Genomic DNA, 72089 nt, shown 5'->3' with positions numbered 1-72089 from the left:
AAAACGAGAACTCTGCAAACTGCACTTTGTGCAAATGTGCAAATGCAAAAACGTGCAACAGCAAAGATTCAAAATACATGTTACGCCAAGACCTCAAGATGTGTGCATTGCCACTAAAGCATACGGGAAAAGATGCTATGTGGGGAAATGCATTGTGTACGGTACATATTGAAATTGAGCAAAAAGGCTTGGCATGGACGAGGCTGTGCTGTGAAAGTGCAGCTTGAAATGTGCTTGCTGCACGTCTGCCAATGTGGAAGGAGAACCAATAGTGTATTAGTGACGCAGTGCACAATGCAACATGACCGGAAGACGCAGAAGGCCAAAACGGCAGCTGAAAATGAATATTTTAAGAATCAGAAAAACACACATTTATAGATTCCATGCTTGGACATTAGGCAGTTATAGAATCATAGCATCACCTGCATGGATTCCTGAGGCTGTTTGTGAAAGAGGGGTGTGAATGATTGACTCGTCAGCCTTCGCACAGAAAGGGCTTTTCGGGAATCAATATTTGTCGCCCCCACAGGAAAAAGAATCCTCAAGACCATATATACATGTAGCACGTCATAGCAACGTGACACACCATTGGCTGTCTGCCCTTGCCTTCTAATGCTGTATTGTGTACAAAATAAACTGCAAAAGTCAACGTATAGACCTCCAGCCCCTAAACATTCATTAAAACAGCTACACGTCCGCAAACGTGTTCGCAAAGTGTGCGTGAGCAATGTGTAGCATAGCTTACAAATGCATTGCATAGGAACAGAAAAGCGCATTTAAGGAAATGCCCTATATTTGAGCTTAATGTTTAATGAACAAAGTTCCAATGTTACATAATGCAGCGCATTTTGCAATAACGGTACATACAACGATTACTTATCGTCTGCCATTTCAATAGGTTACCTGATTGCCAAATAAAGTGTATGTCAGCAACTGGATCCAGTAGATGCCAATTCAGACATCCCAACCTCGCTGTAGTTAGTCTCAGCTGTTTCATGCTTTTCACTGGACGGCATGATGCTCTTGAATAGGTTCTAGTTGGGTATTTCCAAATGGTTTCTACCGGTTACAGTTGCTCACAAGTGGGTGTCTGTACATTTCCCGAATTCCTATCAAGAAAGGTCCAGGGTGATTTTATTTGTTCAGGTGAGTTCCATTATTTTAACCCATGTGTTAAAAAAAAATACCACCATTGCTGTAAATAGCTTTCGGTGGATCAGGCTTTTCACCTGAAGGAATGGTGCCCCAGTATACATTCCAATGTATTATTTCCAAATGGTTTCTACTGGATCCAGTTGTGCAATTGTTTTTGTCTGTACATCTGCTGAATTACTGCCAAGAGAGTTCCAGGGTGATTTGATTTAATCATGGGAATTGCAGAGCAGAATTGAAGAGCAGAGGATTCATTTCTGCGTTGACACCACCCCCAACATTGTTACTTGGCCATTCAGGCCAGATGACATCTTTCACCCTATAACACTGGGCAGGTTTCACTGTTAACCTACCCACATCCTGAAGAAGGTCGCATCTAGTTTTCGGGCTCATCTGTAGCTTTTACGATGACAGAAACACATGCTGATTTTGTCAAATAAGCAGATTGCTGTTTGAATTGTGTATGAACACCGATGTAGAATGGAAATAGGTGTTAGGAATTGGTTAATTGTTTGAGTGATATTGGGCTCTTGAATAACCCATTTGTGTAGAAACGTTTGGAAATATGTTTGCGAATGAATGGTGGAATACACATGTAGATGTCAAAATATGTTTTCATTTAAGCGAGATGGTGTATGAATTAATACTGTGAATGTTGTATATAAATAAATATATTTTGTGTGATATTGACAAGACTAACAGTGTCTATATGAAGAAAGGTTTCCGTCTCAGTTGCCGAGATCCACACTTTTTTTGATTTCATGTGATTTGCCTGGAGGATCTGCGGCTTAACAGGCACCCTTATTTTTGCTCCTTTAGAACAGACAGCAAAGACCTAAAATCATACCTAAATTCAATGGCTAAATATATCGATGAGGAGGAGAGCAGAATATCATAATTGGAGGACGATGTGGTGGCCCAAGCTAAAGGCCTGAGACCAGTTCCTTAAAAATTTGGAGTTTGTGGAGGAGAAACCTCTCCACCTTGAAGACACGGACTGTCATAACAACATAAAAGGTCAAGGTGTCCAGGAAATCGCAGAAGGACAGAATATGAGAGCATTCATCCTACTGCTACTGTCGGAGACACTAGGTTTGGAAATTTAGGCCACAACTGAGATAGAGAGTGTGCATAGAGCCCAGAATCTTAGACTAGACCATGAAAAACCACTGAGAAACAATCTAAGTTCTGAGGTACGCAACCAGTGAAAAGAAAATGGAAATTGCACTTGAAAACCAACATACGGTATTGATCACCTTTTTCCAGACTCTTCCTCATTTTATGCAGGAGCAAAAAAGATTAATGAAGCAAAGAAGAAGCTAACTCTGGGAAAGATTCATTATGTCTGGGATATGCCTTGGTTGCAATTTGGTTCAGATGGAGCGGCCATGTTAAGGTGCCCAATCCAATTTTCAGCATATTGAAACACCAAGAGGATGCAGAGCCAAGCAATGTAGAAGAAGGCCAAGTCCCAAAAGATCCGATAAAGCGTACCCCAAAATTGTTCATAAAACAAAAGTCCTGAGGGCAAAAGAAGATGCATGCACAGTCAGTCACAAACTCATACCAGAAGGGATGTGTAAGTGATAACCATAGGCACACTTAACTGATATTTTTTTTATTTTTTATTAAGTCTATCGGTTAAAAAAGAAAAGTTTCCACCTTTTAACATATCAAAATTAATAACAATTTGACTGTTAACAATTTTCGATAATCATCACAAAATTCTATAAAACATGTACATTAGAATATATCGAAATGTTACATCCTCAAAATTGATACACAAACATTAAAATATACATAATAACTCTCTAAGACCCCTATTAATCAATATTTGTCATATGTGGAATGCTTCAAAATTAAGAACGGTGGCATCGTCTGGAAACAAAAAGGCCAAGAATTGGTCTGATTCGACATTTCTCAAATCTTCAACAAACTTGCTGTAACCTTTCCTATACATCGAAGCAAGTTTTGGACGCATAGTTAAAAGGTGACACAAAGTTTCAACCACCAATCCACATACATGGCAAATTCTAGATGAATAAGGTGTTCTCACCCAAGCAACTAATCGCTCATTAGTCAGAAGCTGATTGAAACGCAGCTTCATCAAAAAACACCTTAAATTGGGGCTTCTGGTGCGTTCAATATATCCAAAAGGTTTATTAATTGGAAAGCCTTGGAGGACATCATATCTAAAGGTGGATTTAATAGCTACCCATTGCATATTGCTGCTTCTATCCCAAACCTCACTGTTTTCCTTCAATTGTTTAAAAGGCACACTGATATTGAAGGGAAAAGTCCTCACAAAATCAATTTCATCATAGAACACCTTTACATCCTCGAGGCGTTTGCCTAGTATCCCAGTGGGGGATTCTTCTTTTATTATTTTAGAAAAGTAACCGATATATTATCTTCACTCAACAACAGTGATGGATGACATTAAAATCATCACACCGAACTTGGGATGGATCAACAACCCGAAAAAATAACACACATCTTAGTTTATCTCAGGAAACAGCAGGGAAGAACATGCCCACTGCATTAAATGCACTTGGAACATGCAGAAATGGAAAAGCTCATGACAAAATGGAAAGAATGGAGAGTTTGGGTTTCCGCGCACCAGTGCTGCGAAAGAAGAAAATGAGATTGAGGCAGCCGGGAGGTCGGAGGGATCATTGAGGCCTAGATTGAGATCACTGAGGATGATGATTTGTGATGTGCCCTTGATATTGTCTCCTACGATATGGAGAAGGTTCTCCTCAAAGTTTAGGATTGGGCCTGATGGGCAGTAGATTATGTGGATGGTGATAGTGCTGATAGGTGAAGGGGTATGTTTGAGTGAGAGGATGTCCCCAATTTCCTCTAGGGAGGAATTGAAGGGCCTTGTGGAGATGGAGACTTTGGCCTATAGGGCAACCCTCCTCCTCTACCATTTGTTCTGTCTTTGCGGTACAGTGTGTAACCCGGGGGGGGAAGGCTAGGGATAGCACTGGGTCCAAAGCCTCGTGAAGCCAAGTCTCCATGATTGCCAGGGCATCTAGGTCACGAGACGTGAGGGGGCCATGTATGTCTAGGGCGTGGGCAGCTAGAGAGAGTGCATTGTAATGCACAATTCAGTGAGGGTTCCCTGACAATCGAGTAGTTGTGGAGGCTTTAGAGCTGTGGACAAGTGATGATATTTTCTCAGTAGGCAGAACAGGGTGATTGATAGCGGGAGTGGAGAGGTCAGTGTGGAGTGCAAACTATATGATCCATGGTGGTGGCTAACTTTCCCTAGATATGGTTCAATGGCAATATAGGGTGCGTTGTTTGTATCAGATGTGGGGCTGTCAGTGGTTGAGGTGGTACAGGCAGTGATGTCTAGGGGGCATACTGGGACTACATAGGGGCTGGTTGGCAGCACAGTAGTAACATTAGCACAGAAATCATGGTTAGCAACAGTGGATGCAGCACAAGTAAAATCAAGCTTAGCAACATAAATGGCAGCACCAGTGGTAACATTTGTGGGACAGTGGTGACAGTGGTAACATTTGCTGGCAGCCCGAGGCATAGGTCGAGATGAGTCCTTAACGAGGTGGATGGCTCCCAATGATGTATTGTGGGTAGGCTCGGAAATGTACCTAGCAGCAGTTGCTGGTGAGAGATGTTGATCTTTGTGGTCAGAGGAGGTGCCTGGTTCAGGTAGAGTGTGGCAGTTCAAGCTGGTCATTGGAGTGTATAGCACAACCATGAGGCGGAGCTCTGGGGAAATCGAGGTGCGCATTATCAGATATGTGTTTCTTGATGCGCACGGGCGTGGATGGGAGTGGCACAGGTAATTAGTTGTTCTGCACCAGAGATTGGCATTTCTTTGAGTCGTGGAACAGGGGATGGAATACAACGGGCCGATGTAGGGTTGCATACACTCCATGAAGGCAAAGGAGCTGTTCCGGAGTACAAGTGATCGTATTTGGCCTGTTCCTGTATTACATGTGCCGGTCCCCTCGGTCTGTCTGCAGTGTCTGTATGAACAGCGACTTTGCATCGGGCTATGATGCGGGTCAGGCGAGCAGCGCGACTTAAGGCTAGGTGGCAGTAAGCACTCAGAATGGGTAGGAGTCTGAGCAAGCAGCAGCCGTAAGGGCGTGGCTAGCAGAGCGGGCGGCGCCTCATTAGTTGCAGGCTCATAAGGAGGATGGCCAGGGTTGCTTTGCAGCCTCCTCCTCCTCCTGGACAACACTATCGTGGGCATTTCCATATGCAAATTAGGTGATGATGCCGGCATGTGGAAACAAGTAGGGCACAGTCGGGGTGTTTCCTGCGCACACGGTAGGTGAAGTACCCAACTGGTTGGAAAAGGAGTTCAGGCATAACGCATACGTGGCCAGGACTATATATAAAAGATGACAAGGGTAATCTCACAGCAGATGGTGAAGGTATAAATGAAGCCTTTAACTTAAGTGCCAAGGACGAGTATGCTCGTCCATTTTGCATAGACTTGCATAATAGCCTGGAAGTTAAGGGGTTAGGAACTTGTGTAAGTCCCTATGTACATCACAAAGCTTTCCAGCACAGGTGGAATTTGACACTTTTTACAGCAGCATTACAATACCAAAATTCGATAAAGTGACAGCCTGATAGGTGATCTCGTTTATCAACTCTCTCCAAAACAGGCCTGGGCAGCTTTGGGGCAGAGTTCTATAAATTAACAGCAGGGTCTTTGACCACACACTTGACTAGATTCTTTAACAAATTCTTAAGGCAAGGCAAGCTTCCTAACACAATGTCACAGGTGAAAATAATAGTTGTCCTGAAACCCCGGAAAGCCCCAACAAGCTGTAGTAGCTGTAGACCAATCTCGCTTTTAAATAAAAACCAGTAGATGCTCACAAAAATCCTTGCAACTGGAATACAGAAACACATTAAAGACATTATCCATACAGATCCTCTGGGGTTCATCACAAATAGATACACATCTGATCATATACATAGAGTAGCCCACATACTTAATGCTTTGACAACAGGAGGCACTCCAGTGTCAACATGAATCTATGCAGAAAAAGCATTCGATAGGCTGGAGTGGCCTTTTCTCATGCACACATTGAAGGAGTTTGGCTTTCACAAGCCACTCATCCAGTGAATAGAAACAATTTAAAAGAATCCTCAGGCGTCCATATCCAGGGGGGAAGCTACATCACACACATTTCAACTGGAGAGAGGGACAAGCCAGGGACGCCCCCTCTCAACACTTCTGTTTGCAATCAGCCTAGAACCTCTGGTGATCAAGATTAGGAAAGATAAGAGAATTGGAGGCTTCCCCATGAGTAAAAAGGTGTCAAAAGGTGACATATTGTTGACATCAGCTGACCCAGAAATGGATTTACCACATATCTCAGAGTCCACATCTACATGTGGGCATCGCTCGGGCAATAAAATAAATTGGGGCAAGACAGATATTATTTAGCTTTCCAAAACACTATGGTGCCTTTAATTACCAAACTTACTGAATCTTCAAAAAAACAGAGCAAATGTCATACCTCGGCAAAATACTATGCTCTTCACTGGTGGTATGGTGAAGGTGAACACGGATACGTTATGGGCCAATATTGAGAGAGATTTTAGTAATTGGGTGGACCTTCCAATTTCATTAATGGGCAAAAGTTATCTTTATCGAATGATTACACTGCCTCAAATTCTATATGTATTCAATATGCTCCCCTGACCTGTCCCTCAAATGTATTTGATACAATTGAAGTCCATGCTTAGAAGTCCCCCATGGGGAAATAAAAAGCCAAAATCAAGTTAGAAAACTATTTAAGGCAAAATCTAAAGGTGGGCCAAGCCTACCTAATCTCAGATTATATTACTGGACAACTAGACTGCCTCAAATCAATAGAGCAAGTATTAGAGGTAAGGACAGACTATTCTGGGTGTATTTTGAGGACACACCAGTGGAACCCTTCACTTTACTAGACTGTTTAAACAAGGTAACAATACACAAAATCATAATTATTTCCTGTATCACTCAGTCAATCTATGGAAAGCCATTCACCCAAAATATAAAAACACTGGTTTTTAAACTCTGGTTTACCAATATGGAACAATAGCAGGGTATGCATAGATAACAAACCCTTCTTGTGGAGACACTGGCTAAACAAAGGCTTGATTTAAGTGAGACAAAGTTTAGTTAACAATACCTTAGAGTCTTAAGAAAATCTTGCCTGGAAATAAGATTTACTGAGGCAAGACATCTGGAGCTTTTTACAGCCGTGTGATTGCCTAAATACTGCATGTCAACTGGGGCCAGTGAATGCCCCACGGCTGTCACCTTTTCAGTTATATGTACTCCATTTCTCCCTGGGAAAGAAAGCAATTTCTAAGGCTTATAAGGCCTCATTACGAGGTTGGAGGCAGCCATGGCCTTAGTAAGGGCATGGCTGCCTCCAAACTCAGATCCAGGTCCGTGGTCCCTGAATGGGGAAATACCGGGCCCTCTAAAGTCAGAATGCCATGCCCTTATGCCATAGGGCTCAAAGGGAATGGGGAGCATGCTAACAACGGGCCCGTTAATTACGGGCCCGTTGTTAGCATGCTGGTCCCCTCTGGGGACCTGCAAAGGACGTCTGGTCTGACCAGACGTCCAGAGCGGGTCCCGCGAGGGAACCTCGTAATGAGGCGATACAGGGTTAACGCGCCGGCACCTTTACCGTCGCCGTTAACCCCTTACCGCCTCACTTGTAATGAAGCCCATAGTTTATTACTAGACAAGACCACGGACTGGCCACTAGATTTGAAGAAGACCTGTGGAAAAGAGTTGGGGAAGACGTAGGATATGGAAACATGGCAGGGTATAATCAAAAACTGGTCCTTTGGGCCAAGCGACCTAGGTACAAGATGGATATCTTACCAGAAAATACACAGATCGTACTTGTATCCCACAAGAATCAAGGGAAACAATCATGGTGCCCTCAATACATGCTAGAGGGGCTGTCATCTGAAGAGGACATACATGCCTACGATATGGGGCTGTTTGAAGGTTCAGGGCTTCTGGCAAAAAGTGTTGCAGGTAATAGATCATATTCTAGGGCTGAGTCTGACAAATCAACAGATGTTGCCCCCCTGTGTGTCTCTGAAATGGCACTGCAATTCCCTCACCAGTAGGCCAAACGGCTAGCAACAGCACTGGCAAATGCAAGAAGAAGAATATTAAGACGGCTTGCCATTCACAAAATGGAAAGACTTGATGCAACAAGGAGGGGGGTGCTGCAATACATGTGACAAAGGGAAGCATCTTTGCACTTAAAGTGAAAGCTATGTGGGGTGGATTTATCAATTATCTCTAAAGGGACTGCCTGGGCCCTATGTTATAGTAACAGGAAGGGGGTGATAGGAGGGGTGGCAATAGGGGCAAAGTAATACTCTATTCAGTGCTTGCTTTGATTATTGAAATATACAAATGGTTAAAAATCCGATAAAGTGTAAATAATACAAAAGAAAGGCCTGAGTGATTTAATTTCATCAGGTAAAATCCATTATTAAAACCTATATGTTTATGTTAAAACTGGATCCAGTAGAAACGATTTCTTGGATGTGAATTGGAAGTTTCACTCGCATAAGCTACTCACAGCTGCCGTAAAACCTCTTGCGATATTCGGATCTACAACATCTGCCCGCACGTGACATTCTGCTGAATTTTACTGTGGTGTTTCCATGGGGGTACAGCCTCCCTACGTCTGAACCTCATCTGCCCTTTCCATCTCCCCCAACCCCTTTTTGCTACTCCCCATGCCTCAATCCGGCCCTCAAACTTACTACGGTAAAATGCAGTAAAATGTCCAACTGCAAAATGCGGTCAGTTAGCTGCAGTCAAATAACAGCAAACCATATATTCCATCTCTGCCATAACCATTCTCTGTTGTCTCAGATTTCTTTACTTGAAGGCAGAGTGTCGTGTTGGAAATTTGACTTAACTATTTCCAGTTTCTAGATGATCCAGTTGCTGGCATGTAGGTTTTTGTACATCACCTGAACTGCTATGAAGGAAGTTTTAGTGGTGATTTTTGTACCACCGCTCACCCACTGCCTGCTTGTTCATCTGTAGGTAGTGTCATGCAAGCTCTGCTATTTTCCTGGCTAATTACTACTTCTCTTTCCCATGCCCCATTCTTCTTCCCCACACCACCCATCTTTCCCTTGCCAACTGTATCCCTCGCTCCAGACTGAGCCTCATTCCCTCACATCCCAGTGACCCTCTTTGCAAAGTCAAAACTATAGGCTGTGCCAATGCTTGTTTAGTTCTTATGTAGCGCATCTCAAGGTAGTAACTGTTTTATGCACTCCCAATGTTGACACTTAACTGGACTAAGGCACAGAGAGAGAATTTGATACGCACAGAATCACAAACATTTTCAATGCATGAGCTCTCCAGGACCTACAACGATTCACACACCTATGTATTGTCAAAAAACAAACATAAAACAATAGGAATTGTTATGTTAAGCAAACTTACCAAGCCCCTCACCCAGATATTTATTTGCATGCGGTAGACATGTTTGGCATAACCTTTTTTTATTTTACATGGGGACAGGATACAACATATCGTTTATCTATTGTTGCTGTGTTTCATAGACCCACCATCCAAGGAACCTCGTCCCACACCATTGCAGTGTATCATTTTTTGTCTTTCTGTAAAACAACTGTGGCGTACAAGTGAACCTGACAACATTTAACAAGTTACGATAGGAACAGGCTAGGCAAACTAAGCACGGCTCACTTTTAGAAGAGAAATGTAAACAACAGAGAAAGAAAATCGTCACAACACACTGCAGTAGAAAGGTTGTTTTGCAAGGTATTGTTTATATTTTTAGAGAACCTTGATTGGACATTCTTTTATTTTTGGGTCTTTGCACTATTGCTGTCTGGGTTGCTTCTGATGTCAGCTCACACCAATCCTAAAGGTATATCCTGCCCCAGGCCTGCACTATCATTAAGGAGAAAAAGGGATACCCTTTGGGCTGTGTCTGTCTCAACTTTATGATTCGATAATTGCTGGTTTAGTAGTGGTGTGGTGCGGAGTAGGCAGTTTAGCCACTATTAATCCCTGTACTCTTGCAGAGCAGTAGTCATTTCTTCCCACTGGTGGGGGGAGGTTGGATTTGATACACACTTTGCCAACAGCGTAGTCGACCCAAATAAATAAAATTGGACAGTTAACCTTAGAGACAGAGCAGACATATTTTTCTTTTTGCGCAATGGATCAGGATATGAGCTCAGTGTGGAGTCGGAAGACCAGTGCCCTTTGCGAGCTATGCCAGAAGAGCAGACTCCCCATGGCAGTAAAGTTACTAAGCGTAGGAGTCTCCGTGCTTTTGAGGATGCTAGGGTGGGGGAGGAGACCCAAGAGTCCAATAGTGACCTGGAGCCTCCAACTCAGGTGTTCAGTCCACTGAGGTTTTTAGAAATTGAGAGGACAGCGATGGTGACAGTTGTCCCTACCATTCTTTCCAAGGGTCAGTAGTTTGTTTTTGCCAGAGGTCCTGCGTTTAAGTACAATCCCAGGCTTCAGTTAGGCCTGAGGTCTCAGCCAGGTCCCAGGGGGTCTCTCTAGATTGGAGCTGGAATGCGAGGAAGGTCTCTCTAGAAGAGAGGAGGGTGGCTCAAGTCGAGCAAAACCTGAGGGATGCAAGGCAGAAACAGAAGGATTTTGGAATGTTGCGCACATTGGAACTCGAGGGACAAAGGGAGGCCTGCAAACAGACCTCTAGTGGGGAGGGACATTTTTCCAGTGGTGGCACGCAAGGAAAGCCTCTGTGCCACATCCCCAAGAACTTAGCCAAAGCGTATGAGGTGGTGAAGGACATCATCGACTGGTTTGAAGCACTGAACTTAGACCTCCAACTCGAGGAGGTGGAAAAGGAATTGTGGGGATCAGCTCCTATCCTCCAACTACCGATAACTTAAACTGATGTTATTATTCATTTGTCCCCTGAGGAAAGGCCCAGTTATGCTAAAATGAAGACCGCCATCCTCGGGAAGGTCTGCAAGACTCCAGAATAATACCTGAGGAGCTGTAGAGGGCTTGCCAAAAAGGGAAATCAAACTTTCAAAGATTTGAGACATTTGTCCCTGAAGTGTCTAAATGGGTGGGTAACTGGTAACACATGTTAGGGTGCAGAAGAAGGACTCTGACACAAAGGTGGCATGTTTGGGGCTAAAGACTTTTTTTAAATAATAAAGGAAGAGAAAACCTATCTTTCCCTATTCCTAAGAGGGGTTTCCCTGCCTCAACTAAAGATCTAAGTTGACTGTCAGGAGGTCTGTTAAAGTAAAAGTGTCCACCATTCTGTGTAAAGAAAACCTTACTTCTGTCCCTTACGCTATAAACTCTATAAACTAAAGAATAACACAGGACTGTTCTGGTTCCAGGAGAATGCCGCCCTTCCCCTGGGTTCTTTTCAAAGTTCCATACAATGTTTCCTTGGTGAGCCAGGAGAATGCTTCCCTTCTCCTAGCATTTGGTCCCATTCTCAAATTAGTCTGGGGAATGACTCCCTTATCCATGCCTGTTGGACCTTCCTCCCGGTCCGCATTACCCGGAGAATAACTCCCTTCTCCTGGTAATCATGAAAACTGTCTCTTACAACCAGGGGGAATGACTCCCTTTCCCCGATCATCTGTTCACTAGGTTTCACACCTATAACACCCTACTCTGAGTGTTTGGAGGGTCCTGACCCTGGCTTCCCTTCTTCTTTGATTGGGCCCACTTGGTTTACCAGCGGCAACCATGGCTATTAGCGCCATGGTTGCCGCCGGTACCGTACTGAGTCCGCCTTGGTGGATGGCGGAATTACCGCCCTACTCCAAGGTGAGTGGGGGCGGTAATTCCCCATTCACCAAGGCCCTTCCCCATTCCCATTTTTGCCCCCATAGGGCATAATGGGAATGGAGAAGGTGCTAATTACGGTACCGCAAATTGCGGTAACGTAATTAGCTTCGAGGTCCCTTTGCGGGTCCCGTCCTTAATGCCTGGAAAAACCAGGCGTTAAGAGAGGACCTGCAAAGGGACCTCGTAGTAAGGCGGTAAGGGTTTACCGGTACCGATGCCCTTACCGGTACCGGTAAACCCTTACCGCCTACTGTGTAATGAGGCCCGATGACTTGTATTTCTCTCTGGGTTTGGTTCCCTGACCCACGTTTCTCTACCTCTTTGGATTAGCCCACTTGGTTCACTTCCCTGCCAAGTACTCCCACTAGGAAGATGACTCGTATCTATCTCTTGGTTTGGGTCCTCGACCCTGGTTTCTCTCTTAGTGGGTTTACCCCCACCACTGTTGTGAGGCACTCTGCCTCTCAAGTTCTCTTTAGGGTATCGTGGGGCCTCTATCCTCCCCTGGTGATCAACAGGATTTGATTTACTGTTGAAATTAGGAGGAGAAGGTTTGTAGGCTTGCTGCCCCTCCCATGCCACTGAAGCATTATGGTTGCAAATGGGCCTAGGGACAATTGCATGCACACTCGCCTGCGTACCCGCTGGGCCATCCTTGCCGACCTTTACCTTTTTGAGGGCTTATACACTCCACCATGGCTCCCTGAGATGGCAGGCTTTCTGTTTGGCTTCTCAGGCACCTTGCCTTCCCTCTGGTGAGTGACGGCATACTCGGGCGCCTTCTTCTTTCATTCCTCCTCTTCTCGATGTTGCTGAACACCGGTCTGCTCCTGCAGACAACCTCACCATCAGATGAGGGAGGCAGCCAGCGTACCTGGGGTTCACCCTCTCCGAATCAGCGATATAGGTTTGTTTCTTCCACTTTCAGTGCACAGCACACCTGCCATCATCGGCAGCTGCCTGAGACACTGTGCTTTAACCAATGTATGTTTTTACACAATGTGTCCAGCAGTATCTGAGCCCATTGTATAAGTCCTTCATCTCTTTCACATGTTTCATCTTCATTGCTACATGGGGCTAGCTCGTCCCAGTACTTCGATTACTTATGTTTCTGATGCTCTTCCTCATCTCAGTACTTTCAAGAACCTTGAAGTAGTCTGCTTTATAACAGTACATAGGTCTAATGTGTACAAAGAGGTTAGTAGAAGAAGGAGAGGCTAGGGTGTGTTGGGGTGTGATGTTATCGTAAGGGATGTGCCCTAGATGGTGGTCCTACACCCTAGGAGGGGAGTCCCTCCCCATGACATCCTCCCGCATTATACTACCCCCAGGGGGACTATTGGGTAGTGGCCTCTCCTCCCTGGCCTCAATGGAAACGGCTAGCCCTCAGGGAGAAGGGACGACATCCGGTGATTTATCACACAAAGTAGACACATTTGAAGGAATGTCTACTTTGGTAGCATGCAAACATGTACTTAAAAAATATGAGTCAGAGTTATACCAGCATCTAGTGGATTAGCCTATCACAGACCCCAGCTAGTTTGTCAGGGCTGCTGATAGGTATGTGAGTAATCCCGTTGAGAAGAAGGCTCAGCCAAACATACCCAAAGCAGAAGCAGAGGCATCAGTGGTCGAAGTGTAAGAAAAGAAGTAGTGGAACTATGTTCCCTGCTAGCCTGCCCCGCTCCTTACAAACCCCATTGCCCTGCTGCCTCCCACACACAATACAACCCCCCAAACACCTTTGCCTGCTGTTTAAGGGAATGTTCAGTGCAGTGTACTGAAAGTGCAAGTTACAACTTCTTCCTACACTGTTATTTTAAAATGAAACAATTCCGGAACGGTTTCTTTTTAAAATAAAAGTATAGGAGCTGTAAAACGTAATTAGAAAATGTAGTGGAGCACCGCTCCCACCCGCTCACCTCGACCACTGGTACTGATGCATGAAACGCAAGCAGCAAAGCAATCATGAAGCTAGCCAAATGCTTATAGTAAATAGATAGCAGCAAGCGCCAACCTATACATACATATCTCATAAATACATATGGATTGAATAAAGAATGCATGTTCCACTACGTATATAGCAGTCTTGAACAAATGAGGAAGGCCTCAAAATTCAATGCCGCAGTTACAAAAGCAATTGAATTAAACAGAATATATTTCAGGTAAGGAGTTGGATGGATCAAAGAGCCATGGTCTTATCAGAACTAAAATTGTCTGACATTAGATACAATTAACGTGGAAACACAGAAGCTCCTGTTCAAGAAGGTCAAGTGAAAACAACAGACGTCAGAGGACTATTGGGGAATAAAATCAAATACAAGAAAAAGGCTCAAATCGTAGTGTCCAGTCACGTGATGGAAGAAAGTTGGACCCATGAGGAGATCACACCAATTCACGGAAGCCAGACAGTACCCATACTCCTTAGAACATCCCAGGGAACAGTACAGACTCAATGCGAACTTCAAACACTAATTGCCACTGAAACATTGAAGTGATGAAGGAGATGTTCTTTTAATTGGATTGGTGGGATGTTGGTAGCAAGACAAGCTCACCTGCACCTGGTTGTTCAGTCTGCATGCTGCTCACGTAGTTGGAAAGTTATTGACGGGGGTTAGAAGCCAACCAATTGTAGAGGACCACATAGTCGGGGTCCTATAGTTTGTGCAGCCAATAGGATGTCATACGACGTTCATAGTGGTCATCTTGAAGGAAGGGCTTAGTTGCCCCACCTGCTGTTGACTATCCAATTATTTCTCTCTGTTAATCTATACAGATATTACACCTATACTTAGTAGTAGGATGACGTTGGTAGTGACGCAGGTCTACCCGTCAATAGTGACACATTTGGTCTATAAAAATATTGTTTTCTCTTAAATTAGTGGAGAGTTGAGTATCGAGCGATTGCTGATGTTCGGTGTACTCCCTGTTTTACTTACTTACATTAAAACAGACAAACATTTTGCCAAGCTATTTGTGTCGTCTGAATTATTGATGTTTGATTAAAATCTGCATCCCCATCTATCTGCAGGGTATTGCTACTCATCTTAAAGGGCTGGGAGTCCCCAGTTCAGACAGAAGAGAGCCGATTAGATGTTGCAGGCCTCAGGAAAGCATATTTTAAGGTCTACTTGTTGGACACAAAAAACAGTTTGCTTTATGGTAAAAATCAAAGGTTTTTATGCACGTTTATACATAAAAATGTCACAAGCCATTGTTTTGGAAGTATTTAAAGCTTTAAAATGCAAAAGACAAACCCAGATAAAATGTGTTAAATCACACTGATAGGTATGCTGGTACTTATATACTTCCCTTTATGATGGAGAGAATCAAGCTTGAATCATTCCAATTTTGCAAAACACCCTTCTATAATATTTTGTTTAAAAATGTTCATGTTTGGTAATGTGATTTGTGTACTTTCCAAGTCCGTTTTTATAAAATGAGATTGTCTTAGTTCATGGTAAGAATTGGAAAATAAAGTGTTGAAATGCCCCCTCAATCAGTGTGTGATCCTGGACATCCCATTTAATCTTGTATTGCCAAACATCTCAATATTACCAGTCACTAAACCTTTCAAAATGGTTAGCCCTTCTAAATGATTTCCTTCTCATGTTATGATCTTCATAAAGCCTTATTCATGGTTTCACTGTTTAAATAGTGAGCATATTTATATTGCACACCACAGGCATTTGTTCCTTTGATATCTAATTGCAACACTATTTGAAAACCACATCCCACTTCTAATCCCAGTCTGCCTGGATAAAGTCACCTTCCTGGTAGCTTCTAATCTGCCTCCACTATACATGCTACGGTATGTGTAGCATTCTCCTTCCTTCCAATTGGTGGTCTATATCCATGCATGAGCACTTTTGCATTCTGTGAGGCAGCTGATGTGAGTTCTCTGTCTATTATGGGTAACGTGTACTTTTTACATATGGTCCTGCATTAATACTACAGGCTGCATACCTTCCTGGATGTTATTGATAAAAAATATCCTGTATGTACTGGAACAGTAATCACTTCGTAGACTGCTAATGTTGGTCTTCAAATGCTACTTGCTTATCATTCTGATTAGAGCAAGAATGAAGAGGGTAAGGGGACTTAAGGGAGTAAACGTGCTTATTATGCTGCAAGACAGCATATCAACCTATAGGTTGTGAGCACGACGGGTGGGGGTGGGGGGCACGACCAGTATACTTGATCCCTTAATTCCTTTGGTTAGGTGGAGGGGGCCCCCAAAGATGTCCGTGCCCAGGGCCCCAAAAGTGCTTAAGATGGGCATGGCCGGAATGACGTTGTTCCGCCCGATCTTTATTTCCACCCAGTCACGTGGCTCCGGTCTCCCCTCGGCTGCGTGACTGGGCCCAGCATGGTTACATCACAATAGGGAGAGGGTGAATGACAGAAGGAAACTGAAGGAGCACTAAGGGAGCTCTGCTGAAGGAGCACAAAGGAAGGGCAGTGGTTGAAGTGTAAGAAAAGAAGTAGTGGAACTATGTTCCCTGCTAGCCTGCCCAGCTCCTCACAAACCCCATTAGTATGCCCCCTCCCACACGCTATCTACACACCCAAACACATTTGCTTGCTGTTTAAGGGAATGTTCAGTGCAGTGCGCTGAAAGTGCAAGTTTCAACTTCTTACTACGATGTTATTTTAAAACGAAACCGTTCCGGAACGGTTTCTTTTTAAAATAAAAGTATAGAAGCTGTACAACTTAATTTAAAAATGTAGAGGAGCACCGCTCCCAACGCTCCTGCTCACTTCGATCACTGAGAGGCATCTGCTGAAAGTAAACATACCCTACTTCCAAGAAAGGTCCCCAAACGCATGAAGGGAAATCCAAGCCACATGGCTCATCAGCCGACAGAAAAGAACAGTGATGTCACATCTAACACATACTATCCCTGTTTGCCTGTTCACCCTGGCGCCCCAGCCCCGCTAGACGCCACGCTTGCCCTCAGCGGCTACTTCCAGGTAAGGGACGTTATAAATAATTCTTACCGCTGCCGTAGGTCACCATGCCGGTAATCTGCTTCTCAATGTGTTCCAAGTGTAGGGTTGTTACAGTGTATCTAGCCATTGTCTATATTCAACCACACAAGCATTCCCCTAGAATGCTCCAAATGTAGGCCTGCTATTTTGAATCTCGACACTGTTGTGGTTTTGCCACATTTGCATTTCTCCTCTCACAGTGTTTCCAGGGGTGGGTTCTGCTGTTTTGAATCTTGCTACTTTTGTGTCCTGCCACACTCACATTTCTCCTCCCACAGTGTTTGCAGGGGTGAGTTCAGATGTTTTGAATCTCACCACTGTTGTGTTTTTGCCACATTCGCAGTTCTCCTCCCACAGTGTTTCCAGGGATGAGTTCTGCTGTTTTGAATCTCGACACTGTTGTGTTTTGCCACACTTGCATTTTCTCTTCCCTCAGTGTTCCAGGTGTGGATTGTCCGCTTTGCATCTCACCACTGCTATATTTTGCCCTTCCACCATGGCTAGTACCTCCAAAATTAAAGGTGCCAACAAGCGCTCCAGAAGGGACTCCACTCAACCGGTCAGATGGCACCCTTACATGCAGCCCCCTCCTGCACAACCTGGCACTCATGAGAAGCCACGATTCCCCCACCCCGCCCCCCAGGTTGACTTCCCAGCTCTCCCTCCCTGAAGACCTATACCTTGTGACAAATTTGAGGATGTCACCCCTTCTCCCCTAGGGGAAACCTTCCCCATGGGGACCGGGCAGTGCACCCACAATACAATAGCCACAATACAATAGTCCCCATGGGAGTGGTGCACCAAGGGAGGATCACATGGGGAGGAAAGCCCTCTATGCAGGGACGTCATGTCACCAAAATGCCAGGGGTAGCGTAAGTGACATCACACGAACCTTAACCCCTGATGACATGATGTCATTTGACCCCACCCCGAAGTGATATCACAGAAGGGATGGAACACGACCTTTCACCCATTAACAAAACAGGAACTGGCATCACATAGCCTTGTGTAAGGAATGGGGAGGATCCTGTTTCGGAGAGCACCACTTTCGAGGATCGAAAGTAGGATAAAAGAGAGGAACAATGAAGGTGATGACCCTGTCTCTTAGTACTACAATCTGGCGATGGATGTACCTATTAACGGAAAAGATCAAATGCTTGAAGAACCAGGAGGAACCTGTGTTCGTAGAAGTACCAAAAACCTCAAAAAACATTTTTTTTTTTGTGCACAGAGAAAGCAGAAGTTCAAGCCAACCTGAAATTAACAATAAAGGTACATTTTATTTTATTCTCAATAAAACATATAAAACTTCTTTGTTAAAAAAAGATCTTTAACTAAGAACATAGCAAATTTTCACACAAAACAGACCTAAAGTCTGGTGCAACACATTAAAGTTGTGGTGGGGTTAGTACATGAGTATTGTGTCTTGTTTCCAGTTATTGTTCAAAACAGGCACAAAGGTAGAGCACTTCTTAGTAATAAACAGCTCTATCATAGAAGAAACCTATTAGAAGCCTTAGGTTTTGTTTGTGATGGTCGGCTAATGGCAACAGAAAAAATCAGACAATTACACAATATCTCTGTTGTTGCAAGTGTAGCCATCTTCAGGACAGAGAGGAGATGGTTTATTTCCCAGAATGTTTGGTTGTGTTGAGTACTTCTTACTGACCGTACTTTTTGTGAGGGTAACCCACTACAAATAAGCAAGAGAAAAGAAAAGCGAATTGGTTACAGAATTACATGTTGGCAGTTTGACAATATTAGTGAACAAGATCTACCATCATAGTGTACATCACTAGCACACATTCTATCGATTGTAGTACAGAGGCTGGCATGATATTTCTAGTTTCTCATGCATTATTTAAACAAATGTATTGTTACAAATCTACTAAGACATGATAACAAATAATCAATGTAGTCCACTCATTTATATTAAGGACATTTTTGTTGTTAGTTAATGTTGGCACCTTTTAATGAAAAAACCAGTATGGGCAGATGCTTATGCTCACCTAAACAAATAAATTGAGAGGGAGGGGGAGAATTATTCGCAGTTATTTGGTAACGGCTTCCATTGTTCTAATGGTGCTGAGTTATTCTTCTTATAAAGTGAATCTGAATAATGGAAATAGTATAAGACTGATTGTGGGTAATATCTAGGTGGATACTTCTGAAGAAAACAAGGCTTCCTAAAGTGTTTTGGCCAATGTGAGACATACCTGTTTGAATTCTTTTAAACATGCATGTTCCTGGTAAATTCTGAGCAGGAAGGTGTTCTTATTCTATGCCTGTCGGCGGCGCAGCATACCAGATGGAGCAATGTCTGCTTTTTTATTGTTCCGGGGGTGGTGTGGCATGCCTACAATTTGAGAGGGGAGCTATAAGTTTAGACCCTGTGCAAAAATGGTATTGTTATTAATGATCCGCACTTCTGCGGAGTGAATGGTTATTACATATTTAAAGCGGAACGGTTACCTCTATTAATCTTTTCCACTTGTAGTGTGGTTAATTGTTCTGAAGAAGGTGCCGGTGCAATGAAAAACACGCCGACATGTAGAAACTATTGGAATCCCTATCGGTGTGCAGGGCGAGAAGAAAACAAAAAGCCGCGTGTACGGGTCAGGCAATTTTCCCTATTAGAATTAAGGTATTGGGTAAATATGTAGGCGCGACGAGGTAGAGTTCTTACCTTAACTGTTGGAGGGTAACAGAGTAGTTCGAAAGTGCGCGCAAACGTATTAAGCCGTCAGATCCCAATACGGAAGTGATGTGTGGTGGTGCTGAGTGCTAGACCGCTGCTGTCTGTATTTTTGTAGTGTAACGTGACGGCCCACTTGGAGGAGGAAACGATGTGTGAATGTTGTGATTACTCTTACGCAGCATTATGCGGCGAAGGTGTTAGTGAATGTATCGAGAGAATAATAAAAGTAGTAATGACAAATGCAGTCTACAATGAATTTATTTTTGTGGATGCCACAACTGGAAGTGGACAATGTTGAGCGGTTGCACGGTGGCGGCTCACTCAAAGAGCATTGTATAATGCGGGAAGAGAGTGTGTATGTTTACACCAAAAACAGATGTTTTAGTGCATGTGGGGCCGCATTCAAAAGTGACAGGGGACGCTGTCTTGTTGTGGAGGTGCATACGTTTGAGTCACATAATAGTAAGGTTAAGATTCACCAGAACAATGACCACACCACGGTGGAGTTGAGGCCTCGTTTTGCTGTTTTTAAATTAAAGATCAATTTTTGCTCTTGTTTAGTGAGGAGCAAATCCCTATTACCACCCCGTGGAGGTGCTAGGATGGTTTGAATAATGAACCAAAAGAGATCATTGAAAGAATGTTTAATCTGGGTGTAATGAGCCACCATGGGTTTATTATCTATTTTGTTTTGTATGCAGGAGCGATGTTCGCAGATTCTTTGTTTCACCGGGCGTTTGGTCTTTCCAATGTAGATCAAATCACAAGAGCATTTGATGCCGTAGATGGCCCACGGAGTGTTACAATTAGAGAAGGATGTGAGAGTCCATTTTAGTTCATAGAGTTCAATCACTTTTAGGTTTTTAGTTAGAGCGCAGACTGAACAAGAGCCACATTTATAGTGGCCAATCACTGGCGGTAAAGACCATAGTGTTGGCTGGGGGTTGCATGTTTTGCGTGTGTTGGGATATGTATGTACCAGTTTATCCCTAAGATTGGATTGTCTTTTAAACGCGAAACGAGGAGTTGATGGATCAAAATCGGGAGTTTTTATGATGTGCCAATTCCGTAGCATTGTTTTCCTCAGTGTGGAAGAAATTCCATAGAACAGGGTATTTGACCCATGTTCGTTCTCAGTAGAGTGGCACCCACACTCCTTTGTAACTCTCATACCTATGTCCTTGCCTCCTCCTCCACACCCCAAGTCCAGTACAATCTCTCTATAACCTATTAAATAGCCCTCAATGCACACTCACCACGCACTGCTAGAAGACTGTCACAAGATTCCCCCTTTCTGACTGGATACCCAACTCTGAGCCGGAAACCATCAGTCCCCCCCTTCCGCCTCTGCCACACCACAAGCCATCTACCTGACCTCTTCTTCCAGCCCCTCCCCCACTGCATCAATTTCCTTATCAGCCATCACCCTCGCCCATCTCTGCATCAACCCATCCCTGCCCTTCAGGAATCATCCATTCCACCCCAGCACCCACCCTGAACCTTTAACTCTATGACCTCAAACATATGACTAAACAGTCATCTGAAATGCATTCTCATCAATGCCAGATCATTCGCAAAAAATGGTCATAACATCTACAACCTAATCACATCTGAATGCCCTGACATCATCTGCATCACCGAAACATAGTTCTCCCAAGACGTCCGCCCAATTGCACATGAAGCCTTCCCCCTGATATACAAATGTATTGTGCACAACAGGGCTAGCAGGGCAGGTGGCATAGCCATCCTTCACAAATCATCCCTACTAGCCGTCTCACACTCGGATGAACAAGCCTGCAACACAGACTGCAAATCCCTCCTGATAAAATTCATGCTCACCCACTCACTCAGTCACAGCTTCCTACTCATATATTGACTCCTGTGATACAATAGACGGTTTGCGGAATCCCTAAGGTAACTCCTTTGCTGCCATTATGGTCTCCCTCCCCCACCTCATAGTATTAGGGGATTTCAGAATCTGGTTCAACAACCCAAATAACCCCATGACCCAATCTCTTCTGGACAACCTGGAAACCTTGCACCTTTCAGAGCTAGTCTCAGTTCCTTCCCACTCTGCTGGTCACACCTTAGATGCTATATTTGGCTCACCAGACCTCATCGCCACATTCCCAACATGCCCACTTGTCTGGACTGCCCAATTTGCTACCCTCTTCACCCTCTCCTCTGTGGACCCACCTACCCTTCCAGCAGTTCCGGGGCTACAAACCCACTCCCGCCCCTGGATGAAGTTCAAAGTAACTCCTGATATGGCAGACACTCTATTCACCTCCCTGACCTCCTCTCCCCTCTATATGGGTCACATCACCATCCCCATCTATGATCGCTGGCTTTCTGACAGAAAATGCCTCATCCCCACATGGTTCACCTCAGCCCTAAAAAAACAAAATCCCAGAACCACATCCTAGAGTGCAAATGGCCGGCAGACTCAACGTCATCCAACAGATTGGCATACACTGGCCAACTCAAAGTTTACCGTCTGAGATTTGCAAAGCCAAACGATCATACTACTGGAACAGAATCACCAATATTCCCTACACTGTTCAAGGGAACTTGTAGAGATTCATGTACACAGGTAGGTGGAGGTAAACGGGTGCTTTATTGGAACAGACCTCAGCGCGCTGCAGCTCTTTCCCCCAAGTTACAACAATTAAGAATGTGGAACCCTGGATGTAGGTAAACAGTCCAGGGTTCCACTACAACACGTCTTCCCCCCCATGAAAACTAAACAACGAAACAACAATAACAACAATAACATCAATAACAACGCACAACCACATCCCTCAAATCACCCTCACCACACCGGACACACCTCCAACCACCAATATCATTCCCTCAACCAACCACATCACCTCCCCCAGAACCCCAATGCACATAATCCTTGAACTTGATGGGTGGCAGCCTAATTCTTGTGGACCGAACCTATCTTGGGCAGGGGCCAAACTCCCATTGGACTGGCACCCTCCATTATCACCATGGACAGGGAAAATGCATACCGGCTGCCTGGACGGAACACCCCCTTTTGCCACACTGCTGTCACTCCCCCTTACCCTTTCCTCTGGCTTCCTGGACGGTACATCAAAACAAACATCACCAACCCCATAAGCAATAAGCGGCCTTGACTCAGGCCTTCCCCTCAGCACCACTATTCTCCTATTACTCCACCTTCAACCATCATCCAACACTACATACCCCGTACCTACTTTCATCATGGTTGAGGGATCATCAATACACTGGCCCCTTTCGGCACAAACCAGGGATCCCGTACACGCACACAATCACCCACTGACACCAAGGGGACCTCCTTCCCCATTGCCCCTCACTCAACCTCTCTTGACATAACCGCACCTTTTCCAAAACCTCAACCATGTCCACCTCGGAATGAGTACTGCCTCCCAAAGCCACAATCCTCAGTTTGGAACCAGGTTTCCAACCCCTCATGAGCTCAAAAGGGGAATAACCCATAACCAACGACAGTGTGTGTCTGTAAGCTGCTACTGCTTCCGACAACACCTCCGTCCAGCGCAGACCATTTGCCACTCCCAACTGTATCACCCCCTTGACAAAACGGTTCATCCTCTCCACCAAACCGTTCACGGACAAACTATATAGTGCAGTCCTGTGATGCCTGTTTCCCAACTTGTTCATGTATTCCTGCATGCAACCTGCCACAAATTGCACCCCATTATCAGTTACTATGCTCGCCGGCACACCTTCCCTATCAAAAACCTTGCTAAGAAAAGACACAATCTTTGAGGCTGTGACTGTTTCCAAAGCTGTGGCTTCCACACAACATGAGGTATAATCAACCAACACTACAACAAACCTTAATTCTTCACTCAAAACAGGTGAGCGTGGACACCTCTGAGAGAGAAACTGAACATACAACTTGTCCAGAGACGTTGTTGGGAGAGGGAGAAAGAGTTGGACGGGGTGGGAGCTGGAGCAGAGGAGAATTCCTCGCAGAATGCTACTTTGCAAAGATCAAGGTTTTTAAAAGAAAATACTGGGGGGCACTGTTGAGCAGCCTGCAAGATGGCTGCTTAGCTTTCTTGCTCCGTGGCCCGGCCGCTCTTCATCCGTCTATATCAGCGGATCTATACCCCATCCGAGGTTGAGAGTGCGAATCGAGCTGCCGGTGTAGTTGGCGACACTACGATATCCTTTGAGGGAGGATTGGAGCACGGGCTGCGCTGGTGCTGGGAGGCTCATCGGGCGGCTGAGGCCTCATTGCCGTGTGATCGGGCTGCGGCCCCGGCCGCTGAGGCTCTCCGGGAGTTGGGTCTCCTGTCCGCCTGCTGCCTGGAGGTCCTGGCGCTTGAGCGGCACCCCGAGGTCTTTTCCGGCCGCCCGACTTCGTGAGCGGGCCTCGCGCGCCGCTGGGCTTCCTCTTCCCGCCCCCGTTCTCCCTGCTGCCCACCACCTGGGGCCGACTCCTCTTCCCGGCCTGCCTCCCGAGTGGGACGGGGGTGGGCAGGCCCGCCGACACTTACCTGCGGGAGCTGCCGGAGCGGCTCCCCCCACTTGACCGCTGACTTCGCGCGGGCTTGGCGCCCCGCTCTCCCTTCTGCTGCCGGATTGCTGGGCCCCCTCGGGCCTCCTCGAGTGGATCCTCCACTGGCAGCCCTTACAACCCGTGGTCCCCGGAGACGGCCGTCTGGACATCGAGGGCTTCCCGGCTCCTCCACCTGTGCTGTGATCCTTTTGGGAGCTGGTGCCTTCATTTCGTCGACCGGCTCTCCCTTCCGCCAAGCGCCTGCACGGCATCCCGCCTCCTGCTGCTCCTCTGGCCGCGGCCCCCCCCCGCTGGGGTGGACCCCTGCGACTCTCCGCTGGGCTCCCCGACCCCGTGGGGCGCCCTTGGCCGCTGGTGGCGGCTGGTCCCCTCTGGGCTGCCCGCGGATCCTGGTGTAGCCGTGCTGGACTTGGCCCGCTGCCGGCACCATATCCATCGGGCTGCTGATCGCAGGTGAGGAGTAGGGGGACCATCACGACTGCTTATCGCCCTCTCCAACTTACCAATCCTGGGGGTGGCGCCCCTGCGGAGCACTATCGCCCCCCACACATGCCTGATTGCTGTGAGACTATAGCCCTGAAGCCTTGCTGTGCTTGCACTACGGACGACCCGTGGGGCATTGCTCTGGTCCTGCTATCCCCGTTGCCACCCTCTCACTCCGCCGCCTGGGGCACCTTGCCTGCTGTCCCGGATACAACATCCTCCTCCCGGCGCCCCTTGCCCACCTGGCACCCTGGGCCTGGGTTGCGCTGCAGGGCGAGCACACTCTGATAGCTACTCGACCTGATCTTTGTTGTGCCTGCCTCGGCGGTCTCCCCGCTATATTCCCCTATCACTTCTGCCAGCCGGACCCACTGCTTCCTCTTACAGTGATACCTGCACCCCGCCACGCACCTGCCTACTGTGCACCTCGCTCTCATCCCTATACGGTGATTAGCCCTGCGTGGGCTGTGGGGCCTGCCCCCCCCCCTGAAGCCCCCGCCATCGGCTGCCCTGTGGCCTGGTACGTGCATTCTGATTAACTGCCCTCTGGATCTTGGTGTGTCGCCAAAATGTCTGGCAAGTCACGCGGGGCCAACAAAACTGGGGCAATGGACAAATATGCCAAAAACCTCTCTAGACAAGAGCAGGGAGGAACCGCCTTGCCTCAGGAGGACTCTGATGCTCCCTCGTCTTCCCCTCAGCCAGACCTTGCAACATTGATGGAGTCTATGGCCAAAAACTTTGCGTCGTTTCACGAAAAATTAGATGACATCAACGCCAGTGTCGCCTCACTACGCACCAAATTGGACCAGCATGGTACCAGGCTGGTTGAGGCCGAGACCAGGATCGGGGCCAATGAGGATGAGGTGCACGCGCTCCAGAGCACGGTGTCTGACCTGGTGCGCGATATGAAACAGGTCAAGGCGAAGTGCGACGACTTAGAGTCCAGATCCCGCAGGAACAATATCCGCATTGTGGGGGTCCCGGAGGCGGCCCTCAAGGGCAAAATGGAACATGCTGTTGAAAATCTCCTGAAAGACCTCTTAGGCAATCCTCAACTCTCCCCGTTTTTCACTATTGATCGCGCTCATCGCGCACTGGCCCCCCGCCCCAAGCCAGGCGATTTCCCCAGACCAATCATCGCCAAGGTTCTCAGCTTCAGAGATAGGGATCACATTCTACGTCTAGCTCGAGAAAAGGGTGAACTGAAATTTGAGTCCCAGATGATCTGTATTTTTCCCGACTTCTCTGTCAATGTCCAAATGGAGCGCAGACAATTCAATGGTGTGAAAAAACTGCTCAGGGAGAGGAGGGTGGAATACGCCATGTTGTTCCCCGCAAGGCTGAAGCTTACCCACCGCAATAGGTTGTACTTTTTCACGGTCCCAGAGGAGGCGGTGAAATTTATTGAGTCCCATATTCCTCTCCCTGGCCCTGTCGACGAACCATCCGAGGAGGGTTAAGCTGGTCGGTCTCGCCCCGAGGCTTGAATCCTTTACTGTACTGATGGCCTCCTCGCCATCTGCATTTGCCTCGCAATCTCATGAATCCTTGTCTTGCATATCCTTTGTTGGTTGTAACTTGTTGTAATGTCTCCTGAAATTTAATATGTGACACCGGAGCACGAACTACGGTATATTTCACCGACCATTGGGGACTTCTAGTTCTATACCCTCTGTCTACCATACTCTGTTGTGGTGTCTCTTGGAAACTTACCATGTTTACCGCTGTACGGTATACGGTGTATACCACCGATCAGTCATCTTAGTCGGGCCCACGGCAGCAGTGATCCCCCCTGCAGCTGCAACGGCGAGTTTGGCTTGTTTTGATCCCTGGTTGCGCCCCAGTTGGGCGCGTGAGCGCGTGGTGCCCTGTTGGGTTTCGCACACTCGCCTTGGTTTTCTGGGTGGCTACACGGGCACTGCTGTGTTGGGGGTGGCAGTGAGGGAGGGGGGGGTTCAGTTTTGGGATGTTATGGTAAAAATGGCGAGATAGCAGTGGCTCATGGCCCGATGCAGCGTGTTACTGTTTGGGTGACCGACACTTATTTAACTGACTATGTCATGCGTTACTGGAATCCCCCTTAAAAACGCTACTGAATGGCGGTTAGGTTAATGTCATGGAATATCAGAGGGCTCAGCAACTTCATGAAGGCGCGCAGGATTACTGCATATGTCCAGCGACACAGGGTCAAAATACTTCTCTTGCAAGAAACCCACGCCCTCGCTCACCTCTCGGCTTCTCTCGCTCCGGCATGGGGCCCCAACAAATATTACACGGTGTACTCCTCACAGTCCAGCGGGGTCCTTACCTTGATTCACAAGTCCTTGGAATTTTCCCTGCGCTCTAGCCACATAGATACTGAGGGCAGGTACGTGATCCTCCACTGCTTCCTCACTAATACTGAATGCCTGCTCGTTAATACATACGCCCCGAGCATCGATACACCCGATTTCTTTGATCGCATTATTGACATCCTCCTAAGATATGTCAGGGTTCCAATTATTTGGGGGGGGGACATGAATCTCATCCTGGACTCCGAGTTGGACAGATCCGGAACTGCACCCAGGGTGGTGTCTAGGGCTGCTCGCCGCCTCCATGCACACATGGTAACTGCTGGGCTGGTCGATGCCTGGAGAGCATTCTACCCATTGTCTAAAGAGTTTACATTTTACTCCTCTGCCCATGACAGTCACTCCAGAATCGATCTCTTCCTTCTCTCTGCCGGGCTCATGGCCAAAACACTTACCACACAGATCCTGCCATGCACGCTGTCCGACCACTCCCCGATCGCATTGGACATAGCCCTGCACCCGGCCCTCCCCCATCACTCTAACTGGCGCTTTAAGTCAGAGGCGCTTCAGGATATTGTCTTCAGGGCCGACATCCTCGCCGATATCATCTTGTTTTTTGATAATAACAAACAACATGACACAACGGATGGGGTGAGATGGGAGGCATTCAAGGCTTTCATTAGAGGCATGTGTATCTCCAGGGAGGCTGGGGTCCTGAAAGATATTAGAAACTCTTTACGCCGCTCTGAGTCCAGACTTAGGGGGCTGGAGCGTGAGTACGCTGCCTCCCCTTCCCCACCGAAGCTGGCAGAGATACGTTCTGAACTGGATAGATTTGAATCCCTTGCCCTCAGCGAGATAAGATACCTTGCCCGACCGGTTGCGGCCCGGAGGTACGGGGAGGGGGAGAGGCCGGGTCGTACCCTTGCCCGTCTTGTCCGGTCCGAGCGAGGCAGAGCCCGGATTGATAGTGTCATCGACAGTAACAGAGTGCGGCACTGGTCCGATCGGACCATTCTTGAGACCTTTGCAGATTTTTACGCTACCCTCTATGCCCGACAGCGGGAGCACAGCCCGCAGGACCTGAATGCTCTCCTCGATCGCATCCCAATGTCCCTCATATCTTTAGCTACTAAAGAACAATTAGATGCACCCTTCACCCTCGACGAGATCGCCTCGGTCATCTCCGCCCTCCCTAAGGGGAAAGCTCCTGGCCCAGATGGCCTAACTGCCGAGTTCTATCAAGAGCACGTTGCCCTTCTTGCCCCGCGACTTCATGAGGTCTGGGTCGTGTCCCTGCACCTTGCCACCCTTCCCCAGACCCTGCATGAGGCTGTCATCACTGTGCTCCCCAAGCCGGGTAAGCCTCTTGATGTATGCGGCTCCTACAGACCCCTGTCCCTCATCAATACCGACACCAACATTTTCGCCAAGGTCATAGCAAATAGGTTCCTCCCCATCATGAAATATCTGATCCACCCGGATCAAAGTGGTTTTGTTCCTGCCCGCTCCACTGCCTTAAACATCCGGCAGTTATTCAACGTTATCTCTAGGATAGACCCCAAAGCCAACGCGGTTGCCGTGACGCTAGACGCCCAAAAGGCGTTCGACATGGTCTCATGGCAATACCTGTGGGCGGTGCTGGAGAAGATGGGGATCGGCCCATACATGATGGCCTGCATTAAACTGCTATATACTAACCCTGTCGCCAGAGTCCTGGTTAACTCTCACCTTTCAGCTCCCTTCACCCTCCATAGAGGGACCCGTCAGGGCTGCCCATTTTCTCCCCTCCTTTTTGCGATGGCTATCGAGCCCATGGCGGATAGTGTCAGAGACAACCATACCCGCAAAGGAATACGGCTACGGGACACCCCTGAGATCATATCACTTTATGCGGACGACGTGCTCTTGTACATTAGAGACCCATCGGTCCATCTTGTCCCGATCATTCGTGAAATAATCAAAATAGGCACTTTCTCGGGCTTCACTATAAATTACACCAAATCAGAAATCTTTCCCCTCACACCCGCAACTCCCCAACCTGCATGCGAATTCCCACTCAAGTGGGCCCCCGAGGGCATCAAATACCTGGGGGTCCAGGTGTCCCTCTCGAAGTCCTCTCTATTGGCTGACAACTATGGGGCGGCCGCGCAATACACTGAGACTAGGATGAAAAGCTGGTGTAACCTTCCACTCTCACTATCAGGGAGGCTGTCCCTAATCAAGATGATCATAGTCCCAAAGCTCCTATATATATTTGCTAATGTCCCACTCTGGCCCGGAAAACAATACTTTGCTGACCTGCACGTGGGTTGCGCTCGCTTCCTGTGGCATTCCGGTGCCGTGCGTAGGAAGTGGCAATTTATGACTCTGCCCTACGAGAAGGGGGGCTTCAATGCACCTGATCTTACTCAGTACTGGATAGCCGCACAAGCTCAGCACGCCACATACTGGTACCAGCACCAGGACCCTCCTCCCCATGTTAAGCTTGAGAGCCTCGCGACTGCGGAAGTAAATGTCATGTCTCTTATCCTTTTCCACTCGTATCACTCGGACGCCCCCGCTGACCCGGTGGCCTCCACTATCAGAGCGTGGCGACAGGTTCTGCCCCACTCCAGCTCCCCCCCGTACTATAAATGGCTTCCCTTATGGTCGTTCCCTGGCCTCACCCCCACACAAGATAAGCTGCTGATGCGTCACTGGTTGGACCTGGGATACAGATCATTCTCCGACCTGTTCCCCGATGGGAAATTTATCACCCCCCACAAATGGAGGCCAGGGCACTCCAAGTCCTTTCTGGAACTGCTGCAATACTTTCGACTCAGAGCGGCTGTCCAGGACATGTGGCCCTCGTATCCTGATGAACCCCCCGAGTCCCCTGAGATATGCTATATTGCGAATTCCACTGGGGGCAGGGGCATAGTGTCCGCCCTGTATAAAATGTTGATGGCGAGAGCTGCGGAACCCTCCCATGCTGTCCGGGATGCTTGGAGCCGCGATCTGGGGTTGGACATCACATATGGTATGTGGACCAAAATGTGCATGCATACACGCAAGGTTTCTCTCAATTCCAGGGTCAGATGCGTTCAATACAAGTTGCTCAATCGCCTATATTACACCCCTCACGCGGTTGGGAAATTTGCACGGGACCACTCCCACTCCTGTCAGAGATGTAGATCCAGCAATGCGGACCACGCACACATGTTCTGGTCTTGTGGGGCACTGGCTCCGTTCTGGGAGGCAGTGCTTGGGGCTCTCTCTGAGATGGTGGGGTTCCGCCTTGACCCTGACCCCCTGTCTCTACTATTCGGGCTCTGGGAGGGGACTGATGCGAAGCGGGCTGCTACATTCCTGAATGTGGCTGCGATTGTGGCCAAGAAGTGCATTCTGCAGTGTTGGAAACAGCGATCCCCCCCTTCACTACAGATGTGGTTGAAAGCCCTCACTTGGACACAAATGTGTGAGGAGGACTACATCAACATGCTGCCTGGGAATGCTAGACCTAAAAATGTTTGGACCGAGTTCTGTAGCTACCTGAACAGAAGGGTTGATTTTGAGCTTCTGTCTTCTCCCCCATCTCCTGAGCAGGGGATGGATCATGCTGTAAGATAAATGGCCTGCTGTAATATACCTGCTGTTATGTGCGTGAGTGTTTTCTTTGCCGCGCCTTTGCATTGTCACCTACTCTTTGGACATGAACTCTGTGTTGTTACTGTAACATGTACCGTGCCAACTACTGCTTCTTGCCAATAAAGAAAAGTTTAAAAAAAAATAAAAGAAAATACTGAATCCGACATAGAATTTAAACATACGAAGATATCACCGCCCCCCCCCCCTTTCCACCCAGTCATCGACTCTCTTGGCTCTCACAGCCAAACTCGATCTTCCTACATGTTCATCTATTGTTGCAGAACCCCAAAGACCAGAAAGCAAAAAGGTTGATGCAACCATGTAGTTAGAAATGTCCACTGTTCACACAGAACCGACCTCAATGCTGCTCCAACACATGCATGTACAAGTCGCTGCAGTGATTCGCTTTGCTCCAGCACACATGCTCTGTACACCAGGCAAGGATACTGATTCACATCCGTATCATCACAACAAAACGCTTGCCAAACTTGATCATCATTTTGAACCATCAGAATACAACGAACAAAAATTGAGCACGGACAAAACATACTCAGAGAATGAGTTGTTCTCCCGTGACCTGGATACACACTATTCACAGACTGAACCCAGCACGCAGATGGCTGAGATACCGCAAGGCAATTGCAAGTGCCCATCCGATATATACTACAAGGAGCCCTCAGATAGGGTCGATGCGATAAAGAAAGCATAGGCACAACCTACAGACCACACCAGACCACATCACATGGGTCAAAGGCTGCACAAGGACCATCCGGATGCAGGAAATGAGGTGGACTCATATGTACAACATGTACAACAATCATTGACTGGTATATCTGGAAAAAGCAGTGGCAAGCATACATGAGACATATTCTTCGATGAGCCCTCAGACTGGGCCCTACTAGATGAAGAACCTCTGCTAGCAACAGCAGATATCTCCCTTAAAAATAGCTTATTCACTAAGGGCCCACAGGCTAAACCAGATGCAAAATCTGGAACACAGCAGTCAAGGACCACAGCAGAGTGACTCAGTATCACAAAAGGCCAAGAACCTAAAACACCTACTCTGTACCTATCCACGCCAACGACACCATCACACGAACAATCCAGAATTCTATCACAAAAAAGATGATGCATGCTGGATATCTGAGATCTTTCCAGAACAACGCCTACAGAAGACTATTCTCTGGAACAATTGCCAGCAACAGCAAGTTCTGAGCTAGATTTAGAGAACAGATGACTAGTACAAGACATTGTCACAATGACATCTCAACTGGAGAAAGGCCTGCAAAGAGGAAAAAGTGTGAAAGGCACAGAGCTAATAATCTATGGTAGTGACACCATGACAAACAAGGAGATTGTTTGCATGACAAGCAGCTTGAACGTCCGTGGCAATAGCAGCCATTCAAGACCCACAAAATGACATCAGCTCTGCTTGCAGCAATCCGATTCTGATTCAGAGTCTGATTCATCCTCACAATCAATTCAATATCAAAGTCTGAAGTACAGGGGAGCTGACTTCAACAGCAAACATAGATGAGGAGGATGGATCTCGACCTCAAACTGCCTTTCAAAAACAATGCAACATAATGGCGGCGCTCCCGATCTCTCTTGCTCCATTCATGAAATTATACAAGGCAATAAATGACTCATACAAAGATCAAGCCACCCTATTAGCCATGGCTCTCACAAAGCTGCTTTACATTGAGAGTGTTGTTTCATCACTAGAAAAACACTTGTACAGAGAAGGTACTTCTGAATCGCTGCTCCAAAGACTGTTGTGTGAGCACATGCTGAAGTAGGTGTGAATAAGAAACTGCAGCTAGAAGCAGCCAGAGAAATTCTGAAATGGGGCAAAGAGCCTCCCAAAAACTTAGCCCACCTAACAACAGACCATAAGGAAGCATGAAATAGAAAGAAATCAACATCAGGCTTGAAAAGCCAATAGCTCCCTAGAGAATCCATAGAAATCACAGCATGCCTATTCAAACAGAATTGGTAGGACGAACTGAGACTGTGCTTAACCCACCTGAAACACCCACTGTGATGACAAAACACAAGATCGATGGTGAACCACATGTGAACGCACCATCAATTGATAGAGAACCATTACAACTGGTCACAATTGAAACAGTTAACTCCACGTCTAATGAGGATGAGACCTCTAATGGGCTAAATTACAAAATGTTCTTGACTAAAATTAGGAGAAAAAGGATGGCGAAGAATACTCAAAACAATCACGTCAGAAAATCAAAAGATCTACCATTAAAGAAACCCCTTAAATCCAACAACGCATGCAGATTTATCCAAAACCTTAAAGGGTTGGGAAAGAATACCATTGTGGAATATTTTTACCCATGCCAATGCACCCTACTACACCCCTTTGCCAATGGGGGAAAGAAACTGCCAAAAATGGAGGCAATAACCCAAGGGCGCATCAAGTCTGCAAAACTGCGCAGGGTTCATAAACCACAAAAGAGCTGCACACCCTGACGCACACACAGGCAAAGTTGGTGTAAAAACAGGAATCACTGCTGTCACCTGTCACCTGAAGCAAGGCCACAGAAGGGCTAAAATCCTAAAATGCCCTTAGAAATTCAGTCATTCTCCAAGTGAATTATTGGAAGGAAAAGTGTGCTGAAATCATAGATTCTCCAGGCAATCAGAGGAATCCAGCCCTCACTGCCTGACAGATGATTAAGAAAATTAGCTGCCAAACCCAGTTTAAAGGTGTTTCTTTTTCTGGAAGAAATTGCAAAATGTGCCTATTTAAAGCATGTTTGTGAAAGGCTTAATTTGTTTAAATGTCCAAATCCCTTAGAAACTATGCTTATTTTTATATGTGTTCAAGTAAAGGCTTTATTGTGATTTTTACAGCAACCCAGTGGAAGTGACTGCTTAATTCTGATTGGGCAGTGCCTGGCCTGGGAAAGTTGACATCTCAGCTTTACACTAAAAAAAAAACAGGAAGCCTAATGGTTCCCACATATTGACAACAAAGAGAGCATCAAACATTCGTCTCTGGCAGAGCCAAGAACAAAGAACAGGCTGAGAACCGGCCTCTGATGGGAGGGGCAGAATATTTCCCTCTCCAGGAAGAGGACACACCTCCCTGATCAAAGGACTGGACAGATGTTGCCTTGAAGGAGAGGTACAAAGAAAAAAAACTGCTGGGACATCTTAAATGCTTATTTGTGATTAAAGTTGAAACTCTTTAACTGAGCAACCTAAAGAGGGATACATCTGAAAATTGGTAGACATTAACCTAATTTCAGGCCTTTGATTTGAAGACATTGATGAAACCTGCATGATTTAAGGAACCCAAGTTATGAAATAATTCTCATTGTAGCAGAACGATTAATGTTGTAAACCTAAGATTGTATATACATGATCCACGGATAAGCGCCCAGAGATGTACCGAATTAGAAATGATTAATCCAAACTGTTATGGTTAAAATTGATAAAAATCTGTAGAATGACAGAGACAGCTCTCACAAAGATGGGGAGTGAATGCAAATATAGACAATCAAATATGAAATGTATGTGTCCGATTGTATTAGGGTACATAATTTTAAAAACGTGAATTTGTGCAAAAGTTATGTTTTGGAAAAAATCAATGTGGGAGTTCCTAAATCCCATTGTAACCATGACAGCTCTGTTCTGACTGCCAACCAAAACAAAGCACGTGCCTGTAGCCACTCACAGCCATGGGGGTGTGTTTTGAAATTCTGCCCACACCATAAACTGGGGGATGTCATTTTACAGTATAAATATAGGAACTTCACAACACATAGGACAGACTGATTCCAGAACCCCTCCAGATTTCCGTGCAGCACCTTGTTCCAGAACCCTTTATCTTGTAGCTGACTCCAGAGTTCTCTGAAGATCCAGATTTCTTTGCAGAATCCAGAAATTAGCATTGCTGAACTCTTGCTAGCTAGACCCGATTTCAAACATCCAAAACTTAAAAGAATAATTCTGATTCAGCTTGGCTTGCTACCATTAAGGCTTGCCCGCTGAAACTTGAATCCTGTAATCTGTTGTGTCCAGTGACCAGAAGGGCCCATCCAGATCCAGTCTAAGGTGCAGTCCATAATTGACCAGAACTGCGCCGCTGATCCAATCCCTCCAGAGGTACCCTGCTGCCGGTAGACCTGACCCAATCCAATGACCAGAACTGTGACGGTCCAATTTAATTACAAAGGGCTGTAAGTATTAAAAGGAAGAACAGTGACCCATAGTATATCTGCATTGTATCATCCCAATCTCAACCCATCCCATCTTTAAATTCAGAACCCTAGTATTGTTAGAATCCTTCTTGCGCTGATTTTTCTCATCTGTGTTACCAAACCATAACTCCTTAGTGCTTTTGAGTAACTAAAGTAAATCCCAGAAAGAAATTGAGTATCCACCACGTGAATGGTTGCACTGGCCACGTAACTGTGAAGATTCATGTGTGGCCGCCTCGTTTTCATAGTCATTCATATAGTGTAATAAAACTGATCTGTCATTTTTAAAACCGAATTCCTGTTCCATTTTCGCCCCTATTTTGCAAAAACGCCTCTCACTAAAACCTCCATAACTTCTTCAATTGTAAACATAGAGACAAATGTTCAACTCTCACTGATACCTAAGACCCTTAGCTACATCCACATTTAAAAACCTCATCGCGGCACAGTGTATTTGACCCGTTTTTCTCCAATATCGCATAGTAAAAGTTTGCCGCGAATGTGCAGTTTTCAAAAGTTTACACGTGTCTTTTTCCCATTTCAAAGTGCTTTTTCCATCCCTTCCTGATCTAAAGTAAGTACTGTTGTGTATATTATAGCTCATGTGTGTTAGGACCTGTTTAGTGTTGCTTTCCTTAGAATTTTTCTCCATTTAAGCATTTTTGCACCCTTTTGCATTATTTTACAAAACAATTGTTACATGTCAGTTTAAAAGTGTCACTTTCCAAAAAACGGTTTTCTCTCTTTTTTCGGGAGGGAAGATTGCATGTAAACTCTAGACATTGTCTTTCATTCCTGAATACCTGCTGATTACTTACATCTGTGTAGGATTGCTCATCTGCATCTAAAAAAAACTTTGCAGGGGGAATATTAACCTAAACGCTCTCCGTTCACATACCAAACTGCACTTTTTCCTGCGTTTTCTCTGTTCATCATTATGAGTGAATTCAATTGCTTTGCTTATTTTCTGAATTGTAGTGTCACTGTGAGGTGATTGCTGTCCCATATATATACGTATACAACTTATGTGTGATTTGAATATTAAATAAATAAAATAAATATTTACCTTTACAAACTAGCCTGATTCCTGGTTCAGTGTGACCTGGGGGTATTTTGAGAAGGGTGTGATATGAATGGTATATCATTCAGAATATTGAACTTATCGACACAAATAAAATAAGGGTTTCATTGCGCACTACATGCTAGGCGAGACCTGGGTGTGTGCCTGGTTGAAATCCTTAACATCATGAAAGGCTCTCCAATAATGATAGAAAAAGTGAACAAAGAAATCGAACAAATATCTGCCAAAAAGAATTTGCAAAAGGAAGCAATCCAATCTGAAACAGCAGTAGTGCAAGATGTATTGATTGAAAACGCGAAAGACTAAGAAAGAAAACTGGCAAAAGATCTATTAGAGCTCTCTGTATATAGCCTGCTAGATCATGACTCAAATTTAGCAGAGGAGAATCTAAGAGAAAAGGAAAAGGTCACACAGAGAAGTCCAAAGTTCCCTCATGCAGGGAACACAATGTTACAAAACACTAATGGCGTCAAACCCAAGGCAACAGAGGCCTTTCTAATGCTAGAGGAAAGGTGAAATCTTCTAGTAAATAACATGGCTAGTCGGAACCACTCTAATGAAAGGTCATATACATCGCACAATCCTAAATAAACCACAGAAAGGGAACCAAGCGACAACTTAGACCTAATTCAACTGAAGTGGATGGAAACAGAGTCTCATAGACACAAGGAGGCCTGAATTGGATTCAGACCTAACCACATAAGTCTACCTTCACATATGTGCAACATAACTAGAAATGAGCATTCAACCAACCAAATAAACTGATCACAAACTGAAAGTCAAATAGGCCTACTGGCCTTCAAGACCTGGACAGTAGGCACACCAAGTTATACCTAGAAAGAATAGTTCCAGCAAACGAGGACTTAAAAAAGAAACACAATAATATTCTCTCAAGTTGCTTCATCATATCCCTCCTCTGAGATCAACTGACTCTAGAGACATCCAAGTGGTTTATTTTCCCATACCATCTAAACATGACTTAGAATGCATGCAGATTGTCTCAAAATTAATTTCTCAATTGCTATTAAATTCTGCAGACCAGTTATGGCCACTGGGCTTTGACAACAACCACATATATCAGTATCAGGTAAACAAAGCCTGGAAGAAGAGCACAACCTGTACAAATTAATTAAGCAAATGAGCCTTGATGTAGTGCCTTCATCAATTCCAATATGCTTCCTTCAGCGAATAAATCAAATTCCTGAAGAAACAGAAGATGCCAGCAAATATCTCATGCAAGGGACATTTCAGACTCTAAACAGCTGATATAGTGGGCCGAATTATTGTTATGCAAAAGAACATTAGAAAATAAACCCTTGTGTCAGAATTCTCCTTCCAAAACCTCGACCCCGTAGTGAAGAAGAAGAATTCTTCCCACTAATGTAACCCTCTGGATGTACAAAGCAACATACAGATGGATCAATTAATTGAAAGACTTGATACCCCCGAGACAATGGTTGCTACAAGGAAAACACTTATGATTAGTGTCAGTAGGTTTAGCAGAAGTACACAAAAGAATTATGGCAGACTAACCACTAGCCTGTGCCCTGGTAGCAGATAACTCCAAATATCAGATTGAACAAGAGGCACGGTAAGTTGTTATAGGTTCTGCATAGAATGATAGGAAGAAAATAGTCACTATACAAAGAGCAAGAAGCAAAAATTAAAAAAATAGTCAAAACAGAATGGTTCTTACCAAGGTATCCGAGAGTCTTTGAAAGTTCCAAAGCTGATGTGTAGTTCGGGGTTATTGAAGTAATCCAACACAGATTATTCCCGAAGGCACGCGGACGCCTAATATGTCACAACCTGTCCCGACAGAATGAGGACGCCTGGAACACACACAATTTCCCAAAAGTCTCTAGTCAGTGTGTTCAGTGAGTAAATCTTAATATGAGAATCATGTAGTGCAGAGTCACTTCCGAGTAAAATTGAGTGCAATCCAGTGAATGTTCCGCAAGCAGTCGGTGCGGGAAAAAAGACCAAGCCGAAGAATGAGGCAATTTGTAATACAAAAGGCAGTCCGGGTCGTAGCAGGATGTCGGCAATGACAAAAACTGAGGTAAAGACAGAGGAACATCCAAATACAGTCTGGGTCATAGTAACAGCTGATCCAATATGGTACAAGGGGCAAGACAGAACAAGTCATGAGGTGGAAGCATAGGGTCTGTAAATACCTGAAAATCAATATCACCAAAGCAGCCAAGGGCAATCCGAAGGCAGGTCAAAAACACAAAGTGGTCAAGGAAACGTAACTATAGGCAAAACACGATGAAAGCGCTAATCAGAAGCAACAAGAGGCTGCCGATGCGAGACTAAAATAGGATTAGTCACATGATACCGGCGTCGGAGCCCAAGACGTTGGTTACCTCCCCTTGACAATGGATTCCATACCTTCCATGGAATTTTCAGCCACCACAGAAAACAGACTTCCAGACTCCTGGAAGCCGATTAACGCGTATTTTGCATTGGATTTCTACTATTAATATGCGGTCTGTTGCACATATCATTTGATTTTTTACCAGGGGTCAAAGTGAATCGTGATCTCGGTGCACAGCGCCCTGAGTACGTATTCCAGACACCTTGAGAACTCAAACTGAGATTGGCTAGCCGGAGCCCTAAACACCACACTAATGAAATAGACTGAGGTTCCCCTTGAGAGAAAGAGGGTCATATTTGGCTCCTGGAATATGAGGGGCCACAGTCAACTCTTCAACACTAGTGGATGTGTCAACTTGACAAATATGATATACTTTGTCTCCAAGAAACTTGGCTGACTGAAGCTCCAATAGCTGAAGGATACAATCCATTTCTAAACCCTGTCTGGAAAAGTCAAAAGGGGTGACCGGCTTCCGATTTATTAACTTTGATCAATGAAAATTTGGGAATCTCTGTTCTAGCCGTAGCTAATCCTAACTTGAACATTCAAATATTGACTCTTAACCTTTCATTTCAGAAATCAAGAAAAGAAGAAGGGATTATCATAATCAACATCTACTGGAATCCAATGGACTGGGAAAAATAATGCTTTGTGGCAGAAATAGATGAATGTTTCATCAAAAATAATAATTCTAGAATCATAATTTGTGGTGACTTCAATGCCAAATTTAACCTATAGAAACACTTGCATTCGGCAGAGTAAGATAACGAGACAGTCTGCTGACAAGCAATCTAGGGCAGAAATAGTGATGAAAGAAATCAAAAAATGTAACATACATATGCTCAATGGCAACACACCTGGAGATATGCCAGCATCAACCTGGAGCAATGGTCAATCAAGCTCCACAATTGATTACTTCTTCATCACAAAAAATATGCTAGACCATACAGAGAAATTAGAGGTAATTCAGACGATACAGAGTGACCATGACCTACTCAAACTAACAATGAGTTGGTTTCATTGTGACTCAAAAGCTGACTACTCACACAACATAGAGCTCACTTCAAATAGAATGTGAGGCACTGGGGTGTAGCCAAATTATGTGAACAGTACATGCAGCCTCTAAATAAGGAAAAACTAGGGTCCAACTATCTACCGCTTCTGCAAGCATTTCAAGAAAGTACCAAGGTGGGCCCAAAACCACACTTTCGTCCCAAACATGTTTATGACAAAGCAATTCAAGAAGACAAACGTAAACTAAGAAATGACATCAAAATGTTGCTGTGTGGAAATATTGGCCTTAAAAGCACGGCCATTAAGAAAAGTCACCAAAGATTCAAAAAGAGGCTAATTTCACATAAAAGCATACAATCTCAACATGATGCTGAAAGGATGTTATAAGCTATTATATCCAAAAACTCAAAAGATTTATAGTCACTGCTAAATGATCTTATGGCAGAACAAAGAGCACTCATCACTAATGCGGTAAGCAATGATTTGTGGATTTCATTCTATGCCTCATTGTATAAAGATACATTAGAAGAAGCAGTTTCCGAAAAACCTACTGCCACGACACATGCATGGGATATTCAATTGTCCAAACCTGAAATCCTAGATCTCATCAAGCAAGCAAGTGCCTCATGAGCCGCTTGGCCAGATGGCCTGACAATTAGATGCTAAAAAATGCCCCAGAGGAATGGACATCTTTCTGTTTTGAACTATTATAGGAGAAACAGGAAATCTTCCAGCGTCATGGTGAAGATCCGTGATAATACCGATCTTCAAAAAAGGAGCTCGGCTAGATCCAAAAACCTACCACCCGATCACTTTGCTCGACGTCTTGGGCAAGATTTATTCTTCCTTGCTAGTTGTTCGATTAAAACCCTGGCCATTCTGACGAAAGACAACGCAGCTTTGTAAAAGGTGTGGGATGTTCATTAAATATACTTCTACTGAATATGCTCAAAATAAGATCCATAAACAAAGGTCAGAACACATACATCACCCTGGTAGTCTTTGCCCAGGCATTTGACAGCATAGACTGAAGGTTACTCTGGTTAAAACTGGCCCCCTTGGAATTGCTTGATGGACATTCTGGAGCCTATAACGGCACTATATACAGGCGCTACAATTCAGATAAAACTAAATGCTGCAGGGTTTCTATCCAAAGATATAAAAAACACAAAAGACCGTAAACAAGGTTGTCCGTTGACCTCTGAGCTCTTCTAGCTATTCATTTCAGACATGAATTTAATGGTCCATGACAAAATATCTTTCACACCCAAGATAAATTGATAAGCAATAGGTCGCCTACTATATGCAGATGATTTGATCTTAGTAGATCAAACTAAAATCGGGCTAAAGCAAAAGCATCTATACAGAGCAAAATGGCCTGAGAATCAACACGGCCAAGACAACAGTCTTAGTACTTGAATCCTTAGAGGGAAGAAAGCCGAAAACCAAATTTATTTGGTACCTGGCAAAAGAACTCTTACTGCAAGCCCCAAAAGCGAAAATACTTGGGTATCGAAATTAACTCAAGCAAGACTGACGCCATCCAGTTTACAGCTCTAAAATCTGAGATGCGAATTCCAACAACGCAAGGCCGACTAATTCAATGAAGAAACAGCAAATTTTCCTTATTGGCAAAACACCTGAACAAATTTCCTAGCCCATTACATCGAACCTTGTTCATGCGCTTTAGGTTTAATCTATTTCGAACCAAAGAAATATTGGCATCTAGAAAATTGATGAAAGAAGATAACATGCTATTTCGACTGTGCCAAGGCACTAGCAAACCTTAAAACATGTAGTTCTATCATGTACACATCTTAGAACAATAAGAACGAGATATTTGGGCACCTGCATGAAAGACTTTGTAATAACAGACATGGACAGCTGGTGGCACAAACTCGGAGAGGGACAGAATTATGGTTTGATTTTTGCACTTTCAAAAATGTTGCTAAAGATATTTACAGCAGATAAATGGGAAACAAAATGATATACATCTAAGCTAAATATATGAAAAACAGTCCATGCTATGAGAGGGAGAAAATAGAGGCTACTCGTGCAAACCCTCCAGTCCAATATGCACCCTAACTTGACTTTATTATATACTTTAATGTAATCTTTACTTGATTAGACAAGCTTATGAACTAATACAAACTTAACATGTCCCTTTCGTTATCTCTTTAAACTGTTAATTTTACATAGGCAGAATGTATGATGTGCTCGCTTTCGTCTTCTGGATTCTACTTCTTTTTGCCTTTTCTTGTGTTTTCCTGCTTTCCTTTGTTGATCTGTGTTAATTGTAATCTCGTTGTTTTTATACTTGTATACAATTTGACAAAGGTTTGAAATAAACCATAAGCCATTAATAATAAATATATAAATAATTTAAAAAAAGAATTGTTGGGCAAGTTGTTTTTTAGCGGGCGGACCAATGAGGATGGTTTAAGGCTTGGATGGGTTTAGCTAGAGGTGGGCAGTAGACATCCAGGACTGGGTAATGGCTAGGTAATTATGGAGAGGAATGATGTCCTGCATGCTATTCACTCTCATGTACAACTGAGTATCATCTGCATATTGGTGGATGGGATCGTTGAGTAGAGGGCCCAGAGGCTCCATATAGAGGTTAAAAGGGGTTGGTGAGAGGATGGAGCTTTGGGGGATTACGCAGGAGACCTGGAGTCGGTTAGAACGCAACAAGCTCATCTGGACAGGCTGCTGTCTGCCTGCGAGGCAGGCGGTAAACCAATTCAGGAAAGTGCCGAGAATCCCATCCTGTCAGCAAGGAGGGAGAGAAGGATGCAGTGGTCGACAGTGTCAAAAGCAGCTGAGAGGTCGAGGAAGCATGAGTCGCCCATGTCCATGATTTGGAGAGCATCATCCAACACCTGGATGGTGGCTGTCTCAATGCTACACTTTTTGCGCAGAACCCAGGCTTTAGGAGGTGGAGTTGTTTGATTCTGGTGAGTAGTTTTGCCAATAAACTGGTGGTTCCAGAATGGGCCTGAGTTGGCCAGGTCATCTGAATCTAGGGTTGTTTTTTTCTAAAGAGGTCATATGAGACCAGTCTTGAGGATGTCCGGGAATGATCCTTCTGCGAGGGAGGCATTCATGATGCTGAGGAGCGCCTTGAGCGGTGGTCCCGTCGATTGTTTAATGATGGAGGCCGGAATAATATTGTCGGAGTAGGAAGGAGGTTTGAGGGAGTCAATCATTTTTAGGATATCCGGGGTAAGAGAGGAGAGAATTCAGTCCAGAGGGGCAGTATGATGCATTGGTGCAGGTGATTCTAATGCTGTGAGAGATTGATTCGATGGGATTTTGTCTATTTTTTCAATAAAAAATGTGTTGTTTCTGTTGCATTTTTCCTGAGTTACTGGCACCTCGGGGTCGGGTGAGGGTTTAGTACAATGCTACACTACTTCAAAGAAGGCTTTGCTCCTGTTAGAGGCTGCTGCAATGGTGGTGGAGTAGTAAACAGCTTTGGACCTGGTAATTTGGACATTGGGCCTCTTGTCAACTAAAATAACTGTGCCACCATTGCTCATGCAATCATCCTCTCAAGGCTTTATTATGGTAATGCACTGCTTATTGGGGCAAATATTTACTGGCTGGCTAAATGCCAGACAATACAGAACAATGCGGTATTTATCATTAAAAATAAACCAAGAGGTGAGCATATCTCATCAGACAGGAGGGATTTACACTGGCTGGCGGTGACGGAACGTATTGTTTTTAAATTTAGTATCATCGTACATTGTTGTCTATTTGGAACAGCACACTCCTACTTGAAGTTATTTGTTTTTCATTACGTACCCTGTAGATCTCTGCGCTCTGGAGATCTGGGTCAGATTAATTGTTTAAACTTCAGATGCTCAAAGGGTCTGGGTAGATCTTTGCCTGTAAGAGTTGCAAAGTCATGGAATACCCTCTCTATGCCCTTGAGATTTGAGAAAAACATGTTGGTATTTGATAGAACTCTGAAGACTTTGCTCTTTAAGTAACCTTCAGGTTTGGCAGGGCCCTCTCATGAATTCAGCTGTCCTATATCATCTTTATGTTCATCTTGTCTAAATGTTGCGCCCTGATGCCTGCGAGCAGCAGTGCATTACAAATAAATCAGAATCCTACGGTTTGTGTGCAGAGAATTGAGGTTGGTGAGGTCTTCAGAGTTATGGTTTGTGCGCCACCGTTTCCCTAGGGTTCTTATTGAGCGTTCGTTGGAGGCTAGCTTGGGTGTACAATAGGGCAGATGTTTTGGTTTTAGCCTGGCTGGATTTTAGGGGGGCATGAGTGTCCACCAGTTTCATAGACATGACCCTATAACATCACATCAACTCTTTGATAAAATACTGTTACCTAGACATTTGCACCTTCTGCCGCCTTTTTCCTTACTTGACTTTCCCACACAAAGTCTCTGCATTCATTGCTATCTTCCTTTCACGCCTAGACCATGCTAACGCCCTTTACCTAGGGGCCCTGCATTACACATTAGAAAACTCTGAGTACAAAATACAGCCGCAAGGCTCCTCTTAGCCCTAGTCCCAAGAGAACACATCACCCCTGCCCTCTGTGTCCTTCACTGGCTCCCAATCAGTGACGGTCCGCCTTCAAGGGGATGTACGTCACCCATCGAGCTCTTCACAACAAAGGATCGGAATACATGCATCATAAATGTACACGCTAGAGGCCTAACAGAAACCTCAGATCAGGCTCAGCACTTCTTCTCCTCATTCAAGGGACAAAATCAAGCTGCATGGGTGGCTCCTACTTCTCAGTCCAAGTATCCACCAACTGGAACTCCCTCCCATTAACCACCTGCCGCACACAGAACCACTGCGCCTTCAGGAAGGCTCTCAAAACTTGGTTCTTCCCACCGGCACCCTCACAGTCTTAGCCCGGATTGCGCTCATTCGTGAACTATCACCCACCCCCTCTACTGGAAAACGAGCACATCTGAGGAGCCTATCTAGGTGGGACATGGCTCTTCTTAATCAGGCCTTTATGAAACACTTTGCATGTCTAAATCTAACTACGCTTCAGTCTTTCTTCATCCAGACCCTCACATACTGCATCCCAGGGAATACAGCTGTTCCCCACTGGGGGTTCGGGCGGCACAGCCGCAAACATCTGAAATACTGTTTTCTACACCCACTCTAAACTTACATCACCCTTGGCGCAAGTGGCATCTCCAATATAATACAGCGGAGTCCCACACAAGAATTCAGTCCAGCCATTCACATAGCCTGACTGACTCTTATGAACCCTCTGACCCTTTGACAATTTTCACAGCTCTTGTCGCCTCACCTGATAATTACTGGCTGCTGTTATGGATCTAGCCACTCCCTGCCTACCTTCTTATGGCTATGAATTCACGCACACATTTTACAACTCCTTTCATCACTTCTCAATCCTCCGACTATGGTCGTCCAAAGTCCATTCATCCTCACAGCGCTTCGAGGCCATACCAATGGCAGTAGGCAATAAACAAATACCAAATACCATAACTGGGCCATCCACATCCTCCCCTCCTAAAGGATGTTTGTTTTCTATGTGGAGAGATGACATAAGAAGGGTGATACAGCCTGCAGGATAACCCCAAACATGCCATTATGACTTCTGGTCTCATGGATGAGGCAATAGTAAGTGTGGGCATCTTAGCAGATGAAGACCCACTATTCCAGAGATTGGCTGAATGTTCCCTAATCAATATGAGTGGGAATGTACTGGGTCTCCACAGGGGGCCCCAGTTCCTGCCAATACACAGACATTTTTAGAGCGTGTCTTCATAAATACAGAATAATCTACCAACTCAGCTGCTAGTGTCACAACTTTCAAGCAGCAGTGGATTCAGGAGGGCAGTATATCCCAGGACCAGTGCAACCAATAAGGGGGTTTGATGGGCTTAACTACTGTCACTTGGCAATGGTGGAGCTTAGTTGGTGGGAGAAATCTCCATGCACTGATTTTGTAGTCAAAGACTCCATTCCAGTATGGTGTCTCTTAGATAATGGCCTTCCTGATCCAGACATAGTCACAGCAGTTATGAGAATGGGAGCTCTGGGAGCAGTAAGAATGGAAGCACTTGAGACACTAAGCCCTTAGATTTTTTCTGCTGAAAAACTTGAGAGACTAGTGTCACCAGTATCTCCCAGTCCAGTCCTCAGGTCCCCTGGAATGCTTACTCCTGCAGGCGAATGCACAGTGGCCACTGAGATGTCTGTAGATTTAGTATGGGACTCAGTGATCTCAGTGATGCCTTGTACTAGTGTACAAATGGAACCTAAGATGTGGACTGAGTAGTTTCCAATCTGAAGGGCCTGCCAGAACTGAGTTAGTTGTCGTTAACTGGAGGCCCAGGTCGGGTTGTCTTTTGCTAGGAACAGAGGGACTGTCGCACTGTGGCGTTGGTGAAAGCAGACAGGGAAGCAGGCACAGGGCAAGAGCTATGGCCTATCCCAAGACAAGGGAGCAGGCACAAGGCAAGAGCCCTGACCTGTTCAAAAACAGTGAATTCGGAGACACAGTGAACCCATGGGTTGCTTGCTCTCCCTGGCTCCAGGAGTTTCCTACCCAACTTTGCTCCTTAAAATCTAGCTGGTTACTTAAAGGTGACTGGGACCCCTGACAGCTTGTGAGATCATTTTTTACATCAGAGGGCCATGAATAAATGAGCGCATCAGTGTGCTCCTTTCAGTATTGCCAAAGCACTGGTAAGTCAGGAGGGGCAACGAAGAACTCCTTAAATCCACTACTGGTTGGGTGGTCTTGTGAGAGGAACGGGAAATTCTCTCAATTACGATTGCAACAGGCATTCATATGTGACAGGCGGCCAAACTTTATGTCTGCTGCTAAGCAGATACTACAGGAAATCAGTGGACAGCTGCCTGTGAAATAGCTTTTCAGCACTGGAAAGATGGTGTGTGCAGGTCCCTAGTTCAAGAGTAACCAGGCTATGTGCAGGGATTGGCATGCCAGGCAGGCACCTGTAAATCTAGTATTGGAGCAGACTCTGTTCAGCTGAGCTCAGATAGGCTTGATCAACCCATGGCCTACCTTAGCAGGTGGCTGAAAGAAAGATGGGAAAACTTGGCCACAGTTGTGAAGAGTCCAGGGCTTGGGTTTAGAGCCATAACTCTGCAGTTCTTCCTAATGCACATATTGCTTACACTTGGACCTCAGCACATGAAGGCAAATGGCCCGAGTACAATTTCACGCCTTGAGAATGAGCCAGACACTTAGACGTGTGAAGCTCAAACATTTTGGCTTGGGGGACAGGGGTTGACAGAAAGCCCTCTGGTGAGAATGGCATAGACCAAGTTTTTTTTCATTTTTAATACTAAAATGATCCAGGTAATTCCATTTCTGAAAGGTACATCTGCTATTCACTAGTTCTTTCCAAGATGTGCCATGCCAGAATTATATTTCACAAATCTGCCTTTGATATAAAGAGTCTCCTGATATCTACAGCACCAGCTCCTAAGTGGCCCAGATCAGGTTCAAAGGTAAAGTGTGCATTCATGCTTGCTTGCACCTTTGATCTAAATCCATACCTTGCTGTGGCATGGTGACTACTAAAGGCACACAATTATACAGCCACAGCAGCTCTGTGAGCAGGACTTTAGCTACGACCAGGCTGATGTTTATTAATGTCTGGTATGACTATCACCACTGCAGCCATGTGGACAAAGGCAAAGATGCTTTTTCTTTCATTCTCCTGCATGTGGAATAACACCTTCACGCAGGGCCCAGGAACTTCCCTAAGGAGGTCGGCTGCTGGGAAACTGTGCCTCAAAGGCATCATAGACATAACAGAGTCAATTTCACACTAGGGTACTGAATGCTGTAGTCCCTTTGAAGTCAGAAGGCATGAGAATGGCTAGAGTCAGAGTGCCCAGAAAGGAGAGGTGGCCAGAGGAAAGAGTTCCACAATATTGTGTTCTGGTAGAGTCCTCTTCCCTATTCAGTCCCTTCCATTTCCTGCAGACAAGGTACTCTGGGTGTGATGTCATGAGGAAATGGGAACTTGTTACAACAACCTGGATTGAACCACTTGCAGCATCTTTGGACCAATTCATGTGACATTTTGCCTTTAAAATGAGAAGGGCACTGGAGGTAAAGGATCCCCTTAGGCAACAGACAAGCTCCCTGGAGTGGGAGTGCTGAGCAAATGGACTCAACCTGTCTTGATGCCAATGGATTGGGACTCTTAGCAACTGCAAGGAAGTGATCCCTGCATCTCTGAACCTTCTCAATGCTGGTTTGGGCACCTTCAACATTGACCAAGCTGTTGCAAGGGAATCACCAACTGCGTCCGCATCTCTGAGTTCACTTGAGGCTGATACCGAAGCTCCACATTTCCACATTTGAGACTCACTGAGTCCTCTAGCATTCCCAACTCGACACTGCTGCGTGGCCACCAGCTCCGTCGAGCCGCAAGCCAACAGTGCTGCAGTGTCCTAACGCTGTTTTGAGCCAGCCAAATCTGCTCTGTTTCTCCATACCAGAGGCTGCCTGATCTTCTAGTGCTGCTGACTAATGTTGCCTGCAGTCCCACTGTCTTTGACCCGCAAGTCGTCACTAATGCTGAACAGCACTGCATCATTGGACCCGGCACTGGTGCTCCCCGACTTGAGGCTGGCCCGGCATAGAAAGCACCCAGGCTCCCGGTTAGATGACAAAAAAGCCTGTCTCGAAGCTGTGGAGAATCAACATCCTCACAGACTTAGTCGATCTGTGCCGTTGATCTATTACCTACCCTCAGATAGGTATGCAGGGGCATCTGAGAAATCAACAAGTTGGGACATATACCTCCTCACTAAACGCACTCCAGTCAGGCCTTTACGATAAGCTCTACAAGACCACTTCTAACCGTCAGTCTTTCTCCACTGGAACGTTGAGGACTGCCTCACAACAGAACATAGCTGTATCCTGCCAAGGGCATGGCCCACTGGCCTCTATACATCTGCAATAAACACTGCATGGCTACACTCACCGAAACACACATCTCCACCTCCAATAGAATACAGCTGAGTCCAACACAGAATGTGGTCCAGCTCTTTACATAATCTGTCTCCTTAACTCTCCTACTCACTGGACAATTTATCATGGCACCTGTTCTCTCACATGATAACATTCGGCTGCTGTAAGGGGCCTAGCCACTTCCTACCTTCTTTTGTGCTGGCTAAAAATGCACAAAATCAAACTGAAATTGTTTTTCTCTATGCAAACTTTTGACAGAACAGTTGATGAAATGGAGGATGTTTTGGAAATTAAACCTAAGAGTACGTTTGACCCTCCTATAGAAAATCCAGTGATCAATATATTTAAATTCAAGGTGGAAAATGATTTGAAGAAAATTAAATTCAATTCAAAAACTCCAGTTAATCTTAAAGAGTCTCAACTTAAAAATATTGAGGCCTTGGCTAAAGATTTAGATCTAACGATAAAACCAGCAGATAAGGGTGGGGCAGTAGTAGTCATGGACTCTGCTTTCTATCACACCCAATGTCGAATGATGCTTAATGACAATTCCACGTATCTGCGATTGGATCGTGATCCTACTATACAGATTAAATCAGTGATTGAAGCCTGTGTGAACAGAGCTTTGGATAATGAGTGGATCTCGATTAAAACAAGGTCTTTTCTCCTCAATAAACATCCAATCATACCAGTACTATATGGTCTTCCAAAGATACACAAAAACACAACGCATCCTCCCTTGAGACCCATAGTAGCAGGAACAGACAGTATTTTAGATCCACTGTCTAAATATGTTGATAAGATCTTACAACCCCTGGTGAAGTTGATACCTACCTACTTAAGGGATACAACTGATTTTTTATTGAACATAAATGAAATTGTTTGTCTATCCTCAGAATGTATTTTGTTTTCTATGGATGTATGTAGCCTGTACACCTCGATTCCCCACCAGGAGGGAATTGAGGCAGTAGAGTGGTTACTACTACAGTCTGTGAATGTAGAATGTGATCCACAGTTGGTGATTGAGTTGATTACGATTATTTTACACAACAGTTACTTTAGGTACCAAGACTCATATTTTGCACAAATTTCTGGAACATCAATGGGGTCAGCGATGGCCCATGCATATGCTAATATCTACATGTACTGGTTTGAAAAACAATTTGTACTAGACAATGTTGAATGGTCCAGTAAGATAATTGTCTGGAAAAGGTACATCGACGACATTTTTGGTGTGTGGTGTGGCTCCAAAGGTGAACTCAAAGTGTTTTTTGAGTATTTAAATACTGTTCATTCACGGATAAAATTTACTTTGGAAATTGGTGACCCCAAGTTACACTTTTTGGACGTTCAGTTAGAAATTGTTAATAATCAGGTCAAAACATCACTTTTTCATAAACCAACTGATGTTAATAATTTATTGCATTTTGCGAGTTTTCATCCAAAGCCAATGATGGCTAGTCTGCCATATAGTCAGATATTACGAATTAAGAGAATTGTTATGGATACTGATGAATTTAAAGTTGAATGTGAGTCGCTCTCTAAAAAAGTCTCTGAAAGAGGGTATCCAGTACAACTTTTGAATGAGGCCCAGAACAGAGCGCTCTCGATTACAAGGGAGCAATTGCTTACACCTAAGGTGAAGAAGAAGTCTGATGCAATTTTGCATATTTCCAAATTCTCTAGACAAAGTTGGCATGTTAAAAGAATCATACATAAACACTGGTCGATTCTCCATCATGATCCTACACTTCTGGAATTGTTTCCATCTCCACCAATGATGGTGTATAGAAGAGGTAGGAACCTGAGAGATAGGGTTGTGAGAGCCGAAAGAGGCCCGAAGGAAATTCAGATGACATTGGTGACTAAAAAAAAAGGAAACATTTCCTTGTCTGTCGTGTAGTCATTGTAACAATGTGGCTAAAGGAGAATACATTCTTCACCCGCAGACGGGCAAAGAAATCACTGTTAGAGATTTTGCCACATGCAGATCCACAGGGGTGATTTACAGCATTAAGTGCCCATGTGGATTAATGTATATTGGACAGACAGCCAGATCCGCACGTGAAAGATGGACTGAACATAAATCTCAAATACGGTGTAAAAATGAGAAATCTTCAGTTGCTAGGCATTTTAATATGTCTAGACATACTATTGCACAATTGAGGTTTAATGTTTTGGAAGTGGTGAAGAAACCACCCAGAGGAGGTGACTTTTTGAGAATATTAGCCCAGAGAGAGATGTTTTGGATTGACCTCTTGGGGACTTTATCTCCAAGAGGGCTCAATGAAGAGTTCTCTTTGAATTGTTTTGTGTAGGTGTCGAGGTATGGTTGGTGAATGGTTTAAGTCGTTCATAATGCATAAATTTATATGTGTTTGAGGTCACATGGAGTGATTTGTGTTTTCCGGGCGTTACATGCTGGTTGTTCCATTAGAGGTGTATGGAAGAGTAGTTATTGGGTTTGTGTAATGAGTACATAACTAGTTTACTTGGTTATTTTTGAATTTGCCGCGTAGTTCATAATGCATAAATTGATATGAGTTTGAGGTCACATGGAGGGATTTGTGTTTTCCGGGGGTTACATACTGGTTGTTCCAGTAGAGGTGTATGGAATAGTAGTTTTGGGTTTGGGTAATTAGTACATAACTAGTCTACTTGGTTATTTCTGAATTTGCCGCGTAGTTAGGTATGGTTGATGGACAGCAATTGTTTTAAGGCACTTATTCATTATTTTTTCTATTTTTTCAAAAATGTAGTCTTTCTTCTATGTCTATCTTCTTTTTAAATACACACACATTTATCTTTAGTACATAACTAGTTTACTTGGTTATTTCTGAATTTGCCGCGTAGTTAAGTATGGTTGATGGACAGCAATAGTTTTAAGGCACTTATTTATTATTTTTTTAATTTTTTCAAAAATGCAGTCTTTCTTCTATGTCTATCTCATTTTTAAATACACACACATTCATCTTTGGTGTCTTTTTTATTTTGTTTGATTTACTCACTCAGTACCTGTGTGCTTAGTTAGCATTACCTGTGTATTTGGCAGGTTGCAGGGAGCTTTGTGCATTCTTTTAATATTCAGTGCCGGCGGGTCACGTGACTTTATCATGTGACTACCAGGAAACAGTATAAAATGAGCCAGGAAGTGTGTTGTGGGTTAGGATCTGTTACGTGTGAATTGGAGAGGAGCCGTTGAATCTGAGGTGAAGAGGTGCGCTTCTGGAAGTAAGTTTAAGCTGTGTGGATGTGTTTATATTTATTTATGTTTGTATTGGAAAGGTGGTGTTAGTTTGTAAATGGTATATTTTGTGTTTGTTTTTTAGTTGCATTATACATTTCTATAATCAGCAGGATGCTTTACATTGGATGCGGGGTACTGGAAGTCCTGAATTTGGATTGGATTGGCTATTGATTTGCCTTAGGTAAATAATATATGTTGGAAGAGTTGCACAATTTAAATTTTGGGTTTTCTTTGAGGATTTGGGCTTTTTAACTTTCTGTGTTAAGTTGATGTGTTGGCACAAAGATGAGGTGGTGGCACAAGGTTGTGGATTTTGGTGATCGTTGAGCTGCACAGATTAGTTGCCAATGAGTAATAGGTGTTTTTTGAACTAGTTGTTTAGTCACTAAGGTTTGGTGATTTAACTACGTGTAATTGGAGCTGATAGATATGCTTTCGTATCCAGAGTTCGGCAATCACATTTCACTTGTTGAGGACGGCAGGAGTATTCGCAGGGATCCTGGTTCTGTGTACGTCGTGCACAGACAGATGCACAGACAGAGACTCTATTTTCTTTGACAACATTCCCACTGTGAGGTACATACGCATAAGTGTTTTAGGTTTTAATGCATTTTGAGATTTACATTTGGAGCCATACCAGTTGTACAACTGTGAATATACAACCACTTGTGTATGTTATGTAGAATTGTGGTTGGATTTATGTGTACATAATTATTTAATGTATTCTCTTTATTTAATGTGTTTAGTTTGTCCAAACTTTTAATGTTATGTGAGATGTCCTCTAATTGTATATATATCTATACTTGAAGGGGATAGTCCCCGAAACGCGTAGAGCTTGAAGCTGCAGTTCAAAATTGGGAGCTTATTTTTTTGTCTGGTTTGATTTGTTTTTCATGCTGGCCATATTGGAAGTCAGTTGATACCTTTTTTCTGTACTTTTATGAAGATATTTTGTTACCTATGTTCTAAATTGACAATTCTTTCTATATATAAAAGTGCAAATGTTATGAAATTTGACTGATTTATTTCAGCTTGTAAGGTGTGCATGGGACGGGAGTGTCTTTAAGTTTAGACTCTTTTTGTTTTATGTTTAACACATGCTCCAGTGTCAGGGCGTGTATTCCTCCCCAGCACCCAGAATTGTAATAAAATTTCTCTAAATAGTTATTTAGTTTTTGAGTAATTAGGTGTGCTCTGATAGATACTTCTTTTTAAAAATGCACATACACATTTTAGAAATCCTTTTTAGAAATTATTTCTTCACCTCTTACTATGTTTTTCCGAAGGGCGTTCATCCCCACAGCGCTTCGAGGCCCTACCAATGGCAGTAGGCGCTATACAAATGCCCTATAGCATAACAAGAATAAAGGTACCGTGAAGACACTCTATCCAGCTGGCCCACCTTTGGTACCAAAGTGATTTTTAAACCCCCCTCTCTACTTTTTTCTTCAGGACACTGAACAGTGATATTGTTGCCCAATCTGATTTCCTGAACACACCGGCTCAACTATCCTGACTGCGATTCCACATAAGTCAGCATTCTATGCCTTTTCCTTTACAGGGGTTGGGTTTTCTAGTGTTTGCTAGTTAGTTGTTAGTGTTTTATTGTTTAATTCAAAGTCTATATGTGTATAGAATCTTGATTGCACATTCTTTTATTTTGGAGTTTTTGTTTTATTGCTGTTTGGATTGCTACTGTTATAATGATAATGATGTGTTATTTATATAGCACCTTTACAGAGCACATATTTACATACAATATCACCCAACCGAAATTGGTACTACTTTATCAACCTTGTAAGGAGGAAAGGCTGAGTTGGCCTTGCCGGGATTCGAACCTGCGACCTGCAGATCACACTCAGATCGCAGTAGCTAGCGCTCAACCCGCTGAGCTATCTTACCGACTTAAGTTATCAGCTGACAACTCTCCTATATATATATAGCTGGTCCACATCCTGTGCTACCGCATGAGGCAAAGGAGGTATACTTTTCGGGCTGTGCCTTTTTCACCTTAATGACTTAGATCCCTGCTAGTTTAGTAGTATTGTGGGTCTGAGTTGGCACTTTAGCCACTACTCATCGCTGCCCCCCTTCAGAGCAGTTGTCATTTTGTCTCAGTTGCTATCAATGCAATGTAGGCTAAAGGGACGTTTGTTACAGAGGGAAGGGGCCTGAACAGAAAAGGTGCTGCGTTCTCTACATTGTAAATGATAGCAAAGGACTTTCAGGCAGCACTGATTAGATGAATAAAGTGAGCGACTCAGACAGTAGTGCATTAGTCGGGAGATTAAAAAGGGATTCCCTAGCCACTATATCACTCGTACTAAAGATTGAAATTATTTAGGATAGAAAAGATAATACTGGATTCGATTCGTACCCAGCATAAAATAGAACATAATCAAATCATTAGGATTGATAGGGTAGGGTGGAAACAGTCTTTTTAGAATCCATTTAAGGACTCATTTTTCTTCCATAAAGAGTTTCAAGGGCGGACTGGCCTATCTGCCATTCTGCCACCGGCAGAATCAAAATGGACTTTGGATGGCCCTGGTGCCGATTTTATAAGCCAATCTGGGACCGGTTTTATGAGCCACATTAATATCCATGAAGCTAGGCTGAATTTTGGTAACTGAAGTTGTACTTGTTACATTGCCTCACACAGCCTGCTGCCAGTTTGCCGGACAGCGGCAAACAGATTTATTTATGATTAGAATGCACACAGTGTCAGTCGGAGAACATCATCAAAGAAAAGTTAACACTTAGTAAGTTTTAACTTTCCTGTGATGATGCACCAATAGCATGAGTTGTGGGGCTGCCAGTGCCCCAGCCGTCCACTGACTTGGCGCCAGGCAGGCAGCTTCACGTTCTCTTCAAGAACACCAACAATTCCTGTTGTGGGCTCTAGATCAAGTTTGATTTTGCCTGCCTTGGGTGGAGGGCACGGCGGGGCTGACCCGGTGATGACTCTTGAGCCTCGGCCTCTCAGGGCAGTGTCAGGGGGCCTGTTGATATGTAGCAGGCTGGCAGTGGCAGCCAATCATGCTGAAGACATGTGGGCCGTCATGTGCATTGGTGTGTTGCGGGGTGCCACACTGAGCAAAATGCGCAGATATTCGAAAGGATGTGTTTATGACAGAGGAGGGAACAGGCCTCAAGCAAAGCACACCCGACAACGACAAGGGGCCTATTCAAGCTGCCTGGCCCAGCCGGAAACTGCAATGGAGAGTCTCTCGAGAAAGAATTTGTGCACGTGGGTTACACACAGTAATTAATAAAAACATACAATTGAATGGGCAGCGGGGGTCGGAAGTCTGAGAAGAGGCAGTCACTCTGAACGAGAACAGTCAAGTGAAGTGTTTGTAATGAATTGCTACTATCAATGTTAGTCGAGAAAGGGCCAGAGCACTGTCACTCAGTCAGTGTGTGTCATGGCCGTGCAATCATTGTGTCAGCATGACTAACAACACATGCACCTCAAATCACAAGAGGATGTTTGAGCACAGACAAAAACAAATATGAAAATAAAAATCACATTTCCAATCAGAGTAAATGAGTGTCTTTTGAATGAAGATCAGGTTTTCTCAAACACCTGCTGCAGGTAGCAGCATCCTTCCCATCCATGGCAAATGGTGGTGGGAGGATGCGAATACTTTAACGTAATGCTGTTCCTGCCGCTGTAATCGGAGCTGGTGCGGAAGGGAGCCGTGTTGTGGTTTGCATGGGTCATTGCTTGTAACACCTGGCTCAGTGTGGGCTAGATAGCGGTGGAGGGCCGGGCTTCGTAGTAGTCTTAGTCCTTACAAATGTGCACCATGGGAGAGGGGAACACTAAATCCTAAAATGACCCATTTGTGTCTACATAAATGTGCACGTGCAGGATTGCCAATTTGAATGAATGCCAGAACAACATGCTTAAAGTAGTGTGGACTTGGCCCACATGGAAGAGCTTCCCTGGACAGACCGGGTGCAGGGAAAGGTGAAAAGCCCTGTCCTGGTGGTGCATGCAGGGCCTGGGTATCCTGGTTGATGTGAAGTTTTCGGAAATAGTATCATTGTGCAGTCTTTCATTCTACTAATTGAAGCATCGACCTGCTCCAAATTCCCATTCCCCTTTTACCTTTATCTTCTTGTCTCCACCCTCCATATTCTATCAAGCCTGGCCCTAAGTGTTCAATTGAATCCGATTTCTCATAATGTGGGCCAAGTGGATGTTAGAGACCTGGCTGTTCATTTTACTCGTCTGTGCATAAGGCGTTTATGGTGCAGCTCAGTTGGTTTGTTAGAGGCGGCCCCACTGATGCTCGCTAGTGGGCACTGGGTTTCTGGTCGTATGTCTGAGACAGTCTGTGCTTGTCTATCCATTTTTAGATAGCCCGGGTCGAGCCCGGGCCCTCACTTTTTTGGGGTGCTACTCGGGGGGAGGGCTCCACAAATGGAGGAGGTCCGACTACAGTTTAGGCAAATCAGGCGGGACTGGTTCTGAAGAGGGTTTCTGCTGCAGCAAAGTCAGGACAGAGTTATCAAATGCACAGTCTAATGTATAAAACATGAATGCTGCTCTGTGGTGCTACTCAGCGAAAGAGATGTTTACGCTGCTGTCAAAGGTGCTACGCTCCTGTCGCTGCTGCTTTGTGTTAAAGTCATGTGAATGTGATGGTGTTCTGTGGTGAAAACAGTCAGTGCTGCCCAGTGGTAAAGGCATATGATGCTACTCAGAGACGTGTTCTTGTGCCGGCCATATGAGCAAGGGGGGCTAGAATTCCCAGACATGTATTTGTATTTTCTGGCGGCGCAGGTGCAATATATACGTGATTGGTGTTCTTCGGTTGGTGCACCCCCACACACCAGGATAGCAAGGGCAATATCTGCTCCAGACACGTTGCTGGGATTGCTTTGGGGGGGACAGGGAGGCGGTTCCACGGGAGGAAATCCAGCCCTTAGAGATTACTAGTAAAGCCTGGGAGCGAATGTGCCAACTGATATGCGCTACCCCTACGTACCTTCCGAATTTTCCTCTATACAACATAATTGGGAATCCGCTTACGCATGAGCGATCATTCAGGGTGATCTTCCAGGCATTGGGTGGTCAAACGTTGGGGGATATGGTGTCCGCTCATTTGGTCGAAAAAAAAAGATCGAATGACCATTTGGTCGAAACCAAATGGTCGAAAAAAAAATGGTCGAAATTTTTGTTTTATTTATTTATATTTTTTGTTTGGTTAAAAAAACAATAATATATAAAAAGGGAGGTTGGGGGGAACCCCCCCAAAATATTTTTTTAAAAAATAAAAATTCGACCATTTGGATTTCGACCATTTGGTGTCGACCAAATGGTCATTCGACCATTTGGTTGTCGACCAAATGACTGGTAACCGGGGGATATAGTGGTTGACGACAGATTTATACTGTGGCAGGAGCTCTGTCTTAGAGGCTCGCATAATGCAGTGGCACTGTTACACTACTACAGGCTGCGCAGTGTGCTTAAAGTGAAATGGCCGAATTTTCCGCAAGCCCCGATTCCTCACCCTGCTCAGAGCCATCTGATGGACCCGGCCTTGACTGGGAAAGTGGCGTCCACTACTTATAAACTGATTAGGTCTGGGAGGGGTACAGTCCTATGTTCTTACAAGTCCAAATGGGAAGGGGCGATAGGTAAGACATTGAGCGAGGTCCATTGGAAGCTCGTATGTATGCAAACCCGCCACATATCCATAAATGGGCGGTATAGAATGAAACACTACAAATTTGTACACCAGAGTTATTATTCTCCGCTTGCTCTGCATAGGTTTTATTCTGACAGATCTCCAGCTTGTAAAAGGTGTGGGGTAGAACCGGCAGATCTTTTTCATGTTGCATGGCAGTGCTCTAAGATTTGTGCCTTTTGGGAACCTGTTGTGGAGGCAATGAATGGTATGTTGCAGTCAGAGTGGGAATATGTCCCTGGGGTGTGGTTGGTAGCCCTAATTGAGGTGGGGTCTCGTACTGAGAAAAAACTGTTGGGGATGGCCACTGTGGTTGCCAGGTCCCTTGTGGCAAGGGCTTGGGCGAGACCTACCGCTCCCACGTTTTCGCAATGTTTGGACAGCATGCGTTTATGTGAACAGAGAGAAACTGGGTATGCCAAGACGCTTCCAGCTCCAAGTCGCCCATTTGACTATTGGCCCCCATTCAGGAACTATTTGCTTGAGATCCGCATGGAGGCCCAGTCGCCTGAACCCACCTTGAGTTTTACTATCCGCGGTTCAACAGGGCGGCTGTGGATGCAGGGTTTGGTCGAATCGCTGATGCTTAAAAACTGTTCTGTGACCCTGTTGCACCCTTTAATGATACGCAAAACTGTTTTGGTCTGTTTTTGGTACCTATGTGAGTGGGGGGTGGGAAGGGTGGCAGGGGGTGGGGTAAGGGGTGGTTGTTTGAGTTTTATGTGATATGTTGTATTTTAAAGAATAAAAAGAGGTTATAAAAAAATGTTTTTAAAAAGCACAGTGAAGGTGGTTAATTGTAAAGGTTTAAATTGGGTGGACCTGGGAAGGAGTGATGATGATACAGTGTTTAGGTGGCTCCAGTCTCACAATAAATATGTGCAGGAAGCTCTATGTTTCGGACTCGGCTGCCCTGGGTCTATGTTATCGTACCTGCTGGCTACTTCATGCAGTGAGATTGTATGTATGTATGTATGTATGTATGTATGTATGTATGTCACACTTATCAGGTCATGATCAAGCCTCTCTGAAAGCTCTCAAAGACTGAAAATGAACTGGATCCACGCCATGTGTCTCTTTTTAACCCATGAGCGAAAACTCTTATGTTCTAAAAATCTCTGAAATCGACAGGCCAGGGCAAAGCTTCATAATTTTAGTTTACATAAATGGAAATTTCCATTTTAGCTGTAGTAAATATTGCTGCATGTATGTGTATTTTGTGCATGCCCATTGACTAGGAGTGTCCAATGCACAGTGCTTCTTGTAAGAACTGATTTCCTAGGTTCCAGTGTACAATTATAGGACACAGTCAATTGTACTTCTGTATTAGGTATAAAGTGTGTCAAGCACAAGTGTGCACTATAATTTGTCATAATGTGGTCCTTTTCCTCTCAATCCAAACTGTTGGCTTTGGAGCCTAGTGTTTGATTTACCTTGCTTCCCAACTTTGCCACATACGGCTGTCGCGTTCTGTAAGCCCTAGCATTGTATTTCAGAATGTACTATATATCCAGAATATGGGGATTAAGGCAAACAGCAAAACTAATGTAATTTTAAAAAAAACTATTTCCCAGAATGCCTTGCACACTGCTTCCTCCTTATCCTTGCAGGTCAAGGGTCGGTGAAATAAAAAGAACATTTGTTCTGGCAGACGGTTGCATTGCTGATACCTGAGGCGTACAATCATTATTCTCTCTTAAACGCTCTGTTTTGTTTATTCCAACGTTAGTCACGGTCTTTGGCATCTAAACGTTGGCCCTTATTCCAAACAGCTGGCTTTAATATATATTGGGTGTAAAGTTGAATGTACAGATCCTACCTTTTATTGTGCCTGTGCACTTGCACAGCTGAACACCAATACACAAAATGATATAAAACAATGTTTTCTCTGTGCTTCCCTGTGCATTGGGAGTTTTGTTACAGGCCCCTCAGTAAGGCACCTCTCCGAGGCTGTGTATGGTTAGGATTCAGTGGCTGCATTGAGGACCCTTTCTGAAGTTGCATTAAGGAGTGTTTTCTTGGGCCATGTGTGTGCCTGGGAGAGAGCCTGAGGGACATAAGGTTTATTGTAGCTTATTTCCTTTGAATATGTGTTTTCTGGTGTAGGGCATGTTTGCTCAGGGTTTTGAACAGAAAACAGGAAGGTGTGGAAAGTGAGAGCATCTCACTTTACTAAAGTCTAAATACAGAGATCTAAAGCCAGGTTATCGCTAGTGCCAGTTCTGCAGGACGCTGTGTCATACTGGCATGAGCATCACGTGGTGTGCTGAGGACAGGTTTTCCTAATTTTCCAGCCAGCAATCGCACCTCTGTAGTTTATGTGCATTACCCTGATTTTACGAGGGATGGTTCTCACACTGTAGAATTGGGTAGAATTGGGGTGGTGGTAACCGTAGTGTGGCATTGCTTTAGATTGGGGATTGCCTGAGTGGCATGAAGTGTGCGGTGGTACCATGGTTGTAGTGAATTGTGGCATTGTTAAGTCATAGCTGAAACTGCATGCTTGCAGAAATCACTCTTACCTGGCACTTTACCCGCAGGACTATACAAAAGATACAAGCATTGTAAATCCTTGCCATTCATCCCGTGAGAGATCTACACCTAGACAGACCCAGATGTGGGGTTCATGCCTGCTTAGATTAAATGCTTCTTTCTGAACATGGATTTATCACACATTCATGCTGTCTCGACTAAGGGCTTGGTGGTGCAGCTGCCCTTTGGTATCAGCTGTGATTCAAGAATGCTGCAGAGCCCATCATTACACTCAACTCGAATGCACCCTAGCCTGTTGACCTATGCACAATAATTAATCTTTAACTGCTATTTTCCAATATAACAATGGGGTAGGAATTACATAGAGTGAGGAAGGAAAGAAATAAGGAGGAATGGTAGAAGAGACAAAAACAAGGAGGGTAGAAGGATGGGGAAAAGTTAAGAGGAAAGATGGTAGGGAGACAGGAAGGAAACAATGTGAGAGAGGAAGGAAAGGAGCAGAGGAAAGATGCCCATGAAGAAAGGGGAGAGAATGGAAGGTGAAGCAAGAAAAAAGGAAGGAACAAAAGAAAAAAGAAAGAAGAAAATCAAGAGGAAAGAAGGGAGGAGGGATAAGGGAGTTATGGATGATGGGAGGGAAGAAGGAAGGAACTGCTTGTTCCTCATAACTTTCTCTAGTAATATAGGCCAGCAGGTTCAGTGCTCGCTGGCGCTGCTGTGATCTATGCATGATCTGCAGGTAGCAGGTTCAAATCCTGGCAAGGCCAACTCAGCCTTTCATTAATCAGAGGTTGATAAGTGAGTACCAACTGCTTCAGTTGGGAATTATTGTAAGTACATATGTGCTATTTAGAGTGCTTTGGCAAACGCACTATTTAAATAAAAATCATTATCAAATGCTGGGGCCATGGAAAAGGAATGTTATCACTTGTTTTCTCAAGTGTTTACACAAAACATTACATTCAATAAACACCAGTAACCCTCCATAAGTAGCATTTTCTGTAAAGTTGTGAATTGACATGATTCACAGATGAGGGTTTGAGGGCCACTCTATTTAGATGAGGGCCACTTAGTTTGAGGTGTCTGGGCCCATTTCTTGTCCCTGTCCGACCCTGAAGAGTATCCACGCACCTGAAAGCAGTGTTCCTGAAGCAAAACTCTCCCCAGCTCCCTCCCCTCTCTCTCCCGACCACCCTCCCTTCCTCTCCTTGTCTCTTCCTCTTCCTCTCTCTCTCCTTACTACTCTCCCTCACTCTCCTTCTCTATCTCTCTCCCAGCCACCCTCCTCCCATTCTCTCTCCTGACCACCCACCCTCCCTCTTCTTCTCTCTCCCCCTCTCTCTCTTTCTCTACCGACCACCCTCCCTTCCTCTCCTTGTCTCTTCCTCTTCCTCTCTCTCTCCTTACTACTCTCCTCACTCTCCGTCTCTATCTCTCTCCCAGCCACCCTCCTCCCATCCTCTCTCCTGACCACCCACCCTCCCTCTTCTTCTCTCTCCCCCTCTCTCTCTTTCTCTCCCGACCACCCTCCCTTCCTCTCCTTGTCTCTTCCTCTTCCTCTCTCTCTTTCTCTCCTGACCACTCTGCCTCACTCTCCTTCTCTATCTCTCTCCCAGCCACCCTCCCTCCAATTCTCTCCCCTGACCATCCTCCCTCCCTCTACTTATTTCTCCCTCTCTCTCTCTGTATGTCTCCTCCTCTCTCTCTCTCCCTCTATGCCCTTGTCTCCCCCTCTCTCTTTCATGTGACACAGTTATTGTGTTAGTCACTGACTGAAGAGGAATTTACTTGGCCTTCAACAGCAAACATATCAGTCATATGTGCCTAACGTTTTTCATACAGAATATAAGCAAAAACTGACCATCTTTTGAAAAACAATATCTGTAAATCAATTAATACTTCCAGTTCTACGCAAAAAGGTGTAACATATCAGACCAATCTTACAATTAGCACAGTTGTATGTGGTTTGTCTTTCCTTATGAAAGTGTTGCATGTGCCCACCTAACAAAAGAATAATCTGAGAAGTGTCACTTTACTTGATACAAATCCTAAGGGAACCATATGTAATTAAAATATACCTGTTTGAAAAAATCAACTACAGAAAAAACACATGGGGGACCCTCGAGGAAATATTTGCTAATTCTCCTCTGTGAAACAATTAATGTTGTTAGAAATGGTCTAATGCTGTCTCTTGTCTAGATGATTCCCGTACAGTTCTTTTTCTCAAAGCTAAGTCGGTAAATTCAGCAGTGCGGTACAATATATCTATGTCCTCAACCATGTACAGAAAAAGGCCCATGTCAACCTCATGTTTGTTTACATTTTCCTGCTACAAGCTTATGAAGTAGCGTACCCACCCATCTCTATGATATGTAGAATACTAGCGTACCCACCCCTCTCTATGATGTGTAGAATATTTGAAGAAGCGTGCATATCATCAGGTCCTCCCATGAGGCAACTACCTCAAGGCAACTCTCTTTTCTTTCTCAAACAAACATGGCAGGATGTTTGAGTAAATGGAGTGTATAAATGTAACAGTCAGAGATGTGTGTGGGGGTGCCAGAAGGTGAATGGCAATGTAAGGCTTATTCTGCAGGTTTGTAAAAGGGCCTGGTGCTTCTGTGTGATTATATCGTATAGGATTGGCCTGGCAGTTAGCCAAGTAGCAGGGAATGCTGCACTTGCACTTCTACATGTGACAAAGGTTGGCCCTCCACTTGGTGAAGGGTTCCATTGGTAACTTTGCAGACTATTAGTAGTGGTTTTTGAAGGTCTGAAAGATGAGAAGAAGTCTGTGGTGGAGGGCTGCATCATAGACACTCAAGTCCTACCTAAATAAAGATGATATACATCAGACTTACGAAGAAAAACGTCTACTTGTACATGTGGTTATCGTTCAAGGGCCTTTCGACCTGAATAGCGAGGGTAGGGCTTTAACAAGTTGTTGATTGTGATCTTATGTGATCCAATTATAACATGCCTTTGCAATTGTCTTTTATGTTGACCTTGCTGTGCGTTGTATGTGATGTTATGCTATGTTATTGTGATTTATACCGTGCACTTCTGCCATTTTCATGGTCTCCAGGTGCTCTGGCCGATCTGAAAAGGAAGGTGTGGTGGGAGGGCTTTAGGTAGTTAGACAGAGAGGGAAAACCCTAGACAGCTTTAATGTGCAGTTGTGCAGCTGTTAGCTTCAGTTCGGAAACCCCGGGCTCTGTGTGCTGGGCTTGTTTTTAGTTGGTGAGGGTTTGTTATACGATTGTGTGTGGGATGATTTGTGTGTAATTGGTTACGTCTTCTGTGGTGTGTTGTGTTTAGTTGGGTGTTGCTGAGTTTGTGCATTTTGTGGTGGTTTTAGGTTTCAAATGGGATAGAGGTATGTGTGTGTTTCATTTGGTGTTGGAGGGTGAGTATGCAGGATATTGGAACGTTTGTAGTAGGGTTAATTACTGATGTTAGTGCTCTGTGACCTTCTTTGAGATGGTTATGTTGGTCTGGCAGGGTTCATATTCTTCTATGGTGAGTTGTCTTAAAATGCTTTCTTTAGCTGTGTTATCTAGGTTTCGGTTCTTTAGGTGTTGGTTGTTTTAGCTATTTCTCTTATGTTGGCTGTTTCCCTTCCACAGTGTTAGGAAAGATTCTCTTTACTGCACCTTTCCTGCCATCGTTATGGAACCCCTAAACTTTTTGCTTTGATTTTTGAATCTGGCTTGTACTTTTTGCAGTACAGTGAAGCCTTAAGATCCACTGTACTGACCTTTGCTCAAATATTATGGGGAAACTGAAATGTCCTTAAGGCTATCAGTACTGGGAAACAGTGTTTCCCTTAGTCGTGTTACTATGTTGCTACTTGTGGTTACTTTCTATCACTTGTGGTAACTTTTTATCATTGCACAAAGCAGCTTACACTGCAGTGCAATGCAGTACTTTTTTCTTTTGCCCTAGACTAACACTCAAAGGATTTTTGGTTACTCTAGATGTACGAAAAAGATGGGCTTGTGGCAGCAGTGACTTTTTCCCACTATTTGGGGTATTTCGTTTTAGGTTTACCGCGTTTACCTCGTTTGGCTACTGACTGTGGCTACTGGTCAAACATGGCCGTGCCAGAAGATTTTTCGCCTGTTCTTTTTCCATCTAAACACTGCCTTCGAAGTGCCCTGGAACCGTCCTGTGGCTGACCAGCTTTGTTTTTGGGGTACCATGCTAACTTTATCACTGTTCCGAGTTTCCGCCTGCTTACCTGACATAGGTCCAATCCTGAGAGGGGTGCTGCACCGTTTGTTTTTGCATTCCTTGACCGAGAGTTCTTGCACCAGCAAAAGACACCAACCAGGAGTGAAGCTTAAACCTGCAACCCCTGAGAATTGAGGACCGTGGATTTTGGTGTGAAAAGCAACCCAGGGCACCCTTCCTTTGTTCTACCAAGACTGGCAAGGTTTGAAGTAAGGAGGGTTAGTTATTGAACTTTTAGCCTACCCCTATACTCCCATTATAAGTCAATGGGCTTATAATAATCCAATTTCTAACACTATTGGCTTTGCCAATGCTTGCCTTTGCAAGACGTCTGACTGTTGGGGATAATTTTGGACATTAGTCTACATTGAACCCTAACTCTAAGAACCCTTCACTCGACCCCAGAGACCCTACCTGCATTTTATCCTGCATCCTAATTTCTGTGGAACTGTATCCTGAACAATAGGGCACAAGGCCCCTAGCAACTTAGGGCTGGACAATTTTAGCTAGGGATCATCTCTGTGGACATTTTTGTGTATATTCCTTGCCTATTAATTCCTTTGCAGGAGTATGTGATTTGTAGTGTGCATTTCAACCAAGTGAATGTATATATGTATTTAGTTTGATAGTATTGTGTAATAAGTCTACCTGCTTGTATTCATTTTCTTATAGTGTGTTTGGCCAGAATTAAATAACTGTATTTGTACACATTCTGTCTAAGTGCAATTTGTGACTCCTATTGTGTGACCTCACTGTGGACCCTTTACAAGCTCACCACCTCTGAAGAACTTAGCCTAGACTGCCGGTCACTGCTACCTAAACTGGTTTGGCTACAGCTTCCCAGAGTTGTCCGTGTCACAATATAGGTTGGCCTTCTAGACATCTGTCCACCAGGCCAAAGTATAGAAATCAGTCCTAACAAATTGGTGTACAGCGGTGGGATGACCCTCTCCACATAACATCTGGGTGTTTTGTGAAAAGGATCTTTATTGGGTAACACAGTGTAGATCACTAGTGGTGTGTCCAGATCATGCTTACACAAGACACTATAATATTTGATTGCCTTGTAGATACATGTCACCTACTATACTAAGTAGCATGGAAACAATCACTTTCATTACTTTGAGTGCCTCAAAGGTGGATCAATTGAGAAAGTTGTGTGCTGAGAGAGTCTTAACAGTCTCTAGCACAAACGCTGAGTTCATTTTAAATATTCTGGATTTTGAAAGAAACAAAGTTGTGCCTAACTTAACAAATGGTCCTGATAGTGGAGCTGGGGCTTGACCCAGCACCAGTAATGTCATCACTGTGACTCCAGTGACTGGTGTTGAAGATGAGGAGGGAGAAAGTGCATCCTCTGGATGTCTGGTTGAGGCCTCCTCAAATGCTGAGGTATTGTTCAATTTGAAAAGAGAGACCCCCAGGTTCAAAGAGAAGGAACTTGAGTTTGCTATGGCCAAATTGGAAATTGAGAGGGTTGAGAAGCAGAAAGATAGGGATCACCAGCTGAAGCTTGTCAAGAATCAGGCTTCAAAATGTTCTTCCAGAGGATCTGGAGATGGTTCTTGGTTCTCTTCACACCCTAGGTTTCCTAAAGTGTTCCTCAATATGTATGTGGAGAGGAATGATATAATTGACTGGCTTGTAATTTTTGAATATGCATGTGAGGTACTGTTGGGTGTCCTGACCCACGTTTGGACTATTATGCTGCAACATTAGGTGCTGTGGGCTTAGGAAATCCAAGAGGGCGGAAAAGCCCACATTTGCGCCAGAATCCTAGAGAACCGTGCAGGTTTGCGCACAGCAAAGTGGTCCCCTGACCTGCCACCCACCAGTGCAAGCATGATGGGCTAGGAGCGCCATGAGTGAAATGTGTGCCAAAGGAAAAACAGCAGTGCCGGTTGGCTAAAAAAAGCGCTTTAAAATCACCTTTGTTTCCCTGAATGCAAGCACAAAAGGCCTATTTTAAACATCACACGATATTCAAAAATCTCAATGAATACCAGCAGACATTTGGCAGAATGTATTCTTGTGTGCATACAAAATCTGGAAAGATGAAGAGCCCAAAACAATGTTTATAACATAACTGGCTGAGCTGTGGATGTCAGCAGCTTAGGTTAAATGGACAGAAAGCCACTAAAATAGATATGTTTAAAATAAATGAGTGACCTACTTTTGAGTGTAACATAGGTTGCAACTGTTAAATGTCATAGTTTTGAACTTAGAATCAGCATTCTAGCTGCATGTGCAAAAATTGTGAGTTTGATTTGAATGAAGAAAAACGGGGAACAAAAGTGACATTTAGCTGAAGCCTGGCTTGAAGAGAGTGGATTCTGCCTGACAACTACCCCCGACAGGAGAGGGAATTCAGCAGCTGTGTTCCCAGGCCTGGCTGCATCCTGCTGCCCCTGCCAAAAGGAGATGACACCTCTCTGATTGAATTAGGGGAGTGGCACCTGGGGACTACAGGAAACTAAACAAAGCACTGTCCCTGACTCAGGCAAATGTTATATTGGGGGGGGGGTCGTAAAATGGCTTCCTCTTGGGAGAAACTGGGAGGGGCAGTGCCTGTGAGAGCAAGCTGAGCTTGGGGGAAGTGGATAAACCAGAAATTCCACCATGTGCTTTGGAAAACCACACCCCTTTGGGGCCAGAGCATGATTTTAAAAAGATGGATAATTCATAGTGCAGACTTGTAAAAATTATATAAATAACATCATCATTCTTGTGATTTTTCTGTGCACATTTTAAGAGGTGTTAGGACCCTGTGGTATGTTCTTGGGGATAGTAGCGGAAAAAAGGTTGTTACTCCAAATGTATGCATGTTAAAAATCTGACACTTTATCATCTGAAACCCATATCCCTGGTGCACATTTGTGTAAAATCTGGAAAGGTTTAGAGGTTGTTATCTGGATGAAAAGGGGAGAATTCTGTCATAAGTGGACACGACATCGTACAAAGACAGGGATCGGATGCTTTGGTGCTACAGAAAATATGTTAACTGGACCTATAATATTAGAAAAATGGTACATAGATAAATATGTATTTGGGTCAGAAATAGATTTGTGTGCAATTTGACAAGGGGAGGTTCCTCTGACCATAAAACCTACAGCATCACTCTGACACTCCATTTCCTTCCCCCAATCAAGGGAGAGAGGAAAGCTTGGCCAATGATAAGTGAGAGGGGCAGGCTTAGCTAGGCCCAGGCACACACCCATTTTCAAAACACATAAAAGGAACATTGAAACCCAGGTAGAGAGATTCACTTTCCAATTTCTTGCGGGACGCTTTGCCGGGCGACTCCAGACTTCAAATCCATCAATCTCCAGAGATCCAGAGAGACCATAGATCCAGAGAGACCAGAGATCCAGAGAGACCAGAACTGTGCAGTGTTGAGAGCAGAACCAGAGACCAGATCGCTGTGAAGAACCGCTAGCAGAAGTCCAGCCAATCCTGACCCGATCGGTGACAAAGTCGCATTCCTGTCCAAAATCTAGTGTGAGTACCCAGCTAGCAATGTGCCAAAACCAACCTCTTAGTTTAAAATAATCTAATCCAAACTATTTAGCCTATTAGAACTGCCTCCTAGAATCGTTTCATTCTGTCATCTTTAAAACTGAAAACTGTCATCTGTCATTCTGAGCTTTAAAATTTCAAATCCGAAAAACTACCTTTACTAAATCGGCCGTATCTCCGGAACCGTTAGGAGCGAGTTTTAACTGTCATCTTAAAGCTAAGATTCTAAGCTTTCCAACGATCCTAGAACTGACTTCCTACTCCTTATAGTGCCTCCGTAATTGTGCTCGACGCACGCGACTAAATTTGCCGCGATTTGACATTTTGCTTAATTTCAGCCATGTGTAAAAATATTTGTCCTTGCTTTCCTTGCTGAAATTCGTGTGCAACCTGACAATCATTCATAGGGCATTGCTAAAGTGATCCTGAATCAATTTAAGTATCTCTCACTCACCCTGAACCTCCTATAGGGAATTAAAAGCAATTTGAGTATATTTTTCACTTCATTGCCACCACATATAAAAGATTTTTGCCTGTGTTTAAAACTCCTACCTGTTTTCCTCTAAGCTTGCTAGGGGGGAACTGAATTATATTTGATTGCATTCCTGAGAACTGTGTGCTTTCCTCCCATCTCTTTACCTTGCATAGAGGGGGGCGGGGGGTGAATTGTCAAAGAAAAGTGATTACATTGTCTTTTGTTGAAGTCACATCAAGTTTATTTTCTGTACTGCATTTTCATTCATCATTGCATTGTCCTTGAAGCCATAAAAGCATTCTCAGCTACTTTATCCTTTCTATATCACTTCTAAGCCATCAAAAAGAGTGTACCACTGTAACATTATCCATTGTTGATCACTATCATCTTCACAAGTGTGCTATCAAACATTAATTTATTATAAAAGTGTGATATATATATATATATATATATATATATATATATATATATATATAGTTTAATTTTCAAATAAACCTTTTAATTTGCAAAACAAACCTACTTCTTGGCTCAGTGGGGTCACGGGGATTCTAAGAGAGGGGTGTTATATAAGGGTTGTCATCCAGAGTAAACGAACTGGACATAAAAATACATCAATAACGGCTTCCATCAGCATCCCAGACTAGGCATTGACTTAGCTGTAGTGTTGAATTGAAGTCGCTTACAGTACAAGGAGTGAGTGATGCTGACAAAATTGCATGGTTGATCAGCAGACTGCCCCATTCTGGCTGCAGTGCCATTATGGAAATGTCAAAGGCTGATAGATTTGACTTTGTCAAACTGAAGCAATCTCTGATCCTCAAGTTTGGGAAGACTAGTGCCCAATACTTGAGGAGGTTTAGAGAATACAAAAAGAAAGAATGTATGACCTATGTACATTTTGTTGCTGATTCTTTGAGAAACTTGAGTGGCTGAATAGAAGGCTACCAGGCAACCACCTTTGAGGGTATGATAAATTTGATAATGCTTGAACATATGTTTGCCTCTTGTTCCCCAGAGCTTAAGCAGCATTTGGCTGATTCAAGTGAGTTACATCCAAAGAGGCTAGCCATTGCTGCTGACTTACGGGTTTCACTTAGAGTGTCCCTAAGGACAAGCCTGCTTTAGGTAAGCAGGAGGAGGGAAAGAGGCAAAAAGAGAAAGAGGGTGGGAATACTGATAAAACGATGTCCAAGAAGGCCCACAAAAAGTTTAATAAAGGGAAGTCATCAGAATCAAGTCAGGGTTGTGGGACTAACCCTCCCAAGCAGGCGAGTGTCTATTCTAAGCCTCCCTATGTGTTAAGTGCCAGTGGGACTTGTTACACTTGTGGAGCAAGTGATTACAGGAAGGGGGGGGCCAGATGTAAGGGTAAGACTTTGGAGGTCCACTCTGCCAGTCTGACCTTCTCTCGGTATGAGGTAGAAGAGATGGCAGGGGTGTCCTTCCCTTTAGACTGCATTCCCTCAGAGGAAGAGTCTGAAGTTAGTCTAGATTTCTTGAAAACTAGCAGTGCTGGAGCACTGGCTCCCATCCCAGTCCTATTGCATAGTGTTAATTTTGTTGAGGGTAGTGTTCAGGTAGGAGGTGTAACTAACCCTACTGTTAGGAACACTGGGCCCAGTCCTACTGATTTAGCTTCCTTCGTGGTAAAACCATATGTTCTTGCCAGAGTTCCTGTGGGGGATACTCAGTTGGCTGGTAGGCCCTCTCTTCATGTTCCAGTAGCACCTGTAATTCAAGCTGTGAATAGGGAAATGGTCAGGGCATCTGTCAATGTAAAGAGAGTGGTTCCTGGAAGAGTGCTGGGTGAGTTGAGTCTTCATGACTTAGGTCCTGATAGGCCCTCACCAGACCCATCAAGCACTAGGTCTCAAAAGCAGGCTGTCCTAGCCAAGCCTAAGAGGAAGCCTAGGCCTAAGGGGAAACCCATGGCCAGTGAAGTCAGAAACAGAGGTGGAGGGAAGGTGAATATTCCCCCTGCCTTACCTACAACTGATGTTGAGGTAGTTGGAAGTGTCTCCATTCCTAGTTTGGAAGAGGTACCCCCAGAAAACATTGAGTCCTATGGGCCTCCTCAGCTGTCTAGTATACAGGTAGAGGAGAGTCCTAGGAGGCCAAGGTATATGAGCCAACAGAAAAGAAACCCATCATGGTTAGGCCTATGGAGAAAGGTCTGCTTCCAATTGGGAGATTCTCCTCCAGTGAAGCAAAGAGTTCAACAGGAAGGTGGGTTACTGCAAAGTACACCCACAGAGCCCATCAGAGCAAAACTTGAGAGGTTGGAAGTTGCTCAGGTTGTCAGGCCCTTCCTCATACAGTTGGTGTGTAACATTCCGCTGGTGATGCATCCTGGTGTCAGGATATCACCTGTGTGGCCCATGATGGGGTCCCAGAGTAAAACCAATGTAGGGGTATCACTCTCTGTCACCAGGTTGACAGGAGTGAGACAAGAATTCAATTACTCCAGAGTTCACTTTTAGGAGTGAACTCCATGCTACCAGTAACAATGCCTAATTGGATTAGCCCTTTGACTCTGGAGACCTCAGGCAATAGGTTGCAATTGGTGATTATTGATTATAATCCCATATGCCTTTGTGCCATCCCACAGGGAATGACTGCCAAGTAATTCATTGACACCATACTGAATGACAGCTACAGAGGTAGCTCCTCTGCTGGGCTCAGTAGTGGTCAGAACCAGTGGAAGGATGGCGAAGTGACCTGTCAAGTGTCACTGAGCTGTCATCCACAGTATGGTCTTAGAGAGAGATCTGTCAGATCTCTCAGGAGTTTGATTGGAGCTCTCAGTGAGCCCCAGAGAAGGAGGTGGGACCTTCTCCTGTCAAACCTGTTCTGCAAATCTCTGACTACCTGTCAGTGGGCTGGGCCTTGCTATGTTTCACAGCTTGGCAAGGTAAACTATTCTCAAGGCTTTGGTGAACCCGGGCAGGTTGTCAAACAGTTTCCTGTGAATAGTATGGTAGATTGTATCTTGAGAGATAACATTGGAGCCCTGCTTACGACTATAGAGTGGGAGCCAGAGAAATATGTGTTTCTCCTTGCCCTGTGTCAAAGCAGCCCTTCTAATGGCTCCAGTGAGGATGGCCTAATGTCTCCTCACCCGACCCCACATCAGCAAGGTGAGCTGGAGAGTTTGTTGAGGCAATCTCCCCTCTTGTTGTCACTGACACCCTTTATAAAAGGATGGTGTAAACCAGATTGTATTCTGGGAATAAGTGAACCCACCTGGATTGGGTATTGTGGTGGCTCAGAACCAAGACAAAGTTCTGACAGTTGAGATCCACCCTGTGCTGGGACAAAGAGTGTCAGAGTATTCTAGCTGTCAATATTTCAGTTCTGGGGAACTGGAGGGATATACAGATAAAGCCAGTTTTGGATTCTGTATTGACACTAGAGCTCTGTGTTCTGTCCACAAGACAGAAGCACACTCTTCACTAAGAGGTAACACCTTAGTGGATCAGCTCTGTGTTGAAAAGTACAGTTGCTGTTATGATCTCTCCGCAGAGTATGGCAACATATCCATTGCAGTCTGTGCTGAGGAGGAGACAGCCATTTCGGCATTTTCAGAGCCTTACTTCAGTATATGATCTTCTGGATTGGTGGCTGCAACTGACACCTGTCGACTGAGCTTAGCCCCTTTTCTAAATGGGAGAATGGATCTCAGCAATACATGTCTGGATGACATGGCAGATTCAACCCCCACTTGTAAGGAACTGGGTCTTACTCAAGAGACTGGGTGTCAGGACCTTCATTAGGCCAACTTGTTCAGGAAGACAGCCAGTGTCAAACTGAACAGCAGCCATTGGCCTTCCTCATGCATGAAGTTGGAGTATGTGGATACAAGATGCATTCTTGTCAGTGATGTGCCCCATGTACAGAACTGGGCAATCCCCACTACCCAAGCACTAGTGAGGACTCTAATGGGCCTCACTGGGAAATACAGGGGTAAAGTGGCAGACTATAGAAATATAGCTGTCCCTCTGACTGTCCTCACTACTCATAGGGGACCTAAACAGTTCATATGTACTCCTGAGTGTGAGAAGGCCTTCACTGGCTTGAATTAATCCCTAGGGCAGGCCCC

Source organism: Ambystoma mexicanum, chromosome 8, assembly GCF_040938575.1.
Source record: "Ambystoma mexicanum isolate Mex_15411 chromosome 8, UKY_AmexF1_1, whole genome shotgun sequence".
In the NCBI taxonomy this organism is placed as follows: domain Eukaryota; kingdom Metazoa; phylum Chordata; class Amphibia; order Caudata; family Ambystomatidae; genus Ambystoma; species Ambystoma mexicanum.
Note: the sequence above shows the minus strand (reverse complement) of the source record.